General features: G+C 45.5%; 1 protein-coding gene across 1 annotated transcript; it reads left to right on the plus strand.

The window, feature by feature from the left end:
* Positions 1 to 4,436: 4,436 nt before the first annotated feature.
* Positions 4,437 to 38,939, plus strand: LOC136633644 (carcinoembryonic antigen-related cell adhesion molecule 7-like). The gene is made up of 6 exons (XM_066609402.1): positions 4,437 to 4,555; positions 5,063 to 5,121; positions 31,388 to 31,744; positions 37,936 to 38,202; positions 38,614 to 38,763; positions 38,872 to 38,939. The coding sequence occupies exons 1-6, from the start codon at positions 4,437 to 4,439 to the stop codon at positions 38,937 to 38,939; spliced, it is 1,020 nt and encodes a 339-aa protein (XP_066465499.1).
* Positions 38,940 to 72,089: the final 33,150 nt, after the last annotated feature.

Genomic DNA, 72,089 nt, shown 5'->3' on the forward strand with positions numbered 1-72,089 from the left:
GGTTCACCCTCCATACAGTCCTGATCTTGCCCCTTCAGATTATCCAAAATCAATTAGAAAAACACTGGTCTTATGTGAAAAATCTTGTTGCCTTTATTTCAATATGCCATAGAATCGCACATTGAAATAAAGGCAACAAGATCTTTCACATAAGACCAGTGTTTTTCCTTATGGATTTTGTATATGCAAGTGCCGCTGGGACTGAGTGGTGAATCTGGATCTACGGTAAGTGAAATTGTGCTGTGTCAACCTGAGTATTGTGGGGAGAGGTGAGGTGAGCGAAAACTTTTTTTCCCTGTTATATCCTTCAGATTATCAGCTGTTTGGTCCACTCAAGGAGACATTAAAGGAGATGTCCCGCGCCGAAACGGGTTTTTTTTTTTTTAACCCCCCCCCCCCCGTTCGGCGCGAGACAACCCCGATGCAGGGGTTAAAAAAACCACCCGCACAGCGCTTACCTGAATCCCGGCGGTCCGGTGACTTCAATACTTACCGCTGAAGATGGCCGCCGGGATCTTCTACCTTCGTGGACCGCAGCTCTTCTGTGCGGTCCACTGCCGATTCCAGCCTCCTGATTGGCTGGAATCGGCACGTGACGGGGCGGAGCTACACGGAGCCGCTCTCTGGCACGAGCGGCTCCATAGAAGAAAGCAGAAGACCCGGACTGCGCAAGCGCGGCTAATTTGGCCATCGGAGGGCGAAAATTAGTCGGCTCCATGGGAACGAGGACGCTAGCAACGGAGCAGGTAAGTATAAAACTTTTTATAACTTCTGTATGGCTCATAATTAATGCACAATGTACATTACAAAGTGCATTATTATGGCCATACAGAAGTGTATAGACCCACTTGCTGCCTCGGGACAACCCCTTTAAGGAGTCATTCACTCACCTCAGACCAAGAACGGAAGAAAATGGTGCAAGTGGGCTTGCAGCTAAGCCAAAACTTTTTTTTAAAGAGGGCATAAAGTAATTTGTGCAACCATGGAAGACGTGCATTAAAATGCAAGGGGACTATGTTGCAAAGCAATGTTATTATAAGCTTTGCATTTTCATCTAAATAAACTTTATTGCTGTATTGCAGATAATTATTGACTCACCCTTGTGTGTGAGTTTATGCAGATTATATATATATATATATATATATATATATATATACACACACACACATATACATACACACACACACTCACTTTAAGACAACACTGAAGGCTTAGATATACTTTAATAGTCACTATATATTAGATTGCAGTTCTACGCCATGATATTGACTATAATGCAGTTACATCCAGTGATCACAGCTCGCGTTTTTTCTGATTGGGGTCATTTATTATCATGGTTTATGCAACCCAAACACCGACTGCATACATGGACATCTCCTACTGGCCTCCATCAAAATCAGATTAATTACATACTGTGTAATTATCGTTGGGGAAGTTTAGTCGTTGCAATAAAAACCTTTCCTGGCGCCAACTCTGGCAATGATCATAAATTCCTTGCCACTAAGATTAAGACCAAATTCCATAGCATTAAGTAAGGTGCTCCATTGAGAAAATTCAACACCTCTAAAATCCCCCAATTATACACTGTTGAGGTAGCAAACAGATTTGAACTGCTTGACACATCAGAAGCATCTAGAGGAACTATGGCACAATATACAGTCTATGGTTATGGAAATAACGAGTAAGCATTTCACCTATAAGAATTAGGAAAAACAACACTATTGGTTGTCTGAGCGAACCCTCAGAATAGCCGATAAATGTAGAGTAGCAAAGGTGGCCGGCAACAAAGACGAAGTTCGGCATCTAAATGCTGATTTTTCAGCGAGCAGCAAGAAAAGAGAGGGAATTGGACTGGAAACAACTCGGAGCAGAAGCTATGAAAGGCCATGTGCGAGGCCTATTCTAACAGGTCAAGATGGCCCAAAAACCTTTCATGGCACACAACAGCACAATCAAAGGCAAAAACGGGAAGGAACTGAATGACCAACAGAGTATCAAGGATAGGTTGAGGGAATACTCAGAGGAACTACATGCCTGCAACCACATACCTGGACCATCTTCCTTGGTTCAAAAATTGACCAGGCTGGAAAATCTATATCAAAGATAAAATGTAGGATAACATTTGGGCAAAACTAAACATGGACAAAATCTGGAAAAGTAGTGATATCGGCATAGCAACTAAACGGAGGATAGTGCAAACCATCGTTTTGCCCATAGCCATGTATGGATATGATAGCTGCACTGCGAAAAAAGCTGATAGTAGGAGGATTGATGCGTTTAAACTGTGGGGCTGACGAAAGCTGCTGCGTATGCCCTGGATGGCGAGAGTAACAAACAGAGAAGTCCAGAATTGTATAAGACCCGATATATCACTAGAAGGCAAGATGACCAGATTCATGTATTTTGGCCATGTAATGCGAACAGAACCACTAGAAAAATCTATAATGCTTGGACAAATCAGTGACAAAAGAAGACCTGGCTGTAAAAGAACATGATGGCTAATACTGTCAAAGCTGATACTGGCATGGATATCAACCAACTGAAAGAAGCAGTGCAAAACCGAAAAAAAAAACATGCAGGGTCATTGAGGGTCTTGAACGACTGAGCGGCTAACAACAACAAGAATTATCATTTTATTATCTGGGCCCAGACCACCATTAAGACTTCTTCCAGTAATCACTTATTTATGCACCTCTCCCCATCCTGCAGCTATACTCTTCTCTGAGTGCCCTAATAGTAGTAGTACCTTCTCCTCTTGGTTCCTCAGCATAGTAATAGTGCCCCCTCTGTGGCTCAATAAAATATTAGGGCCCCCTTCTGAGGCCCTATTTAATAATAGTGGCCCCACTTGATAAAGCCCTTCTTTGTGGTCTCATCTTAGTGATAGTACCCTCTCTCTGTGGCCCCCACTAGTAACAGTGCCCATCCAAGGCCCCTGCCATCTGCAGCCCCTGCTACCAAACCTCTGGCAGCAGCATCAGAAGAAGTAGCTTTTCTCCTCACACAATCCTGATTGAAGCTGCCCTGCATTGTGCACAGTGCAGAGCGCTTTCCTCCAAGCTCCAAGTGAGAGAATATAGTTCCTGCCGGAGATTCAGGAGTAGGCAGCATTACAGGAGGTGTTGCCATGTGCCATCAGCCACCCATTACTTCAAGGCCCCTGTGCAGCTGAATCAGCTGTACAGGTGATATATGCACCCCTGGGATTGGACACACTTTGATCATATTCAACATTCCCTTCTGCCACCAGTCTTAAGGCTGGTTTAGACACAACGATTATCTTTCAAAAGATGGGGAAAAAAGGGGGTCAGCACTAACCATTGGAAATATATCCCAATAGAAATGTATAGGTGCACGTTAAACCATGGCTGCAACATACAGTAGAAGCAGAAACCAAAAATGGCAACAGCACACAAAATAAATTTACTATCAGAAGTATACATACCAATAATCTAACCACATTAAATAATTGATTCAATTCTTTACATGCACTGTCCAATTTAGATTAACCTCTGCTGTGGGGCTCCACTTAAATTGCATTATAATATTCACTTGTTACTCACAATTCACTTTTGTTACGCAGTATCTGGAAGGATGCATACGGGGATGATTCATCAGCATGGTAGCCGACTAGCACTGTTTCCACCGGAAAAAAATAGCACTCCTCTCTCATGCTACATCCCCCCAAAAAAGAACTCTGACTGTCTGGCTCCTCCCACATTCCCAAGGATCTCCTGCAAAACGGATACAATTTGGTTTTGCAAAAACTGATGCACTCTGCAAAATTTGCCGAGGTTCTGCTTGATAACCAAAATCACATCTCATCTGTGCACTTTAACCCTTATATCTCTTTATAGCCTGAGCGTATGCAAGGTTCTGCAGTTTTAAAACAGTGCAAGGCAAAATACAACCAATATGCATTATTATGCATTTGGAAAATATGCTTTATGCAACCACACAGCAGCTTTGCAGTGGGGTGTAACAAGAACATTGGTTCTGGGACACTACATACACATGAAGCGACCGTGCTCAGGATACCCTCGAAAGACCACTAGTAGAGAGGATCGTCTGATAGTTTGACAAGCACAAGCAGCTCCAACTCTTTTGTTGTCTGCCATCCAGAGCAGGTAGCACCATTGCTACAGGCCCCTGTCTGTGTCAGAACCATTTTCGGGTGCTTGGCAGAAACTACATTTGGTCTCATGGCACCCATTACGTGTACTGCCTTTGACACCACCCACTGCTGCTTATGTTTTCAGTGGAGTCCTAAATGATGAAACTGTTGTCTTCAGTGACGAATCTAGATTTGGTTTGGGCACTGACAATGGCAGTGGAGACTTTGCAGTGAGCGCCTCAATCCTACCTTAGCTGTGGAGCTGCGGGTGTGATTATCTTGGGATCATCACATACAACAGTCGGTCACCCCTAGTAGTGTCATGAGGGATAATGACAACTCAGCGATATGTTCAGCCCATCCTGCAGATAAATGTTTTGCTTCTTATGGCGGCTTCCAAGAAGCATTTTCCAGTAGGATAATGGCTGGCTGCACACAAAGGTGCCACAGGAATGCCTCCACAATTTCACATCTTACATCCAAGCTTCAAAGGATCAGTTTTTTGACATAAACTATCCTTTTGCTTTGATAGTGTAACCACTTACTTATATCAACATTACAAACTCACATAGAAAGTTTCATTTGATTCTGACAACTCCTTCTAGGTGCTTGTTTTTTGACAAAGAGCATATCAGACAGCCCATTCATGAGCTTCTTCACAATGCCGTATGCACAAATACACTTGCCGCTACAGAGCGTATTTGCACATGAACCAGTGAAAAGTTCTTTTTTTCACATTTAAAACTTTGTGCTATTGCGCATGAAAAAGAAAAAGGAGAAAGATAGGTCCTGCCCTATCTTTTCTCACACGTGGATAAACTAGGAAATGTTCCAAAATCACAGTCGTGTGTTTAAGCCTTAAAACAACAAAACATTTCTGCATTGTTAGACTTGCATAGAAACGTATTGTGGCTTGTTCTCATGTGCAACTTCCTTCTTCTGTGACAGTTCTAGAGGAGAGACACACAGCAAGCTGTCATTTATAATGAGAAGATTTGCATTAGCAGGTAAGATTCATATACTAACAATTCTACATACTGCATAAGCCAATGATAATCATAAAGTGACTGTTCTGCCATCAGCTATAATAAGCCCATCGCTGGTAAAGTGGTGGAGGAATTGTACTCCCTGGTTAAAATCAGTGAGATGAGGAATCCAGGAAATCTGGGTTTCCCCATCAAACCTAGTTTTGCTGTGTTGTTGGTAAAATTCTTTTCTGGTCTTGGATTTTTATTGAATGGCAGATAGTAGAGGGAATTGTCACACCTTCCCCTCTCCAGTATGAGGTTTTCCTTCTTCTGGGCTCATTACTGGGGCATACAAGCCTTACAGCTAGTGCAACTTGTGTCAGAGAGAAAAATATGGGGGTCAGAAATGCTATCTTTTCTCCTTAGGGAGAGCAACTATAAACTAGGTAAGGAGACTCAAATGGCCATGCACGCTCCTCTGGGTAATATGCAATAAGGGAGATGGAATAAATCCTCCACAGTGCCACCTATTGAAAGGCAGCATTCCTTTGAGACTCCTTGTACATACAGCTGTTTCAGGGTTTTTGCCCTTCATCAGTGTACAGTAAGAGTCTGGCTTTGCTAATGAGAGGCCTGGGATGGGGCCTCTCACTAGCATCCCAGGCTTCTCACTAGCAAAGCCAGACTCCTACTGTACACTGATGAAGGGCAAAAACCCTGAAACAGGGGGGGCGGAGCCTAGCTTGCCGAGAGTGCGGTCGCATGGCATCAGTGCTCCTGTGGTGAGAGACGACTTATCTCCCCTGCAGGTTCTTCTGGGCCACATATCACCCGCTCAACATCAGCATAAGCTGCCTCGCAAGCTAAGGCTCACAAAGAGGGGTCTGGAGACCGAATCGGCCGAAGTACAGAACGGGGCCCACCTCCGGCAGGGAAGCCGGGCCCTAAAGTTACTGACCAGCGCGGACCGGAAATGGAGCGCTCCCACCATCTTCGCCCACAAATCCATTCCGGACCCATTAAACACCGCGACGCTTCAGCAAGGTCAGTCGGAGGGGAGAAGCCCGGAGGGACCCAAGCTTGAGAGGCCGTTACTGGGCGCACCGGACTTCGGGACTCCACGCGCTTCACAGTCAGGGGCAGACCGGAAGTTCGGCACCCCGGCGCTCCGGGCGAAAAAGCTCCGCCAGAACATCTAAGCCCCTGGGCTCCTGAAGAACAGGTCGGTGGGGAGGGCTGGGCACTATCCGGAGGGACCGGACCTGCAACCGCAACATCTTATAACATCCCGCTCCGCAGCGGCCCCCCCTCCCCCTCCCTCTCTCCTCCAGCAGTGAAACCCCCTGTGCTTGGGGACACCATTTACCCTCCAACTGGAACGGGTCCATAAGCGCAGCACCCCGGCATCACTAAGAAGGAGCCCCCCCCTCCTCCAGAACGCAACAAACGCTAAACCGAAAGATAACAGAGCGGGGGTGAGGAGGAGGGGATACATCACCCGGAGATAACGCCCCCCCCCCCCCCCCCCCCCGCATGATTTAGGCCTGCAGCCTCAGGAGAGCACACAAGATCTCAAGAGGAGAAGACCGACAGTGATACACACATAAGAGACTCTCAAAGAACTAATTTACTTCAGAGTATCCACATACTCTCACAAAGGCACCACGCAGCGCCCTAACTCTATTTTCACTCGGTTAAGGGGCTGAACATATCCTCCCACCTGGAAACACTCCCTGTATCTTCCTGTTAATTCAAGGGGAGGAACCTCCCACCGGAGAAGCAATGTGTTGAAGGCGAGGACTGCTCCGGGGGCACTTTTTGGGACCTCTAATAACAATTCAGATATGCAAAAAAATGGGAAAGATAAGCAAAGAAAGAAGCAGCGACCCCCAAGGCACCCCCCGTTCAAACAAGGGTCAAGTGGATATGCAGCGCTAACTGAAAGACCGCAGCGCCAGATCCCTGCATGACTCTGCTAAGATGACGCCTACTCAAGAACCCTGTAGAGCCGCAGGGACTGACAGAGAGGAAGATGGGGACTCAGAAGGTGAGGAGGGCGAGAGCATTTCTAAAACCTTTATGAGGGACCTCATGACCTCTACTATAAAACCAGTCCTTATGGAGTTGGGAGAAATCAAGGAAGAAATAAAGCACCTAGGCAGAAGAGTAGAAGACTTGGAATCCTCCACTGCCTCCATCTCAGCCCATGCACTTGACATGGAGAAAGTGTTAATCGAACATCACACCTACCTCAACAAAGCCCTTATTATGCAGGAGGATATCGAGAATAGGAATAGGTGCAATAATATACGCATAAAGGGCCTCCCAGAGTCCTGGGCCTCGGAGGTACTTCCTAAAATCGCTAAAGAAATTTTCTCCCTGCTCCTGGGTGCTGATGGAGCAGATAGCATTTCTATAGAACGCATCCATAGAGCCCTGAGGCCCCCGCCTCCAGCATCTGAACCTCCAAGAGACATTGTGTGTAAACTACTAAATTTCCCTGATGCGGTAGCAATTTTGAGAGCAGCAAGAAATCATAAAGATCTTACCTATGCAGACTCCCCAATACAACTATTTCAAGATCTGGCACCTTCCGCGCTCGCAAAACGCCGCCTACTACGCCCCCTTCTGGACGCTTTAAGGGCAAATAACATCAAATACGCGTGGCTTTTCCCGTTCGGAATTAGTATCTCACACAAAGGGCGTAAGCTGAACATCCGCTCTCCGGAGGAACTACAGAACTGCTGGCAGATTCTGGAAATAGAACCCATAGAGTTTCCTTGTTGGCTACCGATCCCCGACTTCCCAAGCTTGCCTCGTCTTGACCCCCCGGAAAGGTGGCAACCGGCGGTGAATACGAAATCCCCAAGGGGGAAAAAGAAGAAGGCTCGAGAGGAACCAGCGGGAGATGACACCTGAATCAGGACACTGCTCACTTGTTTCCCACGTATCCACACTTGATGGACATATGTCCACTTAAAGTTTAAGGAGCTCTGTGACTCGACCATATTTCATCACCTTAGTCATTCGGTGAATATACTGCAGAAAGGAGTTGACGAAAAGAGTTGCAGTCACTCCCATATGGTCCATCACAGAGCTATTATCCGTGCCTTTTGAACGACAAAACCTTTTAGATGTTATAACGCTTGTTATTCGTTTGATACCTCCAGTTGCCTATTAATTGGCTTGCTAGTTGCCTATCTTTAACTGTATTTACGCTTCTTTGTTCATATCATCTATATACCCCACCTCATAGGTCCCGAGATGGAGCCCGCCGAGCTGGTTTTGCGTTAAGCCTTACCGTTGACTGTCTCGGTGCGACGCTCACTCTCCCTCACCCACAAACACCGTTGGAGAGACCCCTCCGGATCCCTTTCAATCTTAGGAGATTCTCTCCAAATCTCGGCATATTAGTGCCTCCATCTCATTTAGAGAACGTATTTGTTTACCCCTACCCTTACGTCTGAACCCGAGTGCCCTCGCCCTCCACACCGGGTCTCGTTCACAATCCCTACCCATCCATATCACATTCTTTTCCTCCTCCTAACAACTAAATTAAGGTGCAAAACACTTCTGCGGGCCTGTATACCAGATTTTGATACATCGTAACTTTACTCCTATATCTTAGCAGAAGGTCCCGACTGATAGACCCACCCTGGTGAAGCCAAACCGCCTACCGTACGATGGACGACCTACGAATTACATCCTTTAATGTGAAGGGCCTCAACTCCCCGATGAAGAGGCATAACATCTCTCTGATGGCCAAGAGGTACGGTACGAAAATTCTTCTCTTGCAGGAAACGCATTTTAAAAAAACAAAGTGTCTCTCCCTCCCGGGCAGGCATTTTGAGCAGAGCTTTCACTGCGCCCACCCATCCTCGTCCTCCAAGGGGGTGTCAACCTACTTCCACAGATCCCTTAGCTTCTCCTGCACCTCCCAATACAGAGACGGAGAGGGTAGGGTCCTCTTTTTAAAGGGGCTAGTCAATAATACAAAAATGACCATAGCAAACCTTTACGTCCCGAACGTGGACCAAATTCCTTGGTTAATCAAGCAACTGACAACTCTGAGCCACTTCGCGGAAGGCCACCTGATCTTAGGTGGAGATATAAATGTGGCCCTTCACCCACTGATCGACTCCTCAACGGGTCGCTCGCACATCTCTCAGCTAGAACTCAGGAGGCTCTCACGAGCACTCCGGGATCTTGATCTGGTGGATGTGTGGCGTCTCCTGAATCCCTCTACGAAGGACTATACCTTTTACTCCCAAGTACACAAGTCTTATCAAAGGCTGGACTACCTCTTTGTCTCCTCTGACCTCCTGACGTACCTAGGGGGAGCTAAAATCGATCTAATTACTATCTCCGACCACGCCCCGACCCACCTCGATCTGCGCTTAGCACATCCGAGGCCCAAAGAGTGGAGATGGCGCCTTAATGCCTCATTATTAGACCCAATTGAGGAGAGAGAGCGCCTCTCTAAGCTTATCGAAGAGTATTTTCTCCTGAATGGCGAGGGGGGCCCGGAAATCCCGGTGATCTGGGAGGCCCACAAGGCCTTTACAAGAGGTCTGCTGATAGCTTTAGGCTCAAAAACCAAAAAACTTCAACAAAAAGCCATAGATGACAAACTTAAGAGAATTTCGAAATTAGAACTACAGGCGAAATTGTCCCAAACTAAGAGCATCATGGACAACCTAACTGATCTGAGGAGGGAGCTTAAACAAATCTTGGAGTCAAGATTCAATAGAAAACAGCTATCCTTTAAACACGTAGTGTACGTCCAAGGCAATAAAGGGAGCAAACTTATGACCGCCTTAATAAAGAAAGCGCGCGCAAAAAGCTTCATTAAGTCTATAAAGACTCATACAGGATCGCTGGCGACCTCCTCAGCTGAAATAGCTAACGCCTTCCAGAATTACTACTCTCGCCTATACGATATCAGACAGGACACCCCCCACCCTGAGGGCTTAGATATAAAAAAGCTGACTGAGACCGCCCTGCGCAGTGCGCAGCTCCCGAAACTGAACGACACGCAAGCTACTTCACTATTGACCCCTATAACACAATTAGAAGTAGAACAGCTCCTAGCCTCTAGCCCCCATAACAAGAGCCCGGGCCCAGACGGCCTAAATCTCCCATATTATAAAGCCTTTAGCCCAATTTTGATACCCAGACTCACTGAACTCTTCAATGCACTGTTAAAAGGAGCCACCCTGCCCAAACAAGCGGTCGAAGCGCACATAACTTTGATTCATAAACAGGATAAGGACCCGGAGATATGTGGCAACTACCGCCCGATCTCCCTTATCAACCTTGATATTAAATTATGGGCCAAACTCCTTGCAAAAAGAATGGAGAGCATTGTCCCCATCCTAGTCAACGAGGAGCAGGCGGGCTTCGTGCGGGGGAGGGAGGGCAGAGACAATTGCCGAAGGCTACTTCACGCTATACACCTAGCCCAAAAGCGCCACATCCCATTGGTCCTAGTGGGAACAGACGCAGAAAAGGCGTTTGACCGTGTCGATTGGTCTTACATGAAGGAGGTCCTGGACCACTTTAATTCTCCCCCGGCCTTTGTCTCTGCTGTCTTCTCCCTGTACGCAGCCCCATATGCCAGGCTCAAAATCAATGAAATTCTCTCAGCCCCTTTCAATATTAAGAATGGAACCCACCAAGGTTGCCCTCCGTCACCCACGTTATTTGTCCTAGCCCTGGAACCCCTACTCCAACTAGTACGACACGACCCAGAGATCACAGGAATTTCATGGGAACATCATAACCTGAATATCACTGCCTTTGCAGACGACATAGTCTTTCTGGTGGCAAATCTGGAAAAGGGCCTTCCCAGGTTGATAGAAATACTCAATAGCTTCGGCTTAATCTCCAATTTTAAGATTAATTATGGGAAGTCAACGGTCCTTAACGTGTCCACCCCGGCGAACCAGAGTAGACAATTGAAAGAAAACTCACCCTTTACCTGGGCGGATTCTTCACTAGATTTCCTGGGAGTCAAGATAACTAGGGACCTACATAAACTGTACGCAACTAACTTCCCGCCTCTATTAGAGCAGATTAAAAACTTACGGAAACTATATGATATCCCTCGCATCTCATGGTTCGGGAGAAAGAATATCCTAAAAACCTACATCTTACCCATAGTTATCTATAACATTAGGATGCTCCCCATCCACCTCCCAGTGAGCTTCTTTAGAGCACTCCGCGGGGCATTTACCGGGTACGTCTGGAGGCAGAGGAGACCGAGACTGGCCTATAGCCTGATGACGAAAAGAAGGGTGGAGGGCGGCATTGATCTCCCAAACATCCAGGACCTATATCGGGCCTCACATATAGGCTACTGGATGGACTTGGTCCTTCCAATAAAAGACCAGCTCCTGGCCTCGCTAGCAGAAAACGCAGGTGATGTCTCATTTATGGAGGATCTTTGGTTTCCTTCAAAAATCAAATGTAGATCCAAAAACTACAACCCTTTGATTAAGGGCCCCTGTGAAGCTTGGGCCGATCTGAGGGGGGACTTGGCCCCTGACCCACCCCCGCTTGTCCCACTTAGTTTCGTCCCGAAACTCCTAAATATTCCATTAGACCCCGCCTCCAGGTCAGTGTGGAAAAGACTCAGCACACTTAAGGTTGGAGACCTCCAAGCATTAGCGCACAAAAATCCTGCAGACGTCCTTAAAAGCTTATTACTGCAGCATAACTTCTCCTTCCTGCAACAAGCTTCGATCGAAAAGATATTTAGGGAATTCTATAAACGATTCCCCTCCACCAGACCCCTGACGCCCCTCGAAAAAGCCCTGAAAGAACACAACCTAAAACGCAGGAAATTATCGTCGGTTCGCAAACAATTTATTAAGAGTACACCCTCATCTAAACCCTCTTTCCTTCTATCTTGGGAAAAGGAGTTAGGTATCACTCTTTCCTCGAGTGACACACACTCAATCCTGAACACATCCTTCGGCCTCTCTCAGTGCGTGCTGGCTCAAGAAAGCCACTACAAACTTCTGGTTAGGTGGTACAAAACACCACAATGGCTCCACGCGTACAAACTGGCCCCACATGGGAGGTGCTGGAGATGTGACAGAGAATTGGGATCATACCTACATATTTGGTGGGATTGTTCGGTGTTGGCACCCTTTTGGAGGGGAGTGGAGGAGGTTATGAAGAAAATCGTCCCGGCTATTCACCTAGCTCCTGAGATGATCTTCTTATGGAGACCGTCCCCTGCGTTTCATCCAAGGAAGAATAAACTCTTGGCCTTCCTGATAGATGCTGCTAAAGCCATAATACCTACATTGTGGCTTCAAAAAAACGCGCCTTCAGTGACCCAGTGGTTGACGAGAGTAGATGATATCTGCAATGTGGAGGAGCTGTCTAGCTGGTCGAGAGACACCCGAGAGGAGTTCTTCCACATCTGGGGTCCCTGGAGAGAACTGAGGCGTTCCCCCAGCCCAGGTGGCCCCAAGTAGATAGTGACTCCAGCAGAGAATAACTCACAGCTGGATACGGAGAGTCTCCCTCCCCCCTCCCCTCCTGCGAATGCGAACACCCATGGATCCAGTTACTCCCAGAGAGGCCACTTCTCAGGTCAATTTAATGGCCGAGAACACATGGTGAACCCCTGCCTACAAAGGTAAGGCGTCAAGCCCCTTCCAGGGATAAATGATCCCCAATAGGTCGCCTCCACTTTACATAGGCTGGAGGAACATGCCCGTACCCCTCCCCCCCTTACCCCCCCCATCTGCCCCTCCTTATCCTCCCTTACCCTCCCCCCCCATACTCCCCCACACCCTGTCTTCACCCGCTTTAACCACCATAGACTCGTTGTGACAGTCCCCCTCCCTCATGTACCCTGTTCGTCTTGTCTGTTTTCATGTGTTAAAAGTATTTCTCGGAGTGCAGCTTCTCAAGAGGGTCTCAGAATTTGGAGTTTTTGGTTTCACAGAGACCAGAGGCAGATCTGACGCTCAATAAGGAGAGACCCCCTAATGTATCGCTTGTTTATTTAAATAATACGTTATAGATTATATTACCATCTCAAGTTATGTATTCATGTTTCTCTACCTCCATTCACTATATTGTATGATTATATGTGTTAAGTGTTAAAACCTCAATAAAATTTGATTTAACAAAAAAAACAAAAAAACCCTGAAACAGCTCTATGTACATGGAGTCTGGCTTTGCTTGTAATTCCCGGTCATTGTAACAAAGCTTGTATAAAAAGTCTGACTTTGGCTCGAAGGAGAGCAAAATATGCCACATGGTCTTGGGGAGCCCAGTGGATGGTATATTGTACTGAATTTATGTATAGATAGGGAAACCTATATATTTAGTTAGTTCTCTAGCAGGAAGTCTTCTATAGTTGTGCTGTTGTTGAAAAAACTCCTGTTGTTTTAGGACTAAAAAAGTTTAGACTTTTACCTGTGAAGTTTCGGCATTGTCATTGCCAACTGCATCCCCCCATAAATAGAGATCATGACATTATGTATCTTGGCTATAGATAATAAGAAACTGCATTTGCTGATACTAAACCAAGTGTGATGTATGCTCAGCACTGCAGGGTCTTCTTCACAGAACATACATCTGTAAGGGTCCGCACCTTGTCTCTTCATTTATATAAAGGGGTTATCCAAGATAATGAAAAATCTTTGCAAGGGCAGGAAATGTGTTGAAATAACTAGGAACCATGTGCTCCCCAGCTTGATTCCGGTTCTGCGCCTCTGGTCCTCTACATGTATTGCTTACATGACTACAGCAGTGATTTGCTTATATACCCATGTTAGTGCTATAGCAAATCACTGGTCTCAGTGGTCTTATGGTGTACACTGCTAATGGCATCTGATTATATAATATTGCGAAGGGGTCACTGAGGGGCGCTATTACTGTGAAAAAGTTGTTGAAGTACTCTACACCAAAACTACAGGGGTTCTCAGAAGTTAGGAAGTATGTGTAATGTAGATGATTTAAGAAACAGGAAAATGATGAAAAGTTACGGGAAAGTAAGATGAGAAAAGCGGGAGAGTGGAAATAGAGAAAATGTCACTTACAGATATCCTCAGTACTTTGTTCAGTCATCTAGAATTATCATTTGCTCATATCTAAGTGGACATGATGTCCTAGGTGTTGGACCTCTAATTAGCTGTAATGGTGTGTAGACCATCTTTTCAGATAATGACCACTTTTACAGGGCTATATGTTGCATCAGTATTTGTAGGTCCAGAACATGAAGAAGGGGCAGATCTGTACATTATAGTTTTTTACTCAATAGGTTCCACTCCTGGTTTTGGTTTAAGAATACTAATACAAAATACTGAGAAAAAAAAAAGTGTGATTATAGTCTGCCTGTGCAGAGAATTCTAGTAATTTTATTCTAAATAGATTTCCAACAGATTATTACATTGTGAGGTGATGACAATGAGATTGTAGGGTGTCATTGGATTGCCATGGCAGCCAGGGGTCTTGTGAAGACTCCAAACATGCTGAAGATTTCAGGTTATTAAAAGTATCATATACTGCAATCCAAAAACATTGCTGTATATTGTAAAAGTGATCAAACTATCACTATTTCAAGCCCTCTGTGGGGACAGATAAAAAAAAGTTAGAGTACGTTCAATGAAGTTTTTTAAGTATTAAAACAAATATTAAAAGTTAAAAAATTATTTTCCCAGTATACACATAAAAATTATCACAATAGAAAAAAATAACATAATTAGTATTGACGAATACAAATCCAATTAAATTATTACATTTCAAATCACCATATGTGGCACATACAGTACCCCTTTTCCACAAACTAAAAAATTACCTTTATTCACATGTAAAGTAGATCCATTGAATAGGAACGAGTTACACCAAATTGTATTTGCTGATAATAGTTTACTGCAATCAATGTACTGAGGGGATCCAGATTTAATGCAAAGGACCACGCAATTGTTAATAACCTGAATCTTTATACACCAAGTTTTGGTATTATGCCATACTGTGGACACAGGGAAGTTCCCTATGGCGAGTTCCTCTTCAATGGAAGTGTTCAAACAAAGGCTGGACAGACATCTATCTGGGATGGTTTAGTGATCCTACACTGAGCAGGGGGTTGGACGAGATGACCCTACCAACTCCACCATTCTATGATATTTTTTTTCTAACTACATTACTGTTAGGGAAATTCAATGGTTTCCTTCATATGCTGTCAGGCTCCAAATTAAAGTGGTACTGACCAGTCAGGAGGATGCAAACACACAGAGACCATGCTTTGTGCAAAGCATTCTACATTTATTATGCTATATACTGGTTCCTTATAGGATTTTATAAAGCGAGAGACAATTAATATGCATACATAGCAGTTTCTTAATATATATTAGTTTCTTATCATTAATTTTTCTCTCAGCAGATGTTAGTCCAAGAGATATTTCCTGACCATCTCATTAGTAAGTTTTTGGCAAGAAATATCTTAAGATAAGAAGACAAAACAGGAAACTTTGTGATTGGCCGTTTTTTGCCCAATTAATATTTCGAGCTGTATACTTAAGGTGACATCTAGCATATATCTAGGTGAAAGTTGAAAACCATACAAATATATATGTCTGTAACTAAGAATTATAACATGCAAGCAAGAGAGAGACATAATGGAGTCATTTGAGGCCTACAGCCTTCACAATTACCACAGAAGATCTAGGATACCTTAACACAAGATAGATTTGTTGCTGACATTCCACAACGGAATACCCACAGTAATTCCACAGGAAATCCACAGTGGCCAAATCTGTACCTACAAGGCTCATAATTCCAAGGCTTGTTAAAAGGTGTGACACTGACTTGCAGAAATGCTGCTTTCCAATAGGTGGCACTGTAGAGCCATTGTTCCATCTTACCATTTGCATATTTCCTAGAAGAGCGTGGATGGCCTTTAAGACTTTCTTGGTCAAAATGAAATTGCCTCCACATGGTTTGTACTGTTTAATTTTGCAGAATTTCCACAGCGATTCCACTAGCAGAAATTCCTCAGCGTTTACTGCCTGTGTGAAGGTGGTCTTATGGTGAAACTGTCAAGATAAAATAAATGGAAGGATTCTTCACAAAGGCAGGTGCGATAGTTATCATACCACAGAATTTCAAAATATAATAGAACATAAAGGTAACATGTGATTTTAGCAAATTTGCATGAAAAGTATCCCAATCAGTCTGAACATTTCTTTAGACAGTTGGCTACACTACAGCTCATTAACTTCCATACACCACAAAAGACAGATAAATATGTTTTGTACTCATACTCAATGCTTATGAATGAATTGAGCCTCGATTTCCTAAAATGTATCTCATTAAAGTGTCCACCCCTCTCAGTGATCATTGTACTTATTTGCCTAAATAACAAACTACCTTCTCTTCTTAGTTTTCGAAAAATCAACGATTTGGTGATATTTTAAAATTAATATGCTGTAGTTTGTCATTAGATGCAGATCATGCAGTCAAGATACTTTTTGGGTCTAAATGCTATATAATCTAAATGTAAATGCATACAAAATTGCTAAACGCTTAAAGGCGTTTTCAAGGCTTGGCTTTTTTTTAATCAAATAAAGCGCCACCTTTCTCCGTAGTTTTGTGTGTGGAAAATTAAGGCTCTTTTCACATTTTGGCCTCATTCACACGAGTGTGTGTTCGGCGCACGCATAATCACCTTTTAAATGTCCTGTTGTTGACCCCTTAGTCCCTTAGGACTGAGGGGACTCCCTGATGGTTCCGTTAATCCCTGCAGGGAGTCTCCCTATCACTTAATACTGTGATAGCCCTGCTCCCGGGGAAGAAGGAATCCCCTGCCACAGCTGCCACAGCTTTCACAGCTGTGGCAGATGATCGCTATGTTCTCCCATTGCTTTCAATGGGATTGGCACTGCAGCCGCCCCATTGAAAGCAATGGGTGCAGTCAACCCCCACAGTGATTTTCGGGAAAGGGCTTGAAATATAAGCCCATCCCTGAAAATCATTCCTAGTTAGTGGAAAAAAAATATATAGTGTATATACTCGAGTATTAGCCGACCCGAGTATAAGCCGAGTCAATATGTTTTACCACATAAAACTGGTAAAACCTATTGACTCGAGTATAAGCCTAGCTAGACTCGAGTATATACTGGGTGAAAAAAATCGCTCGATCCAATCACAGTGTTGACAGCGGGGGATGACAGAGCCATGCAGAGAGTACAGCGGGGGATGACAGCAGGGTGAATTCGAGCCACTTACCGCATCGCCGCCAGGAACACAGGAATTCAAGCAGCGTACCGCACCACCGCCGGGGACACAGATGCTGGCTGGGAGGTGAATATGGTTGATTTTTTAAACCCTTTCCTGACTCGAGTATAAGCCGAGGGGGCTTTTTCAGCACAAAAAAAAGTGTATATATATGTATATATATATATATATATATATATATATACACACACACATCACCTGTCCACCTGTCCAGGTGATGTATATTTTTTTCACCAGTTAGGGATGATTTTCAAGGAAGGGCTTATATTTCAAGCCCTTCCCCGAAAATCACTGCGGGGGTTGACTGCATCCCATTGCTTTCAATGGGGTGGCTGCAGCGCCGGCTCCATTGAAAGCAATTGGAGATGATCGTGATCCTCTGCCACAGCTGTGGCAGCTGTGGCAGGGAATTCCTTCATCCCCTTGGAGAGTCCCCTTGTCACTAAACACTGTGACACAGTATTCAGTGATGAGGGGACCTTCGTGGAGCAGCTGCGCTTCTCCAAGCACAGCTGCTCCAGTGGATGGGCAAAGTATCATGCAATGCGCATATGAAACTTTGCCCGTTCACGTGATTTCCGCTCATGCGAGCAGCGCATTTTTTGCGCACCTATAGGCGCACAAAAAACATGCTCATGTGAATGAGGCCTTTGTTAATGGCTTTCAGTAAACGTATGTGTTGAGAAAAACTCAAAACTCATATACCTAACCCGTTCCCGCTATAGGCCATACAGTTACGTCCTGTGGGGTCGTGGTATATATGAAGAGAGATCGCGGGGCTATGTCGACGAACAAGCAAAAAGTTTATTGCATGCAAAAGGTGGAGGCAAAAATTTAAAAAAAAGTCTTTGAAAAAAAACATAAAAGTAGTACAGCAAAAAAAAAACATATCTAAGGGTGGGTTCACACGAGCGTGTTTTTGTGCATACTTAGGTGCATACATACGTGTGCACCTAGGTACGAGCAAAAACACACGTGAACACAGCTGCGTGCTTGTTGTCAATGGAGCCGCGGCCCTGCCGTCACACCTGCATTCTTTTTCAGGGAAGGGCTTTACATATAAGCCCTTCCCTGAAGAATAAACATTTTAGTGCAAAAAAACCCACAAAACTTACCTCTTCGGCGCTGCCGTGACCCCACCGGGCATGAAGAACACATCTGCAGCATGCTGCAGATGTTTTCTTTAAACCCGCTAGTTAAAAGAATTCCCTGCTGCTACAACTGCCACATCTGTGACAGATGCAGCAGAGGAATTCTTTAATTCTCAACCGCAGCTGTCACACATGCAGTAGATAATCCTTCTGCCGGCATCCCCGTCAATGGCTTTTCAGGGAAGGGCTTGAAAGGCTTTTCAGGGAGGGGCTTATGAAACACTTCCCTGAAAAGCCATTGACAGCTGCCGGGCTCAGCGGCAACTTCTGCCACTGTCCCCGACTCTGCACTGCTGTTCTGAGCTCTCAGCAGGCTCTCTGAGCTCTCAGCCAATCACAATCAGAGCTAGCAGCAGGCGGGGATTTAAAATCCCCGCCGGCTGATAGCTCAGAACTACAGAGACGGGGACAGCTGTAGAGCCCCGGCAGCTGAAGGCAGGTGAGTATTGATTTATTTTTTTGTACACTACTTTTAATTGGCTTTTCAGGGAAGTTTTATTTTTTTCTTTACACTAAAATGTTTCTTTTTCAAGAAAGGGCTTACATGTAAAGCCCTTCCCTGAAAAAGAATGCAGGGGTGCCGGTAGACCATTGTTTTCAATGGAGCAGCCGGCAGCAGCTGCGGCTCCATTGAAAAACATGTGTGCATTCCCTGTGGTGCACTCATGTCCTATCTTTGCAGGCACACACCTGCAAAGTATGGACATGTGCACACACCATAGGGAATGCATTGTTGTAAATACAAGCATGTGTGAACACACCCTAAGTTTGGTATCGTAGTAATCGTACTGACCCATAGAATAAAGTTATCAGGTAATTTTAGTTGCAGTTTGTGCACTGTAGAAACAAGACGAACAAGGCGAAAGATGGCGGAAGTTCTTTTTTTTTTTTCATTTTGCTCCACTTAAAAACTTTTTCAGTACATTATATGGTACATTAACCCTTTAGTAACGGCACTATTGCCTTTCTACGTCCTTGCTAAGTGGGCTTTAATCCTAGAGGACATAAAAACATGCATCCTCTTTCGATGAATGCCCTCTTAGCTGAGGATGTGACAGCTCCATGCTGTCAGTGCCCGCAGGTACCCGACAGCATGGAGCTGTCATCCCGGGCTGCGGGGAGCCCCCCCTGGCAATGCGATCGGCGCTATCCAATGGATAGCACCGATCTCAATAAAGTGAGAAAAAGTTTTTTAAAAGTTAGATATTCAGCTGCCCTGATTGATCGGACCCATCAGGGCAGCTGAGATTACTCACACGCCTTGTCGGAGGTGTCCCGCGGTGCACTGGTCCTCCGGGACTTATCGCACTCTTCTGCGCATGAGCGCCAGACGTATGACGTTACGCGCATGCGCAGAAGGCCGGTAGCTCGGCAAATTTAAAATCTCCTGGCTCCTGGCTCCTGAAGGTAGCCGGGAACCAGGGAAAGTCCAATGGATAGCGGCGATCGCGAAAAAGTTTTAAAAAGTTTAAAAAAGTGCCAGTTTCCCCTCCTCTCATGGATCCGATCCATGAGAGGAAGTGAAAATACTCACCTCGGGTCCTGTGCGATGTCCAGGTCTCCTGGGACCCGAAGTCCCCTTCTGCACATGCGCGCCCGATGTCAATCATTGGGCGCGTGCACAGAGGGGCTCGAGCCCCGGGTAATTCAAAATCCCTCTGCTCCTGGCTACCATGTATAGCCAGGAGCAGAGAGAGGTCATCAGGGACGTGATCACTGTTATCCAACGGATAACAGTGATCATTTAAAGTAAAAAAAAAGGTGTAAAAAAGTTAAAAAAAAAAAAAAAAATTTAAGTAAAAAAAAGTTTAAAAAGCTTATGTTTCATCTCCCCCCATGGATCATATCCATGAGGGAGGATGAAATGACGTACCTAAGGCCTCAGATTTATCCGGGGACCTTATCCCAGCTTTTGCGCACGCTCCCGTCGCCAAGATGGCAGATGCATGCGCAAGAACCGTGGATTGCCAGGGTATTTTAAAATCTCCCTGCTCCTGGATACAAAACTTAGCTGTTCCTGAGCGGTTCCTGATCACGTATTCGCCGTTATCCAATGGATAATGGCGATAACATAAGAGTAAAAAAAAGGTGAATAGAGATGAGTGAGCACCAAAATGCTCGGGTGCTCGTTGCTCAAGTCGAACCTTCCGCGATGCTCGAGAGCTCGTTTCGAGTAACGAACCCCATTGAAGTCAATGGGCGACTCGAGCATTTTTGTATATGACCGATGCTCCGCATAGGTCTTCACTTGTGAAACTCTGGAAAACATCCGAAAGTCATGGAAACGCCACAGAAACGGATAGGGAAGGGCAGAGGTAGCATGCAGGGCTGCATCTCAGGCTCCCAGGTTTCGCTGTTAAGCCACAATAGGGGCTAGAGTCTGCCCCACCCCCTAACAATTTTTACTTCGGACAAATCCTCATTAGCAAGGCACTACACTACCTGCAACCAAGGACAATCACTGCCTGCGGGTCAAACCGCTGCCTCTTCTCCTGGGTTACATGCTACCCAACCCCCCGCACGACCCTGCGTCCACAGCGCACACAAAAGTGTCTCTGCGCAGCCTTCAGCTGCCCTCATGCCACACGCTCACTTCATAACCACACCACCCTCATGTCTATTTCTCAGTGCGTCTGCGATGAGGAAGAACTGGAGGCACACACTGCAGAGGGTTGGCAGGGCCAGGCGGTGACCCTCTTCGAAAGGGGTGGGCGATGGCCCACAATGCTGTTAAGAATTGATGATAAATTGACGTACGATCTTCATTCCAATCCCGTGCCACCTCCGTCACAAAAATGTCACGAGCCGCAAACGTGGGCATAAAGGGGACTCAGGTGCCAGACCAGCACTTCTACACATCTCCACATTGCAGCAATACTCTGTATGGGAAGTATGTGAGTGGGCCCTGGGTCAGGCTCGGTCCCAGCAAACACCTTGTGTCGCCCAAGGCACTGCGAGTGACATCATGTCCGGCTGAACACACGAATGGAGACATAGTCGTACGCTGTGTGGAGCAGCCCAACACATGGATGCAGTCCAGGTTTTACCTTAATGTAGATGTGTAGAGAATCTTGTCTTTTGTATAGTCCATGTCTGTTTTTTGTTTCATGTGTGCTGTATTACTTACTAATTAAGGAGTTGGAGGAGTGTCCTCCTTGTCTGTCCTCACTATATAAGATGTGTGTTTATGGCAATGTATTAGGCTTGAAAAAGACTTAGATTAAGTCGAAACGTCACCATTTTATGGAGCAATAAAACCTTTTTCTACAATTTCTACACCGTTCATGCTGCCGCCTCCTTGGATACTGTTTCAGGAGGAGGAGTAGGAGGAGGAGGACTAATATCAGAGACAGATTGACAAAGCTAAATGCCCGTTTTTCCAGTGATAGAGAAGAATGCTTTTATCTGTGGTTGCAGCTAAAAGAATCTTTAGGTTCCGCTGATCTCCGCGGTGGAGAAGAGAAGTCTGGGGAAATCCAGGCTTTGTTCATCTTGATGAGTGTAAGCATGTCGGCACTGGCAGTTGACAGGCGGGTACTCTTATCCGTGATGATTCCCCCAGCTGCACTAAACACCCTCTCTGACAAGACACTAGCGGCAGGGCAAGCCAGCACCTCCAGGGCATACAGCGCAAGTTCATGCCACGTGTCCAGTTTTGACACCCAATAGTTGTATGGAGCAGAGGCATCACGGAGGATGGTGGTACGATCGGCTACGTACTCCCTCACCATCTTTTTACAGTGCTCCTTCCGAATCAGCCTTGACTGGGGAGTGGTGACGCAGTCTTGCTGGGGAGCCTGCGCTGGACATGCTGACTGATCCCTGCTCTGTCCCTGCTACTTGGCCCTCCGAACTGCATCTTCTGCCACTAGCGCTGTCAGATGGGAATTTTAGCATCATTTTTTCCACCAGGGCCCTGTGGTATTGCATCATTCTCGTACCACTTTCCTCTTCGGGAATGAGAGTGGAAAGTCTCTCCTTATACCGTGGGTCGAGAAGGGTGGTCTGGCTATCAAGCGACATACTGTCATCCCCCGTCTCCTGTTCCAACCGCAAAGCTTCGGCCTTTATGCTTTGCAGCGAACTTCTCAGCAGGCATAGCAGCGGGATGGCAATGCTAATGATTGCAGCATCGTCGCTCACATCTGGGTAGACTCCTCAAAGTTTCCGAGGACCTGGCAGATGTCTGCCATCCAGGCCCACTCGTCGGTAAAGAATTGGGGAGGCTGACTACCACTACGCCGCCCATGTTGGAGTTGGTATTCCACTATTGCTCTACGCTGCTCATAGAGCCTGGACAACATGTGCAGCGTAGAAATCCACCTTGTGGGCATGTCGCACAGCAGTCGGTGCTCTGGCAGATTAAAACGATGTTGCAGGGTCCTCAGGGTGGCAGCGTCCGTGGTGGACTTGCGGAAATGTACGCAGACGCGGCACACCTTGCCGAGCAGCTCAGACAAGTGCGGGTAGTTTTTCAGAAACCGCTGAACCACCAGATTGAAGACGTGAGCCAGGCATGGCATGTGTGTGAGGCTGCCGAGCTGCAGAGCCGCCATCAGGTTACGGCCATTGTCACACACGATCATGCCCGGTTGGAGGCTCAGCGGCTAAAGCCAGAGGTCGGTCTGCTCTGTCAGACCCTTCAACAGTTCGGGGGCCATGTGTCTCTTGTCATCTAAGCTGAGTAGGCGGTGAACGGCCTTCGTACCACCTTGTGGGGTGCTTGGCCAACATATGCCTGCGCATGCTGGTGGTGGTAAGGCTGGTAGTGGTGGCTCCCCGGCTAATCTTGGTGCGACACAGGTTGCACACCACTGTTCGTTGGTCGTCCGCGCTCTCACTGAAAAACATTCACACCTTTGAACACCAAGCCCTCTGCACGGAGGCTTGGCGCGAGGGTGTGCTTTGGGAGACAGTTGGGGGATTCTTTGCTCTGGCCCTGCCTATACCTCTGGCCATCCCACTACCTCTTCCAACCTGTCCTGCTGCTGCACTGGCCTTCCGCTCTGAAGACCTGTCCTCACTAGGCTTAGCAAACCAGGTGGGGTCAGTCACCTCATCGTCCAGCTGCTCTTCCTCCGAATCCTCTGTGCGCTCCTCCCTCGGACTTACTGCCCTTACTACTACCTCACTGATAGACAACTGTGTCTCATCATCATCATCCTCCTCACCCACTGAAAGCTCTTGAGACAGTTGCCAGAAGTCCCCAGCCTCATCACCCGGACCCCGGGAGCTTTCCAAACGTTGGGCATTGGTCACGACAAACTCCTCAGGTGAGAGAGGAACCATTTTTTCCCACTCAAGGCAGGGACCCAAGAACAGTTCCTAGGAGTCTGCCTGCTCATCAGAATATGTCATTTTCATGGAGTGAGGAGGCTGGGAGGAAGGAGGAGCAGCAGCCAGAGGATTCAGAGTTGCAGCAGTGGACTGCGTAGAAGACTTGGTGGCCGATACATTGCTGGATGGATTTTCTGCCATCCACGACAGGACCTGCTCACACTGCTCTGTTTGTAATAAAGGTCTACCATGTGGACCCATAAATTGTGATATGAAGCTGGGGACCCCAGAAACTTGCCTCTCTCCTAATCCTGCAGCAGCCGGCTGTGATTCACCTGGACCAGGAACTCGGCCTGTAACCACACCCTCATTCGGACCTCAGCGTCCTCGTCCGCGTCCACGTCCTCGACCCCTACCCCTACACCTCATCATGGCAGATTATGAATAGAGCAGGGGCCAAATAAATTACCCCATTGTACAGCACTGACAACTGGGCCCTAATTCACCGCACACAGAGACTTGTAGATAGCGGAGGCTCTATGCTATGACTAGGAAATAAGTAACCCGCTGTCTTGCGCTGATACCTTGAGGTAATTTACTGCTCGCAGAGACTTTTAGATTATAGAGGCTATGTGGAGTGGGAGAAGACTGTAAAGCCAGTGGATAGTGCTGGTAACTGCAGCGATCTCAACCCCACCAACGGAAATGGTATTGTGGGACGCTCTGCACAGCAGCTGAGCTGAAATACTTTGCAGTGGCCCCGGTAATATTACCGTACTGTTTAGCGGTGAGACCACGGTCTAATTCACTGCAGTCACAGACCGGTGTAAATAATTATGGAATTATTTGCGTGCACTTTCACGCTGATGGCAGTATTGTAACGCAAACTGCAGCCAGAAAAAAATTGCACGGAAGGCTGCAAACAGGCCTAGCTGTGAAATACTGAAGCACTACAACTCCCAGCAGCCACCCAGTAAAATGCAGATGGTGAGATGCAGCCCAACGAAGGAGCTGTTTTTTTTTTTGAAAAAGAATACAGGCTGTATAGTGTATATCACTTTCCCTCTAAAAGTGGCTGTGTTGGCCCTAGGCTGTGCGTATAATTTACTGCAGACACAGACCGGTGTAAATAATTATAGAATTATTTGCGTACACTTTCACGCTGACAGCGGTATTGTAACGCAAACTGCAGCCAGAGAAAAATTATACGGAAGGCTGCAAACAGGCCTAGCTGTGTAATACTGAAGCACTGCAACTCCCACCAGCCACCCAGTAAAATGCACATGGTCAGAGGTAGCCCTAAGAAGGACCGTTGGGGTTCTTGTAGACAGGATCCTACACTACCACTGTCCCTATCTCAGAAGCACTTTCGTCATACTCTGTATAATTGACTGCAGACTGAGAACAATATAGCTGTAATAGCCTGCACAGCCTCAGATGGAAGAAAAAAATTGTGCAAAACTGCTCCCACCCGTATAACTTTAAGCCTCTCATATCACACATAAAAACAAGTTATCCGCCTTTGATCTCCCTTTTTTTTCGTGGTTCGGTAGAAAAAACATTATAAAATCATATGTTTTACCAATAATCTTGTATAAAATACGCATGATTCCGATTTCCCTACCTAGAACCTTCTTTGAAAGCATAAGGAGAGCTTTCTCCAGCTATGTTTGGAGACAGAGGAGACCGCGCTTGGCATATAGTCTGATGGTAAAGCGACGATCGGAAGGAGGAATTGACTTACCCTGTGTAAGGGAATACCATAGGGCAACCCAGTTAAGCTACTGGATGGAGCTGGCTCACCCTACGAAAGATTGTCTACTATTTAACCTTTCAGAGAAATCGCACGGCCCATCTTTAATGGAGGACTTGTGGTACCCCACGAAATCCAAATATAAAACAACAAACTTTAACCCCCTCCTTAGGGGCCCCTGCGAGGCCTGGGACGACCTTAGGGATTCCCTAGCCCCTACACCCTCCCCGCTCTCACCACTGAGAGCCTTACATAAGTTGATAGGGGTCCCCCCAGACCCTGCAACGGAGAGCCTTTGGAAAAGCTTTTCCGCAAGGAAGGTGGAGGAGATACAACTTCAAGCTCACAAAAAACCTGAAGAGATCCTCCAGAACCTACTTCCCAATCACAAATTCTCCTACCTACAGACAGCCTACATAATCAGCTCTATAGGGAAATTCCTGAATACTTACAAATCTACAAGACCCAAAACCCCCTTCGAAAAGATCCTGGGCGAGGGGTCCACTGTACCAAGAAAAATTTCTAATTTAGGGAAAAAGTTCATCTCCTCAGCCACAGCTACCAAGACTGCATTCTTAGCATCATGGGAAAAGTAACTAAATATATCACTCTCCCCAGCGGAAGTAAAACTTATATTAAACACTGCATTTGGCCTTTCCCCATGTGTACTAATGCAAGAATGCCACTATAAGCTCTTGGTACGGTGGTATAAAACCCCCCAATGATTAGCCGCCTATAAACTAACCACCCAAGACAAATGCTGGAGGTGCAATCAGGGAGTGGGCTCATACCTCCATATATGGTGGGAATGCCCCCTTATTATCCCATTCTGGAAGGGAGTAGAAAAAATGCTAAAAGGCATATCTCCAAACTTAAAACTCAGTGCTGATCTGATCTTTCTCTGGAGACTCTCTGCAGCCTTCCATCCTATGAGGAACAAACTAGTCGCCCTAGCCATTGATGCAGCAAAGGCTCTGATCCCCCTATTGTGGCTAAAGGAATTTCCCCCATCACTGAATCAGTGGAGGGAAAAAGTAGACCTAATCTGCAACATAGAAGAACTAGCAAGCTGGGGAAGAGGAAAACATGACGAATTTATCCAGAGATGGAGCCCGTGGAAGGCCCTGATGTGGAGGGATTGATGAGGGTCATATGAAGATGGTTTGTGCTGTACCTTCTCAGAGGATCCCCCCTCCCTGACGGATTACCACATACACATAAAGATGAACTAGCATAAGCAAACGAACTAAAATACACCTATAGAGAGATCCGAAGTATAGAAGAGACGATCTGATTGCCGAACTAAGATTGTTTACAGGAAGCACCGAGAGTCCCATGGAACAGACAATCGAGCAAAAAACTCGGAAGCCAAGCACCTCACTCCTCCCACACACCTTACCCTCTCCTATCTACCCCACCCCCGCGGTCCCCTACACTCCCACGTACCCCCCCCACCACTGTTTTGTCTAACAGTCTAATATGCACCAAGAACTATATACGAGAGACATTAGAATACCCGGCGTAAGGGTAAAAGTTAGTGTTAAACATTATGTTTATTTACAGTTGTTATTTGTTACGGCTGCCATACAGCTCCTAGCCCAAAGGGACTAGGCTTCAAACTGATTCTTATATATGCCAAGTTACATGTATGCAACAAAAAATCTAATAAAACTGATTTTCAAAACAAAATTAAAAAAAAAAAAACTGCTCCCAGCCAGCCACAACAGTAATGCACACAGTCAGATGTGGCCCCCAAGGATCCTACACTAACACTTTCCCTATCTCGCCAGCAGCACTTTTCCTAATCTCTCCCAGTGTGTGTCTGAGGCGAGCCGCGGGCGGGACCGCTTTAAATACTCAGCGGTCACTTGATCTCGCCAGCCATTCACTGCAGGGAGGTGGGATAGGGCTGGTAATGCCTTCCCTGCATGTCTATTGGCTAGAAAATAGCGCTAAACATGCAGGAAAGGAAATGGAATTGACTCGAGTACCGCATGGTGCTCGTCTCGAGTAACGAGCATCTCGAGCACCCTAATTTTCGAACGAGCATCAAGCTCGGACGAGTGTGCTAGCTCATCTCTAAAGGTGAAATTTCATCTCCCCTCACCGATGCGATGCCACTCTACAGAGCTCTACAAGTGTGCTATGGGGCCTAAAACGCCTTCAAGCAAAATTTCTGTTCTGAAAAACTCCAACTACGCCTTTCATTTTGGACCCCGTTGTTCATCCAAACATAAGATTAGGGCCACAATGGGTATATTTCTGAACACATGAGAAACAGGGGCATCCATTTTGGGGTGTAAATCCTCATTTTCATGTGTACTATAGGAAAAATATATGTCTTTAAAATGACATATTTGCAAAAATATGAAATTTTATTTTTTCTCCTCTAAATTGAATTAATTCCTGAATAAAAACTGTGGGGTCAAAATACTCATGACACCCGTCAGTGAATACATTAAGGGGTGTAGTTTCTAAATTGGGGTCATTTGTGGGGGCATCTATCATTCTGACACTCATGACCCTTTGCAAACCTGGCTTGCTGTAAGGAAACAAAGTGTTCCTCAAAATGCTGAAAAGTAATGTTAAATTTGTACGTCATCTAAATGGTTAAAAAAATCGAACGTTTTTCAAATGTGCATTCAGAATAAAGTAAACAGATGGAAATATATATCCTATCAAAAATTTGTACAGTATGTTTGCACATATTTGAGATATTACAGTTGAAAATGTGAAAAATTGACAGTTTTTTCAAAATGTTTCCAATATTGGTACTTTTAATAAATATACACAAATTCTATTGGTCTATTTTTACAACCTAAATGAAGTACAACATGTGGCGAACAAACAATGTCAGAATCACTGGGATATGCAAAACCTTTACGGAGTTATGCTATGTTGAGTGACACATGTCAGATTTCCAAATTTGGCTCCGTCACTAAGGCGCAAACAGGCTTTGTCACTAAGGGGTTGAATAGTACCATTGAAAAATACAACTTGTCCCGCAAAAAACAAGCCTTCAGACAGCTACATTAATGGATAAATAAAGAAGTTACGATTTTTTAACAGGGGGAGGAAAAAAAGAAAACAGGGAAAAAAGAGCTGCGTCGTTAAGAGGTTAAAGAGTAACTGCACTTTTAAAAAAATTTTGACATGTCATTGGGACACGTCAAAGTTGTGATCAATGGGGGTCCAGATGCTGAGGCTTCCATTGTTCACTGAAAGGAAAGGGACAAGCACTCACCCAAGTTCTATTCCACTTCAGGTCTGATAGACTTCTATGCAGCTGTTTTCAGCTAATAAGAAGGGCCAAGGGCTAATTGAAAACCAAGCCAGAATCCATACACAGACAGCTGTTTTGGGGGTTTGCCCCTCATCAGTGTGAGAGGCATGTGACGTGGGTCAGGAGGAGTATCATCTCCCTTTAAGGAGAGCACCTACAAGGTGTATGGAGACACCTAGTGAGGAAACTTATAGGGCCATACATGCTCCTCTGGGAAATACATGCAAATAAGGAGGATGGAACAATACCTCTGCAGCACCACCTACTGCACACTGATGAGGCAAAATGTCCGAAACAGCTGTATGTGTATGGATTCTGGCTTAGCTTTCAATTCCCAATCATTGTTATAAAGAGCTGTATAAAGGGTCGGACATAGATTTGAAGGAATGCTGCCATCCAATAGGTTGCACTGCAGAGATATTATTCAATCTTCCTTATTTGCATGTAATTGTATTGACACACAGAGTTAAAATTAATTTGGCACTTATACTGTACAGTGAACGCTGTAAAAAACTAATTTTAAAAAAAGTGGGCGAATTTCTTTTTTTCTGCCATCCCCCACCAAGTTTTTTAACAAAACTTTATATGCACCACAAAGTGGTGCCATTAAAAAAATGCACCTTGTTGTGAAAAAAAACAAGCTCTCGTGGGTGTGCTGATGACAAAATAAAAATGTTATGATTCTTGGAACATGACAATGAAAAAGTAAAACAAATTGTTTGGCCATTAAGCGACAGAATAGGGGGTTAACTTTTTGTTTAAAATCGCTATGTACTAATATGTCTTGTAGATTCATTTCACATTGGTATGGGGAGCATTTAGTTTCACAGGGGGTGCACATACTGTTTGGGGGACACGGTTTGTGGAAGGAGCGCACATATTCTGCGAGGGGCATACATGCTTTGGAGGTTCACGACCTGAGTTGTTGCCTTTTACCTTCAGTACATATATATAAAGGAGAAAGCCCTCACTGACTGTCATACAAACTTGAAATTTAGCATGAGCGTTCCTTAGATCCTAAATAGGAAAAATAAAGGGGTCACAACTTGATTATTCAATTCTAAGTACAAAATTAAGTGACCCCCTATGTAATGTACCTAATCTAATTGTCTAACTTTCCGGTGTCGTACAAATTTGAAAATTTGGCATGACCATTCTTTAGGTCCTAAATAGGAAAAGTAAAGGGGTCGCAACTCGATTATTCAATTGTAAGTGCAAAAGTAAGTGGCCCCCTATGTAATGTAACTATTAACACACATCTGTACCGCACAATCATGAAATTTGCTACGAGCATTATTTACATCCTAAATGGGAAAATTAAAGGGGTCACAACTTCAATATTCAATTCATGAAAAACTACATGAGATAGTTCTTTTCTCAGAAACCATAAAGCCTATGGAAATGATTTGTACACTGAGGAGAATCTACCTTACCTCTATGTGTACTCTATGTGTATATATTGAAGAGAATCTACCTCCTCGCTATGTATATATACTCAGGAAAATATAATTGTCCTCTCTGTGTATATACTGAGGAGAATCTACCTCTCCTCTGTGTGCATATACTGAAGAGAATCTACCTCACCTCTCTGTGCATATACTGAAGAGAATCTACCTCACCTCTATGTGCATATACTGAAGAGAATCTACCTCACCTCTATGTGTATATACTGAGAAGAATCTAACTAACCTCTATGTGTATATACTGAAAGGCTGTAAAGTACAAAAGGAAGCTGCCATGGACCACAGGCATGGAGCATGCCTTTAAGGCTAAGAAGGGGCTGCAACCTCTAGTCTGGGGGTAAATTTTAATAAAAATGGACGTTACCTTTTAAGGGTAAAAAGTGAGGAGAGTGGGAGGGGTGGCACATTCTGTAGAGAGACATCTGTACTTGCAGTCTGAAGAGTATCTACCGCTCCTCTGTATATACATATTTTATTTCTCGGTTCCTCTAAAGTAACCACAGCTTCAAAATGTTTTCCATGCAAACAACAGGTAAACCCCTGTACCAAATTAACTAGGGCAAAGCCGGGAAATATCAGCTAGTACAGGTTATAAGATGGTGAAACATGAATTTCCACTTTGTAAATTTATATTTCAGTTTGATATTTAACACACCAGTAAACCAACACTAAATTGGAGCTTTGCTTGGCATAAGAGATGTCTGTAATATTCTTAACACAAATCTCATTTTATTCGGAGCATATGGCTGAAACTCAGATCTTGCATTGTGAGCCGCAGAGTGAAGAGGTAACAAGCCACACGTGGCTCCTGAGCCAACTGGTCGGGGAGCATTGGGCTACGTCAATGGGAAACATTAAACAGTTATGTCTCTCAAAATTCAATGGACAAAAGTAGGCTACAGTTAAATGATATAGTCAGCTCTGCTACATCTGTATATTGTAAGAATTAAGGGTCACAATCCGGTTGAATGATTTTCTCGTCAATAAATCCTGATAGAACGAGCGGAGGGCACAGGAGCCGAATCCTTCATACAGATGTAATGTCAGGGAGTGTTTTATTGCAAGGTTTGTAGTCTGTATAAAAGTACTAAGAACCTGATGATCTTTTCTCTTGTAGTTCTCCTCGGCCTGGCAGTGGATGTGACCAGCGGACAGAGGAGCATCCAGCTAATCCCTCAGTATCCAGTTATTAATGGAGCCGTCACCCTGAGAGTTACTGGGATTACTGAGGAAATTGTGGGCTTTTCCTGGTTTAAAGGACCAAATACAAATGCTCAGTATCAGATCCTGTCAGATATTCCTGGCAGTAGTCTCCCTCCAGTTAATGGACCTCAGTACAATCCTAGGATCACAGCTTTCAGTAACGGATCATTACAGATCAAAGATCTTCAGATCACAGATGGGGGCAACTATACAGTGAAGATACAGACAGTGAGGGCAGCACAGGATATAAATGTGAATCTGACCGTCTATGGTGAGTATCACTTTTTCCTCCTTTCTGAGTATATTGTATAAAAACTGTCTCAGAGAGACATCCTAATTGCACATTACAGCCAATCAGACTTCAGCTTCGATTTCCTAACGGGCTCGGGAGATATGGCCTCTGATTGGCATGAGAACAGTTTATCCTTTACAGAATAATAATATAGCAGCATAGGATCAGTAAAAGAAGCACAGTGACACATGGTCATTATCAGTGACTTATATACTCCCTGGTGCTGATATATGGCATGTCAGTATAACAACCGGTACTTGTACATGTTATTGCCAACACACATATGTTCAATAATACAATTATATTACAGTGTACAATTAGAATCAGTACAACCACTATTGTTAATATCCATTAGTATCTCAGCATTGATGCAATTAGATTTTTGGATCCCTTCCAGACCTTGGAAGCTGAGGACTCACATATCTGTGTAAGGGGTTACTGCTACAATGCTGTGAAGGACCAGTGTATAATGACATAATTTTTTTGTGTTATGCTGCCCTCTTGTGGCTATAATTTGTATTTGCAAATAATGTCCCTAAAACTGAATCGGTGCTAATGTTCATTAGCTGCAGGGAGCATGTATTTGGGAAAACACCAATGCAGACACACTTTTGATGCTTTAGGCAGTTGCTGCTAGTTAATATGTGGAAAAGGATGTGTTTTGGCTACCGGCTGGAGTCCTGCATCGGGCCCTCCTGTATGGCCTTTTTGCAAACGCCAGAACCCAGCTATTGAGAAGACTCAAGTGAATAACTTCATTGGGGAATTCCCTGCATTTGAGAGACGCCTTTACTGCAGGTCCGGAGTTCGTGCTGAAGTGTGGCCTATTTCTGTTAGAGTATTTGTTTGGCGGGGGAAACTGCCAACTGTCTCAGCTTTGGATACCAGAAAGACATTTGAGTTCTATGGACTAATGTCTTGATAACTGAGGCTACTTTTAACCACTTAGTGACATGGCCTTTTTTGGCCATGAGGACACAACGATTTTTGGGGGATTTTCATTTCCACTTTTCAAAAGCCATAACTTTTTTAGTTTTCAATCGACGTGGCCGTATGAGGACTTGTTTTATGAATGACGAGCTGTAGTTATTATTTTACCATTTTGGGGTACAAACAGCTTTTTTGATCACTTTTATTGCATGTTTTGGGAGGCAAATTGAACAAAATAAGCATTTTGCCTCTGTTTTTCAGGTGCTTTTTTAATGTTTATTTGCCGTGCAAGATAGTGTGTTCAATTTATTGTTCAGGTCCTTATAGATACGATGATACAAAATATGTGAGGGGGTTAAATTTAAATTTTCTTTTCTATACAAATAGGGGAAAATGCGCAAAAAGATTTACGCTAAGGAAGCCAAATGGGGAATCAAAAGACAATGTTGAATAGTGGAATGTAAATGTGAAAGAGAGAAGCAAGAACAATGGGCCAGGAAACTTGCGATGTATACACAATAGGAACACTGCAAGTTGCAAAATGATGGTGTTGTAAAATGCTATGATCCTCAGACGGAGTGCGGTTGGCTGGAGTGCTATTCAGTGGGGGACTCGGTATTTATTCATTAGCTGTCGGTTGTAACCCCTGAGCTTCCACTGGATTTATATGATCTTGGTAATACACCTGCACCTCCAGGGATTCCCAATAGACTCAGTGCTAAAGTGCTTAGGTCATTGAGGTGTCTAGTCCCAATTCATTGCCTTAGTTTTTGAGGAATATGTTTTCTTTACCCCTTCATACATGGGATTCATGTTGCTGCAAATTTTGAGCAGAAGGTTGAATGAGAGTGTATGGTGACCCAGAGGGTCCACTCGGGACACAAGGTCAATGCAGAGGAGCTAGTAGGGTAAAGCTGTCATGTGTCACGGCGGCACTCACCAGTCTCCTTCCCGGAGGACTACACACGACCTATACTCTCATACCATGTTTCCCCGAATATAAGACAGTGTCTAATATTAATTTTTGCTTAAAAAGATTTAACTTTTTTATATGTATAGCTGCCTGGACACTATTTAAATTGACTTTTTTAATTAACTGTAAGCAGGGCTTAATTTTGAAGTAGGGCTTATATTTCAAGCATCCTCAAAAATCCTGGAAAATCATTTTGCATCCTCAAAAATCCTGGAAAATCATTTTCAGGGAAACAGGGTACTTATAATGTCAGGCATACCACATGACATGACATGGATACATTCACAGGCATATCCCAGCTTCATGCAGACATTAACTCTTCATATGCTGCAGCTGTGCAATACACATAACAAATGACTAGACAATTTCTGCACAGTGCATCTACACAAGACATTAGATGCATGAGATTTATGGAGGAGCCAGGAATATTCTGGGCCACTACAAGTGTGGTCGGACTGGCCCACCAGATGGGACCATCGTCTGACATCATTACATGAGGTCTAATAGAAAACAACCTCTTCTTAAGCTGACAGTTTAGCTGCAACGTTACTTTCTAAATAACGCAATTGTCAGTCTTGGGACAAGAGCCGTGTGTGACATGATTACAAGAGATGTTTCTATGATGAAAATTGGTATAAATACAATTCCACTACTTTAACCCCTTAATGACGCGGCCCCTTTTTCTTTTTCCATTTTCGTTTTTTCCTCACCCCTTCAAAAAAATCGTAACTCCTTTATTTATTCATCTACATCACTGTATGAGAGCTTGTTTTTTGCAGGATGACTTCTATTTTTCAATGGTGCTATTTAAAGTACCATATAATGTACTGAAAACTTAAAAAAAAATTCTAAGTGAAGTAAAATGAAAAAAAAAACGACATTTCGCCATCTTTCATTGCGCCTTGTTTCTACGGTGCACAAACTGCAACAAAAGCGACATAATAACTTTATTCTATGTATCAGTAAGATTACTACGATACCAAACTTGTATAGTCTTTTTTTACTGTACTACTCTTTTTTTTCAAAGACATTTAATTTTTTCAATTATTTTATGCGGTCATTTTGTGCACGCAATAACTTTTTTTTATTTTTCCGTCGACGTAGTTGAGCGAGGATTCATTTTTTGCGGGATATCCTGTAGTTTTTGATAGTACCAATTTGGAATACATAAGACTTTTTGATCGCTTTTTATTACGTTTTTTCTGGGAGACAGGGTAACTAAAAAAGTGCATTTCTGGCGTTCTTTATTTTTTTTTTCGGACGACGTTCACTGTGCGGGAAAAATAATGCACTACTCTGATAGATCGGACGTTTAAGGACGCGGCGATACCAAATACATATTTTTATTTTATGATTTAGATTTTTTAATAATAGACATGGCAAAAGGAGGGTGATTTAAACTTTTATAACTTTTTTTTTTTTACAATTAAAAAAACTTTATTGATTTTTTTTAACTTTACTTTAAAGTCTCCCTGGGGGACTACAACCAGCGATGCTTTGATCTCTCCTGCAGTATGACGTAATGCTGTAGCCTTACGTCATACTGCCATTTAACAGGCAGTCTATCAAGCCACCCCACGGGGATGGCTTGACAGGCAGTCTGCTAAGGCAGCCCCGGGGCCTTTCAGAAGGCCCCCGGCTGCCATGACGCCTGCACGGCTCACCAGATCTCACCGCAGGGGATGCCGTACGGGACCCCCCGGACATAGTTCGGGGGATTTAAATGCGGCTATCAGAATTGGTTAATAAACAGCTGACGCCCGCACTGTATGAAGAGAGGTCACCCCGCAACCTCTCTTCCTACATACCCCCCAGCTCCATGTCGTACCCTTACATCATGGAGCGGGAAGGGGTTAAAGTCCCTAATAAGTTCCTGCATTAGAATACATTGTTATCAGCATATATATCAAAATAAATAAATAAAAATAAATGTATTTACTTTAGCAGCATATATATCAAATATGTTTGTTCCTGCACAACTTTTTTGTGCAGTGAACAAGAGTATTCTGCACGCATGCCTGCAGGCACTGCTCATTTACATAAACAAATTACCTAAAAGTGCTGGCGCTATACAAAATAACAAGTCCCTTCCCCTTCTTGACCTCCTTCAGACCTTTCATAGTCTCCACTGATTCAAGAATCAGTATCAAAAATGGCCATTTATACTCTCCAATTCTGTGACGCTGCGACTTGAAGTTATGAGTATGATAACTCTCCTCTGCTCTATGCCCTGACCACAAAAATGCTTTGCCACAGGTAATTCCATCTTCCCCTCTCTAATTGTGGTGATGAGATCAACATTCACATGTTCCATGTCCAATGTTGTGTATCTGATCTGGTGCAGTGAATGTCCTGTTGGGAGGCTTTATATCGGGAAAACAAGACAAAAACTGAGAGCATCATACCTACAAGATTACTTGGCTGCTCTTAGGGCTCAGTCACACGGGCGCATCGGCGCCCATGTAACTGCAGGAAGGAGACGGCCGTACCTCAAGACGGACGTCTCTCTACAGCGCCGGGAGAAAGAACATGTGACCGGCTTCAACCTGTTGTTTTTTTTGTTTATTTTCAGCATAAAAAAATGCCCACCCACTGGCGATTTTTTTTCCTTTGCGTTTTGCGTTTTTTCTCAAGAGCAATTAGTATTGAATGTGTTCCTGTCCACTGGCGGGTTTTTTTTCGGTCCGTTGCAATTTTTAACATAGGAACTGTCAGTTGCATATGTGTCCTTATTTTTCTCTTAACGCACCCATGAATGTCAATGGAAATTAACGGAAAAGGCGCGAAAAAGCCGCGAAAATGCCGCGAAAAACGCGCGGAAAACGCGGCGTTTTTAACGCGCGAAAATCGCAAACGCCAGTGGGTGGGCGCCCTTATACTCGAGTATATATATGGTAATTTTTTTTCACACATATCACTTTTATGACAGTTTTCTTTGTTTCAAGCAAAAAAAAACTGAGAGGACTCATCCCAAATGTGATAGCACTAGGTCTTCTGTGTTCAGCAATACCCCTATTGTAGCTCCAATCTACCTATAGGATACATGGCTAGGCCTTCCTGTAAATCACATAGGCATTACAGGTAGCGATCTGAATAAGGCCTGAGCCCTCTCCGGCTTCTGCGTACACACCCGCCATTTTGCCAGGGAAGGACTATGGAGGATAATCACATTGGGGGGCAGATGTGGAAGCCTCCAGTTAGAAGTTTAATCTCCCCTCACTGATTGCATCGGTGAGAGGAGATGAAACGTAAACTTTTTTTTGACCATTGGATAACGGCGATCACATGCCCAGGGACCACTCACTGTGGCCCATGGCCACTGCCACAGGCTCTTGGCAACCTTTGATAGTCGGGAGCAAGGAAATTTTAAATTTCCCGGACCCTCCTCAGCTTCTGCGCTTGCGTCCGCCATTTCGTGAACGGGTACATGCCCAGAAGCCAGGGAAAAGTCTGTGGATAAAGAAGTCATCAGGAGACATTATCGGAGGCCTTAGATTAATAGTTTCATCTAGATGAAGCTTTTAACTTTTTTTTCTTTTACTGTTATATGATCGCCGTTAACATGTGACATTTTGTATGCTGGAGCAAGATTTTAAATTTGCTGTGCTAGCCCTGGCTTTTGAGCACACGCCTGACATTTTGCCAGCCAGCACATGCGAAGAAGCCAGAGACAGGTCCTTGCAGGACCATATTGTGAGGGGACATCGCGGAGGCCAAAGGTGAGTAGCTTCATCTTCCCTCATGGCTAGGATCTATAGGAAAGCTTATAAAAGTCTGAATACTGGGGGCCTGAGTGCTGAGACCTCCACTATCTTGAGAATGAGGAACTTGTGTCCCCCTATTCTCGTCACTGCGGGGGGGGGGGGGGGACTACTCCTACCTGCAGTGATGTAAGACTGAATGGAGAAGTGGCCACACTTGTAGTCAGCTATCTCAGGCTGTGCCATTGAAAATGAATAGAGCAACGTGCGTGCAAAACCACCGCTTCATTCAACCTCCTCGAAGGCCCACAATGAGAAAAAACAGGGAGTTATGGAACCCTGTTTTCAGGATCGGAGACCCTCAATGCTCAGAATTTTATCACCAATCATATTGATACATGATCAAAGTTCATTCTGGTACAATCCTTTAACTCAGAATTCTCTAAAATAGTACTTAAAAGTTATTCTGAGACATATTAGATTTTATTTATTAATTAAATTCTACTTTTGATCTAAACAGGAAATCTTATATATGACAATTGTCCTCTATGTTCTTACATTCACAGAGCCGGTCACTAAACCTAAAATCACAGGTCCCACCACCCAACCCAAGGAAAATGACACCGTCACCCTAACTTGTGACACCTCAAAAACTACAACTATAACGTGGACCAGGCGTGGCGCCCACATCTTCTCCGAAGCCAAGTTATCTGGAGATAATAAAACTCTCACCTTCTCCAGTGTAAAACGAGCAGACTCAGGAGAATACCGATGTGAAGCTCAGAACCTTATCAGTAAGGAGTCCAGTGATCCCTATAGAGTATCTGTGGCCTGTGAGTAATCATAATAGTTGTACTGCTGTGAATATCATAAACTGTATCTCCAATATATGTCTGCTGATATCCTGACTGACTGACATCAGATACCATGGTGGTCTAATGACTGGAGCTGCCCGAAACATTACAAACATCATTAGAAGGTTGTTTAAAAAATATTCCACCACAAGAGGCAGAAAAAAAAGTAGGGAAAGTTCTATTATATTGACAGATCTGATGCCGTAAACCTCAGAGTAATGAGTGAAAAACCTCCAAAACAACAGATGACATTTTCAGAAGAATATCTGTTATTCTTTGGCCCCTGAGAAGTTATTGGAGAAAATACCATTAGAATCATTACGTTCGGCTGTGAATTCTCATGTCTATGGGCAGTGTTACTTATTGCACCTTCTTCTGTTTGTTTTGCAGATGGCCCAGATAAGGCACAGATACAAGGTGAATCATTAGTTGGTCTTGGTTCTTCCATCACATTAACATGTTCTGCTGATTCTGAACCAGATCCCGAATACCAATGGGGATTCAATGGAAAAGTCTTAGAGCAAAAAATAAACAAATATGGTATTAGTAATGCCACAACTGAGAATCAAGGACTATATACGTGTGTGATGAGGAACCCAGTGACCCTCCGCACTGCTACTGTCTCTGAATATGTGATTGTGACTGCAGGTAAGATTATAAAGAACTTGGTAAATCAATCACCATTTTCATGCTGTTGTAATACAATCACATTGTAATGTTTGTATAATTGAGGCAAAATCTGGACAACACCCCCCCCCTTCTTTGTTCTACTGAACCAAATGTAGATGACCCCAGAAGAAATGGGTCAGAAACATCTTTCTAATAAATGTTCCAATTTATAAAAGATTAGATTTTTAATAGAGATGAGCGAACGCGTTCGTCCGAGCTTGATATTCGTGCGAATATTAGGGTGTTCGGGATGTTCGTTATTCGTAACGAACACCATGCGGTGTTCTGGTTACTTTCACTTCCTTCCCTGAGACGTTAGCGCGCTTTTCTGGCCAATTGAAAGACAGGGAAGGCATTACAACTTCCCCCTGCAACGTTTAAGCCCTATACCACCCCCCTGCTGTGAGTGGCTGGCGAGATCAGGTGTTCGCCTAATATAAAAGTCGGCCCCTCCCGCGGCTCGCCTCAGATGCGGTGTGAGTTAGATGAGGGACAGTGCTGTTTATACCGGAGCTGCTGTAGGGAAAGAATTGGTAGTTAGTGTAGGCTTCAAGACCCCCCAAAGGTCCTTATTAGGGCCACTGATAGCTGTGTGTTGGCTGCTGTTAGCAGTGGAATTTTTTTTTTTCTCAAAATCGGCTCTGCAGAGCGTTGCACCTGGCATTAGGGACAGAAGTGCTGCATAGGCAGGGAGAGTGTTAGGAGTGAGTGTAGCCTTCAAGAACCTCAACGGTCCTTTCTAGGGCCATATTTATCCGTGTGCAGTACTGTCCAGGCTGCTGTTAGCTGTGCTGCATTTTTTTTGGGCTTCTCAAAATCGCCTCTGCAGAGCATTCCACCCTCCATTGATACTGCAGGGAAAGAATTGTATAGGCAGGGCCACAACACAGTTATTATTCATAGAATATACGCAGTGCTGCCTTTTGGTGGAAAAACAAGTGGAAACAAATCTATTTGTCCAGCCTGTGTCCGTCCTTACGGGCGGTGGACACGTGTGAGCTGCGTGAAAAACATTGCTAAATCATACGCACCCAGCTACGCTTTACTGCTGGCTTCGCCATTTGCTTTCCTTAATTGGGAAAAAAAATACCTGCTCTGCCAGAGTTATAATAACTCTGCTACCCTCACGTTCTGTGACACATAAGCAGGGACACAGCACAGTTATTACACTTCTCATGTTCATTGAATATACGCAGTGCTGCCTTTTGGTGGGAAAAAACTGAAAACAAATCTATTTGTCCAGCCTGTGTCCGTCCTTACGGGCGGTGGACACGTGTGAGCTGCGTGAAAAACATTGCTAAATCATACGCACCCAGCTACGCTTTACTGCTGGCTTCGCCATTTGCTTTCCTTAATTGGGAAAAAAAATACCTGCTCTGCCAGAGTTATAATAACTCTGCTACCCTCACGTTCTGTGACACATAAGCAGGGACACAGCACAGTTATTACACTTCTCATGTTCATTGAATATACGCAGTGCTGCCTTTTGGTGGGAAAAAACTGAAAACAAATCTATTTGTCCAGCCTCTGTCCGTCCTAACGCCTGTGGACACGTGTGAGCTGCGTGAAAAACATTGCTAAATCATACGCACCCAGCTACGCTTTACTGCTGGCTTCGCCATTTGCTTTCCTTAATTGGGAAAAAAAATACCTGCTCTGCCAGAGTTATAATAACTCTGCTACCCTCACGTTCTGTGACACATAAGCAGGGACACAGCACAGTTATTAAACTTAGATTATTCATTCACTAGAGGCAGTGGGGCCTTTCGTTTTCCCAAAAGGGCAAAAATTATATTTGGCCTGCAGTCTTGCGCCAATTTATTTCCTGCCTGTTAAATCAAATCACTGGTAATACAGCATGCTGAGGGGTAGGGGTAGGCCTAGAGGACGTGGACGCGGCCGAGGACGCGGAGGGCCAAGTCAGGGTGTGGGCACAGCCCGAGCTCCTGATCCCCGTGTGTCGCAGCCGACTGCTGCGCGATTAGGAGAGAGGCACGTTTCTGGCGTCCCCACATTCATCGCCCAATTAATGGGTCCACGCGGGAGACGGTTATTAGAAAATGAGCAGTGTGAGCAGGTCCTGTCCTGGATGGCAGAAAGTGCTTCGAGCAACCTATCGTCAACACGCAGTTCTGCGCCATCCACTGCTGCAAATCCGAATCCTCTGTCTGCTGCTCCTCCTTCCTCCCAGCCTCCTCACTCCACTACAATGACACCTGCTCAGGAGCGGGAACACTCCCAGGAACTGTTCTCGGGCCCCTGCTTAGATTGGGCAGCAGCGGTTCCTCTCCCAACAGAGGAGTTTATCGTCACTGATGCCCAACCATTCGAAAGTTCCCGGGGTCCGAGGGAAGAGGCTGGGGACTTCCGCCAACTGTCTCAACAACTTTCTGTGGGTGAGGAGGATGATGACGATCAGACACAGTTGTCTTGCAGTGAGGTAGTAGTAAGGGCAGTAAGTCCAAGGGAGCAGCGCACAGAGGATTCGGAGGAAGAGCAGCAGGACGATGAGGTGACTGACCCCACCTGGTGTGCAACGCTTACTCAGGAGGACAGGTCTTCAGAGGGGGAGTCAAGGGCATCAGCAGGGCAGGTTGCAAGAGGCAGTGCGGTGTCCAGGGGTAGAGGCAGGGCCAGACCGAATAATCCACCAAGTGTTTCCCAAAGCGCCCCCTCGCGCCATGCCACCCTGCAGAGGCCGAGGTGCTCTAAGGTCTGGCAGTTTTTCACAGAGACGCCTGACGACCGACGAACAGTGGTGTGCAACCTTTGTTGCGCAAAGCTCAGCCGGGGAGCCAACACCAACAGCCTCACCACCACCAGCATGCGCAGACATATGATGGCCAAGCACCCCACAAGGTGGGACGAAGGCCGTTCACCGCCTCCGGTTTGCACCCCTGCCTCTCCCCCTGTGCCCCAACCTGCCACTGAGATGCAACCCCCCTCTCAGGACACAGGCACTACCGCCTCATGGCCTGCACCCACACCCTCATCTCCGCTGTCCTCGGCCCCATCCAGCAGTGTAGTTCAGCGCACCGTTCAGCCGTCGCTTGCGCAAGTGTTCGAGCGCAAGCGCAAGTACGCCGCCACGCACCCGCACGCTCAAACGTTAACCGTCCGCATAGCAAAATTCATCAGCCTTGAGATGCTGCCGTATAGGGTTGTGGAAACTGAGTCCTTCAAAAGTATCATGGAGGCGGCGGACCCGCGCTACTCAGTTCCCAGTCGCCACTACTTTTCCCGATGTGCCGTCCCAGCCCTGCACGACCACGTCTCCCGCAACATTGTGCGCGCCCTCACCAACGCGGTTACTGCCACGGTCCACTTAACTACGGACACGTGGACAAGCACAGGCGGGCAGGGCCACTACATCTCCCTGACGGCACATTGGGTGAATTTAGTGGAGGCTGGGACAGAGTCAGAGCCTGGGACCGCTCACGTCCTACCCACCCCCAGAATTGCGGGCCCCAGCTCGGTGGTGGTATCTGCGGAGGTGTATGCTTCCTCCACTAAAGCACCCTCCTCCTCCTCCTCCTCCTCTGTCTCGCAATCAAGATGTGTTAGCAGCAGCATGTCGCCAGCAGTCGGTGTCGCGCGGTGTGGCAGCACAGCGGTGGGCAAGCGTCAGCAGGCCGTGCTGAAACTACTCAGCTTAGGCGATAAGAGGCACACGGCCCACGAACTGCTGCAGGGTCTGACACAGCAGACCGACCGCTGGCTTGCGCCGCTGAGCCTCCAACCGGGCATGGTCGTGTGTGACAACGGCCGTAACCTGGTGGCGGCTCTGCAGCTTGGCAGCCTCACGCACGTGCCATGCCTGGCCCACGTCTTTAATTTGGTGGTTCAGCGGTTTCTGAAAAGCTACCCACGCTTGTCAGACCTGCTCGTAAAGGCGCGCCGGCTCTGCGCACATTTCCGCAAGTCCCACACGGACGCTGCCACCCTGCGCACCCTGCAACATCACTTTAAGCTGCCAGTGCACCGACTGCTGTGCGACGTGCCCACACGGTGGAACTCTACGCTCCACATGTTGGCCAGGCTCTATGAACAACGTAGAGCTATAGTCGAATACCAACTCCAACATGGGCGGCGCAGTGGGAGTCAGCCTCCTCAATTCCTTTCAGAAGAGTGGGCCTGGTTGGCAGACATCTGCCATGTCCTTGGTAATTTTGAGGAGTCTACCCAGGTGGTGAGCGGCGATGCTACAATCATTAGCGTCACCATTCCTCTGCTATGCATCTTGAGAAATTCCCTGCAAACCATAAAGGCAGCTGCTTTGCGCTCGGAAACGGGGGCGGGGGAAGACAGTATGCCGCTGGATAGTCAGGGCACCCTCCTGTCTATTTCTCAGCGCGTACAGGAGGAGGAGGAGGAGCATGAGGAGGATGAGGAGGAGGGGGAAGAGACAGCTTGGGCCGCTGCTGACGGTACACCGGCTGATTGCCTGTCATCCTTTCAGCGTGTATGGCCTGAGGAGGAGGAGGAGGAGGAGGAGGATCCTGAAAGTGATCTTCCTAGTGAAGACAGCCATGTGTTGCGTACAGGTACCCTGGCACACATGGCTGACTTCATGTTAGGATGCCTTTCTCGTGACCCTCGCGTTGCACGCATTCTGGCCACTACGGATTACTGGGTGTACACACTGCTCGATCCACGGTATAAGGAGAACCTGCCCACTCTGATTCCCGAAGAGGAAAGGGGTTCGAGAGTGTTGCTATACCACAGGACCCTTGCGGACAAGCTGATGGTAAAATTCCCAGCCGACAGCGCTAGTGGCAGAAGGCGCAGTACCGAGGGCAAGGTAGCAGGGGATGTGCGTAGATCGAGCAGCATGTACATCCCAGGCAGTGCAACAGTCTTTAAGGGCCTGGCCAGCTTTATGGCTCCCCACCAAGACTGTGTCACCGCTCCCCAGTCACGGCTGAGTCGGCGGGAGCACTGTAAAAGGATGGTGAGGGAGTACGTAGCGGATCGCACGACCATCCTTGGTGACGCCTCTGCCCCCTACAACTACTGGGTGTCGAAGCTGGACATGTGGCCTGAACTAGCGCTGTATGCCCTGGAGGTGCTTGCTTGTCCTGCGGCTAGCGTGTTGTCGGAGAGGGTGTTTAGTGCGGCTGGGGGAATCATCACAGATAAGCGTAGCCGCTTGTCAACCGACAGTGCCGACAGGCTAACACTCATCAAGATGAACAAAGGCTGGATTTCCCCAGACTTCTGTTCTCCACCAGCGGACAGCAGCGATACGTAAGCAATACGTATTATGCACCCGCGGATGGAAGCTACGTTCTCTCTCACCATCCAAAACGGGGACATTTCTGCTTCATCAATCTGTGTCTAATATTCCTCCTCCTCCTCCTCCTGCTCCTCCTCCTGAAACCTCACGTAATCACGCTGAACGGGCAATTTTTCTTAGGGCCACAAGGCTCACTCAAATAATTTTTCAGAACAATTTTTATAAGTTTCAATGCGCTTAAAAGCATTGGAACTTTAACTTGAACCAATTTTTCGTTACACTGGGCTGCCTCCAGGCCTAGTTACCACTTAAGCCACATTAACCAAAGCGATTAATGGGTTTCACCTGCCCTCTTGGCTGGCCATGGCCAATTTTTGGGATGTACATTAGTACTGTTGATACAGCAATTTTTGTGGGCCCTCGCCTACAGTGTAATCAAATTAATTTTTAGCCCACCTGCATTACAGCTGACGTTACCTCAGCTGTGTTGGGCAATGCAATGGGATATTTTTATGTACCGCCGGTGGGTTCCAGGGAGCCACCCATGCTGTAGGTGCACACTGAGTTTTTAATACATCTGTACACTTCTAAAGAACCCGTCTGACTGGGGCATGCAGTGTGGGCCGAAGCCCACCTGTATTACGCACGACATTACTACCTCAGCTGTGTTGGGCAATGCAATGGGATATTTTTGTGTACCGCCGGTGGGTTCCAGGGAGCCACCCATGCTGTAGGTGCACACTGAGTTTTTAATACATCTGTACACTTCTAAAGAACCCGTCTGACTGGGGCATGCAGTGTGGGCCGAAGCCCACCTGTATTACGCACGACATTACTACCTCAGCTGTGTTGGGCAATGCAATGGGATATTTCTATGTACCGCCGGTGGCTTCCTGGCACCCACCCAGGCAGTGGGTCCACAGGGAGTTTAACCTACATGTGTCCACTTGTAAAGAACCCCAGTCTGACTGGGGCATGCAGTGTGGGCCGAAGCCCACCTGCATTAACCCTTTCCAGTCCACTGTGTGACCTGTGAAGACATTAGGGTTTAAGGCTGTACAGCTCCGTTGTTGGTAGACGTCTGTCGGGGTTCTCTTACTGTATATTGCCAGCCTCTCTGCTGTCGGAGCCTATCCTACGTGTCAGCTCATGCAGTACTGGCTTTAGCCAGCATATAGCGCCGTTGTATAACGGCAGAAAAAGAGTAAGCCCCCTAGGAAAACCATATACAAATTGGATTGGAAAGGGTTAAGCACAACATTACTACCTCAGCTGTGTTGGGCAATGCAATGGGATATTTCTGTGTACCGCCGGTGGGTTCCAGGGAGCCACCCATGCTGTGGGTCGACAGGGACTTCACAATAGGGAGTTGTACCTGCCTGTGTCTATGAATTAAAAAGCCCGGTCTGACTGGGGCATGCAGACACCTTGACAGAATGAATAGTGTGTGGCACATAGGTTCCCCATTGCTATGCCCACGTGTGCAGCTCCTGATGGCGGTGGCACAGGATTCTATTTCTCATTGCTTCTGTACAGCATTGTGGGCTATCGCTCCGCCACTTTTAAAGAGGGTCGCTGCCTAGCCGTGCCAACCTCTGCAGTGTGTGCCTGCGGTCCCTCGTCATGGCAGACGCAATTCTAAATAGACATGAGCGTGGTGTGGCATGAGGGCAGCTGAAGACTGCGCAGGGACACTTTGGTGTGCGCTGTGGGGGAGAGGGGGGGTTGGGCAGCATGTAACCCAGGAGAAGTGTCAGTGGAGTGTCATGCAGGCAGTGATTGTGCTTTGTTGGAGGTAGTGTGGTGCTTAGCAAAGGTATGCCATGCTAATGAGGGCTTTTCAGAAGTAAAAGTTGTTGGGAGGGGGGGGGGCCCACTCTTGCCGGTATTGTGGCTTAATAGTGGGACCTGTGAACTTGAGATGCAGCCCAACACGTAGCCCCTCGCCTGCCCTATCCGTCACTGTGTCATTCCCATCACTTTCCTGAATTGCCCAGATTTTCACACATGAAAACCTTAGCGAGCATCGGCGAAATACAAAAATGTTCTGGTCGCCCATTGACTTCAATGGGGTTCGTTGTTCGAAACGAACCCTCGAGCATCACGGGAAGTTCGTTCCGAATAACGAACACCCGAACATTTTGGTGTTCGCTCATCTCTAATTTTTAATTATATACTTTTTTCTAGAAGTGATAAACCCTGGAAATGACTGTACCGTTGGACTTGCACTTGGCCTCACCTCTGCCATAATCCTGGGAGTTGTACTAATTATTGTTGGAAGTTTCTTCTTATACAAGAAATTCTTAACGAGGAGGATGAACGGTAAGAGGAGATACTGATTAATACTGATAGAATTAGTAGCCATCACCAAGGTTTATGTTATTTAGTAGTAGAATTTACATGGAGAACACAGGCCTGCAGTGCGCAGTATACTCCACATTATCAGTATATAACCATGTAATAGTAATATAATCTGTTATCCAAAGAATTGTTATATATAATTTCTGCAGTACTCTACATGAGCTTTATTTTTAGATCATTTTAATATGAGCTTTTTCTAAGAAGAAATGTAAAAAATTAAAAGAGCTCTGGCGCTTAGTACAAAGGTGCTCTGGAACAGCTGATCAGCGGGGGTCTCAGGAGACAAAACCCTGCCAATATAGTATTGATGACTTATACTGAGGATAGGCCATTAATAGTTTGCAACTGGACAATCCCTTTAAATAAATAAATCCAACTAAAGGTCTACATTATACCCCATTCACATGTAGGAGAAAAAATCCACGTGGAATAATGAGCATTCTACAAATTTTAAAATGCACAACATGTTTTTCATAACCACGGATTAGCTCCACTGAAGTAACAATGGGGCCTTGTGCGGATGTGATGCCATGTCGGCAGCACGAGGCTGATCTTCTTCATCTGATTTCTGCTGCATATTCTATGAAAAATAGGCATTAGATCTGTGATAGACAAATCTGATGGCTGAACATTTCCTTAGAAATAGCTCTGCTGAGTCATATAAGGTACAGCGCAGACCACATGAAATGCAGAAGCAAGAAATACAAGACTAATTCTCATCATAATCCACCGCGGGATAAGACATCCAACGCATTGTGTATAGAGTATTATATAGTTAGTTCTTACTTACTGGGAGCCAGTGGAGCAGAGGAGGCCTGCAGCCAATGGCGGACTATAATAGGGGCAGCACTGGCCAGTCAGAGCAGCATGTAGTGGCCTAGGTGATTATGTATAATAATGCACAGTGTGCATCACATCGTCAGACAAGTGGTGCGGCCATCTTTTTTTGTCCAGGACCGGAGGGTCGCTTAAGTCTATTGGATTTGGAGATTTGTAACAGAAAGCAGAGCAGATAACTAGATATTTTTCCATGGATCAAAACAGAATTTTGGACTTAAAAATAACAATGTTAAAAGTTGGAGACTCATTTTATAATGGTTTATAAAGATTAGAGTTGAGCGAACGTACTCTGTCGAGCTTGATGCTCATTCGAGTATTAGCTTACTCGATGGTGCTCGTCACTCAAACGAACATCACACCGTGTTTGACCCCGCCCCAGTTTTTGGCTCCTCCCCGCTGTGACGTGCCTGTTTTGGCCCCTCCCCGCGTGCATCAATGGCAATTTTTTTTGGCTAGCAGGCAGGCAGGGGGAGAGAGAAAGAAAGAGAGAGAGAGAGAGAGAGAGAAAACACACGAGCCAAGAAAAAAAAAAAAGCTCGGCACCCGGCGTCTCACATACAAAAATGCTCGAGTCTCCCATTGTAGTCAATGGGGTTCGTTACTCGAGTAGAGCTCTCGAATTTTACGAAAAGCTTGACTCGAATAACGCGCAACTGAGCATTTGGGTGCTCGCTCATCTCTAATAAAGATGCATATCCATTCACTTTGAGAAGACCTTACAGAGGATATGTTTGTTATAGTAAATAAAGGGTTAGCAAAATGAAACTTGCCCAACTCTGGAAGCCTGCTCTAAATGAGAAGATATTCAGACAATTTTTTACAAAAGTTTTCTTTTTTTCATAAATGGCTAGTGCATCATCTGTTGTCTGACTTTCATCTCATTTGGAGCAGCAGAACATCCTCCAGAGGCCTCTGAGATGTGAAAGTTTAATTTTGGCACCCTGTACTTGTACTGCTTATGAAATAATTCTGGAGAACCTTTTCTAAAAACTGTGTTGTGCCATTCCTATGTTATTCCTCCTACAAATTTATGAATAAATGGACAATTGGGCGTTATTATCTCTTTGTCAAAAGGGTGTGTCCTTGTACAGTCAAACTTGGTAAGCATCCTTGTGTCAAGGGGAATGGTATTTCCCAGTTGTCAGTTTATTCCTAAATTTCTGGGAGAGATACAACACAGAGCTGTAAGAAAAGATGTTCCAGAATTGTTGTTTCACAGGGAATACAAGCATTTATAATGCAGACATGGAAGTAGAGCTGATAGGTCTTCTATAAATGATAATTACTTATAATGTCTTATGATTTCTCCCCAGAGTCTTTGGAGAAAAGACAGGAAGGCATTGAAGTTTATGAAAATGTGCAGGTACAGTATGTGAAGATGTCACAACACATGGATGCTGCAATACTTCCATAGAAACAAAAATACATTAAAGTTCGGTTTCACACTAGCGTATTTCGGGAACATTTCTCCAACAGTAATACGGACATATGCTCCAGCACAATCGCAGGGTTTACTGACCCGAACTCTGAGCATCTTAGGGAGCTATGATGCTCTGAGTTCGGGTCAGTAAGCTCTATGGTCGGGCCAGGACATACATATGTATTACAGGCACAGAAATGTACCTGTAATACACTTGTCTAAAACGGGAAAATTGTTTATCAAAATCCCATATTGTCCATCTAATCCAGCACTTGACACTCCAACTCTGAAGACAATTGTTGCAGATAGCGAGAACCAGCTGGACGAGTACGAGAAATACCCTACTATTACTGTATCTTCTATAGAGAATACAGTTATATAGTTTTCATCGTTAGTGAACTATGATGACATGGGCAGCATCCACATCAGAAAAAATCTGACACAAATTTCAATGAAAACTGTAACAGAACTCTGTGTTTAAACACAGATTTCTGCTGTGGATTTCCATTACTGCAGCAGTGAATAAGGGAGATGGAACAATATCTCTGCAGTGCCAACTACAGGAAGGCAGCTTCCCTGCAAGCGAGTGTTAGACTTTACAAGCCTTGTAACAGTGACTGGAAATTGAAAGCTAAGTCAGAACCCATTCACAGACAGCTGTTTCAGGGTGTTTGCTCCCCATCAGTGTGTAGTAGGTTTCTGGCTTGGCTAGCAAGAGGCCTGTGACATGGGTCAGGAATGCTATATTTTCTCCTTAGGGAGAGCACATAGACAGTGAGTGAGGAGACTTTAAGGCCATTCATGCTCCTCTGGGTAATATGCAAATAAGGGAGAAGGAACAATACCTCTGCAGCACCACCTATAGGAAGGCAGATTTCCTGCAAGTCAATGGTAAACTCTTTATACAAGTCTTGTAACAATGACTGGGAATTGAAAGGCAAGTCTGAATCCAGTGAATACACATGCCGATTAGGGCTTCTTCACACAGGTGTGCATGGACGTGTATTGTGCAGAGAACAGAACCCATTGTTTTCAATGGGTTCGTTCTCACTGTTCTGTTTTGCACGCGCATTTTGCTTATGTGGGAAATAAAAAGTGACATGCTCTATTCTTGTGCGCATTTGCACACCAAAGGCCGACATAGAAGCCTATGGGGGTACAAACATTTGCATGTATGGGTAAGAGCAAAACACTGTGCAAAGCCATGGACACACTGGCACCTAGTAACCATTTAAATCAGAGCAGGGCTGGTTCCCCCATCCATGTCAATGAGTGGTGCCTGCACAAATGCACACAGTATTTGTAGTGGCCCAAATGGGTCCTACAAAAGCACCTAGCCTTTAAATGACGGCGCTCAGATCATGTATAACAAGCAGGGGTTAACCACTACTTAATTTGCCCTAAGGGTGCATTCCCACGAACGTATATCGGCTCGGTTTCACGCCGAGCCGATATACGTCGTCCTCATCTGCAGGGGGGGGGGGAGGATGGAAGAGCCAGGAGCAGGAACTGAGCTCCCGCCCCCCTCTCTGCCTTCTGTTAATAATCTGCCAGGCGGAAAATTAATGATTGATTGACAGTTTGATTGGTTCCCAGCAGATTGAGCTCTGATTGGCTGCAGTCCCGTGGAGTGAGAGTTGGGAGGCAGTTGATTGTGCAGGTCTATGGAGTGAAGAGAGAGAGCTAGGAGAGGAGTCGTGTCATAGTAATAGTGAGAAGATAGCCAGTGAGTTTTCACTCAGATCAGAACAGTAAAGTGCACAGAGTTTGTCAGTAAGTCGGCTGTTAAACAATTCAACCATATAGTTAGTCAATGTGACCATGTGTGTAGTTGAGAAGTGTTAGTCAGACAAGTGAGTGAGATAGTGAAAATCTTTGGGTGTCCATGAAAGAGAGAGAGCCCCATCACCAAAAAGAAACTGATATGTCAGTGCGGAGGACACTGCAGCTTGCTGCAGCGCCGCCGGAGACTATTGCGAGGCACCGGGACATCGCGGACGAGGAGAGGATTGATGTTTTTTTTTTCATGTAGGTTAGCTAGGGTTTATTTTCAGGGGAGGGCTTATATTTCAAGCCTCTCCCGAAAACCGGAGTAGGAATTATTATCGGGGGAGGTCTTGTTATCAGGGAAAAATGGTACCAATACGTTCACAAATCTACCTAATCAAACCTCGTTCACTGTGCAAATACATTGCGCTGAAGTGCGCATAGGCTCATATTAAGCCTCCCTAATCCACAGCACGGTTATTTGTGGTGCAGATTCCAATCCTTAAAATACCAGGGTGATAACGCCCCAAAAAATCTGCAATTTCTGTGTGCATGAAGTATGTGTTGCACCTCTGCAGGAATGAAAGGGTTAATGTCTGCAAGTGAGTTGTCTCTGTCTGTAAATGCATCCATTTGTGTTGTGAGTCTGTGGTCACCTGACCATGCTATATATTAGTGTTTGCAAGTTAGTTGGAGTACGAGTTAGTTGGAGTATGAGTTAGTTGGAGTGCAAGTCAGTCAGTGAGCAAGCAAGTCATTGCAAGAGTATGTCTGGAGTTCTGCAAAGGAGGGCATGAGTGAGTCTGCTCTATCCATAAAGAAAATTGTGTCTTGCCTTACCGAGGCTCAGAATGGAGGAGGCCAAGAGGATGGCCTGATGGCTGTTTGAGAACTACTACCCTCAGGAGTTCACAGCCTAAAGAGTGTGAGAGAGAGAAGGAGGAGATCGCCATGCAGCATTGAGAGACTTCTGAACGAGTGAATGTTGACAGGTTGAGAGTCCAGAGTGGAGAGAAGTGTGTTGTTGTCCAGGAGCGGAACTGCACAGATAACTAGGACTGTGGGCACGATATTCATCCTATGTTCTGCCTCCCTGTCTCACTATCCACTTTGCCTTCACTCATGCTGTATTCCGTCATCTGTACTGTTGAACTGTTAGCGTTGGTGTTGTCAAGTCAAAGCAACATTGCTGACCATTCCCGGCTTTGTTTTCAAAGTGCCACAGTGACAAATCCATTGGCTCATCACCGCTGTCACCTGGGCTAGGGCCTGCTGCACTAGAGCCTCCCTGCAGGTGTTCAGTTTTCTGCAAAACATTATCCTTTTGCTCTGATATTGTAATCCCTTACTTATATAAATGTACAATCACACAGAGAAAGTTTCATTCCAACAACTCCTTCTACGTAAAAGATTTTTATTGACAATGAGTCTACATCAAGGTTTTTTTTTTTTTTTTTAGAAATGTAAAGAATTTATGTAGTCATAGGTGATCTTCTTACTGACTTGTTCTCGCTATATGAAGTGTTTAACAGAACTCTACCAATAAAATCATGTACTGATATGTCATTTCTATGTCCACCTTTCTGTACCTTTGCAGGCACCACAGGTTAAGGAAGAATCATCATATATGGTGAGCAGAGAAACTTTTTTCACTGTGCATACACCACCAGGTGTAATCAATATATACAGTTTTAGAGCTTTTTTTAACCTATAATGACCGCCAATATACCTTTTTTTACAACAGTCCCTAATGGGCTTTAAAAGGACAAATGTATCTTTTCAAGGTGGTGGCTTGGCTGACTACTGATAGCCAGGCTCCTGCTGTAACTGCCAACAAGGGATAAATCTGAGGTGCTGGCAGTTTAACCCCTCGAGGGACTAAAAAAAAGTGTCAAAAAAAGATCAATAAAATTGAATTTAAAAAATCCAGTTAAAGAAATACATTTTTCCTCACAAAAAAACATTTTTAAATGGATGAAATCCCAACATTTATTTTTAAAGAAACCGCACATTTGTAACGACCCAAGCCATAGAAAGATTATTTTATTTATCTTACTTGGTAATTGCCATAAAATTAATTTTAAGAAGTTTCTTTTGTTTGCCTTCCAAAAAATGCAATAAAAAAAAATCCAAAAGTCACTTGCATCTCCGACTGATATCAATGCAAACTATGACTCTTTCCACGAAAAAACGAGTCCTCACATAACTGCGCTGCTGGAAAAATAAAAGAGTCATGGACCTTAGGGCGCATTTAGGCGATCGTATATCGGCTGGGTTTTCACGCCATTGTCTGAACACGCCCTTAGTATGTGCCTACACAGATTCAACTGTCTTTTTTTAAAAACATGTTTTTTTTGTGCTGAAGTAGTAAAAAATCTTTATAAACTTGGCATTGCAGTAATCATTCTGATGCAGATAAGAAAATCATCATGTTGTTTTAGCTGAATGATGAACATGATGAAAACAGTACCCAGAAAAAACAAAATTTTTATACATTATATGTACCCCAGAGTGGTGTGATTAAAAAAATACAACTCAACACAATAAAACAGGCCCACATATGTCTATGTCAACAAGTTATGGCTCTTGCAAAGCAACTATGAAAATCACTTGCTCGTTAATAGGCAAAGTAGCCTGGTTACTAAAAGGTTAATTAAAATCTACATTTTGTGGCATTGTTATTACATATATCATAGAAGTGTGGACTACCAAAGATCTAACTTTTATGGAGCTATTGGCATATGAAACATAACACCATGAAATGCAATTCATGAAAATCTCTCAATTTCTTCTGAAATGCCGTGCCGGACCACATGATGTGCTGTTATTAAATGATTGTCTACTCTGGAAGTTCCTGTCTATATGCCCTATTGAGTTGAATGGATGCAGGAAATTCCAGGAGAGAAAACCCCTTTGAAGGGGTTGCCTCAAGACAGCCCTTACCTGAAAAGCTGCCCAGGCCTGGTGTTCTTGAAGAGTGCGGTAGCGGAGGACGCATATGCAAACCTTCCATTCACTTCAATGGGACAGTTGGAGATGGCGGACTTGGTTAATGTCTCTGGAGCTCCAACTGAATTGTATGCTAGGGAAGGTTCTTAAGTAAGGGCTGTCATGAGACAACCATTTTAATGGGAAATGCAGCATGAAAACAGTACATCTTCGAGTACCCAGAAAAATATGTAGTAGAGGGGTCTAAACTAGAGATGAGCGAGCACCAAAATGCTCGGGTGCTCGTTGCTTGAGGCGAACTTTCCGCAATGCTCGAGGGTTCGTTTCGAGTAACGAACCCCATTGAAGTCAATGGGCGACCCGAGCATTTTTGTATATCGCCGATGCTCGCTAAGGTTTTCATTTGAGAAAATCTGGGAAATTCAAGAAAGTGATGGGAACGACACAGCAACGGATAGGGCAGGCGAGGGGCTACATGTTGGGCTGCGTCTCAAGTTCCCAGGTCCCACTATTAAGCCACAATAGCGGCAAGAGTGCCCCCCCCAACAATTTTTACTTCTGAAAAACCCTCCTTAGCAAAGCATACCTTAGCTAAGCACCACACTACCTCCAACAAAGCACAATCACTGCCTGCATGACACTCCGCTGCCACTTCTCCTGGGTTACATGCTGCCCAACCCCCCCGCACGACCCAGTGTCCACAGCGCACACCAACGTGTCCCTGCGCAGCCTTCAGCTGCCCTCATGCCACACGCTGGCCTCATAGCCACACCACCCTCATGTCTATTTATAAGTGCGTCTGCCATGAGGAGGAAACGGAGGCACACACTGCAGAGGGTTGGCAGAGCCAGGCAGCGACCCACTTTAAAAGGGGCGGGGCGATAGCCCACAATGCTGTACAGAAGCAATGAGAACTCCAACCTGTGCCACCTCCGTCAGGAGCTGCAAACGTGCGCATAGCAATGGGGAATCCATGTGCCACACAGTATTCATTCTGTCAAGGTGTCGCATAGCTCAATCCACACTGCAAGGGGAAAGCCGTCTGCGCTCTGCCCCCTACCCAAGTCAGTCAGTGCCTTTGTGCCAGACAGGTCAAACACCGCAATAGGAACTAAGTTTGCACCAACAGCATAGGTGGGTCCTAGGAAACCCAAGACATGAACAAAAAATTGATCTGAACGGCCAAACATGGCAGACTTGCACCGCGCCCACGGCATAGGCCTCGGCCCACAGATTCAGCAATCCTAGGCTGGAAGCGGACTTTCACTGCACCCAGGACATAGGCCTCTGCACAAACCCTCAGCAATCGCGTGCCTACAGCGGACTCCAATGCTAGCTTAGCTGTGCACGTCTCATTAGCGCTGTATTGCTCCTGTAGTTTGTCCCAATGCAGTGCCCCGGATAGTAGAGCTAACGTCAGATGAAATACAGGTGGGCTTCGGCCCACACTGCATGCCCCAGTCAGACTGGGGTTTTTTATAAATAGTCACAGGCAGGTACAACTCCGCAATGGGAATTCCATGTGCACCCACAGCATGGGTGACTCCCTGTAACCCACCGGCGGTACATAAATAAATCCCATTGCAGTGCCCCGGACAGCAGAGCTAACGTCAGATAAAATACAGGTGGTCTTCGGCCCACACTGCATGCCCCAGTCAGACTTGGGTTTTTTATACGTATACATAGGCAGGTACAACTCCCTAATGTGAAGTCCGTGTGGACCCACAGCATGGGTGGGTCCCAGGAAGCCACCGGAGCTACATAAATAAATTCCATTGCAGTGCCCAGCACAGCTGAGGTAACGTCACATTAAATACAGGTGGGCTTCGGCCCACACTGCATGCCCCAGTCAGACTGGGGTTCTTTATAAGTAGACACAGGCAGGTACAACTCCGTGTGGACCGACAGCATGGGTGGGTCCCAGGAAGCCACCGGCGTTTCCCCCTCCTCCTCCTCCTCCTCCAAAACGCGCTGAGATATAGACATGAGGGTGCTCTGACTATCCAGCGACATACTGTCTTCCCCCGCCTCCGTTTCCGAGCGCAAAGCGTCTGCCTTTATGCTTTGCAGGGAACTTCTCAAGAGGCATAGCAGAGGAATGGTGACGCAAATGATTGCAGCATTGCCGCTCACCATCTGGGTAGACTCCTCAAAGTTTCCAAGGACCTGGCAGATGGCTGCCAACCAGGCCCACTCTTCTGTAAAGAATTGAGGAGGCTGACTCCCACTACGCCGCCCATGTTGGAGTTGGTATTCCACTATAGCTCTACGCTGCTCATAGAGCCTGGCCAACATGTGGAGCGTAGAGTTCCACCGTGTGGGCACGTCGCACAGCAATCGGTGCACTGGCAGATTAAACCGATGTTGCAGGGTCCGCAGGGTGGCAGCGTCCGTCTTGGACTTGCGGAAATGTGCGCTGACCCGGCGCACCTTTACGAGCAGGTCTGACAAGCGTGGGTAGCTTTTCAGAAACTGCTGAACCACCAAATTAAAGACGTTGGTCAGGCATGGGACGTGCGTGAGGCTGCCCAGCTGCAGAGCCGCCACCAGGTTACGGCCGTTGTCACACACGACCATGCCCGCTTGGAGGCTCAGCGGCGAAAGCCAGCGGTCGGTCTGCTGTGTCAGACCCTGCAGCAGTTCGTGGGCCATGTGCCTCTTCTCTCCTAAGCTGAGTAGTTTCAGCATGGCCTGCTGACGCTTGCCCACCGCTGTGCTGCCACGCCGCGTGACACCGACTGCTGGTGACGTGCTGCTGCTGACACGTCTTGATTGCGAGACAGAGGTTGCATAGGAGGAGGAGGGTGGTTTTAGTGGAGGAAGCATACACCGCCGCAGATACCAGCACCGAGCTGGGGCCCGTAATTCTGGGGGTGGGCAGGACGTGAGCGGTCCCAGGCTCTGACTCGGTCCCAGCCTCCACTAAATTCACCCAATGTGCAGTCAGGGAGATATAGTGGCCCTGCTCACCTGTGCTTGTCCACGTGTCCGTTGTTAAGTGGATCTTGCCAGTAACCGCGTTGGTGAGGGCGCGTACAATGTTGCGGGAGACATGGTCGTGCAGGGCTGGGACGGCACATCGGGAAAAGTAGTGGCGACTGGGAACCGAGTAGCACGGGGCTGCCGCCGCCATCATGTTTTTGAAAGCCTCCGTTTCCACAAGCCTATACGGCAGCATCTCCAGGCTGATCAATTTGGCTATGTGCACGTTTAACGCTTGAGCGTGCGGGTGCGTGGCGGCGTACTTGCGCTCGCGCTCAAACAGTTGCGCTAGCGACGGCTGGACTCTGCGCTGAGAGACATTGCTGGATGGGGCCGAAGACAGTGGAGGTGAGGGTGTGGGTGCAGGCCGGGAGACAGTCTTGCCTGTGTCCTGAGAGGGGGGTTGGATCTCAGTGGCAGGTTGGGGCACAGGGGGAGAGGCAGTGGTGCAAACCGGAGGCGGTGAACGGCCTTCATCCCACCTTGTGGGGTGCTTGGCCATCATGTGCCTGCGCATGCTGGTGGTGGTGGCTGCCCGGCTGATCTTGGCGCGAGAAACCTTGCACACCACTGTTCGTCGGTCGTCTGCACTCTCAGTGAAAAACTGTCACACCTTTGAGCACCTCGGCCTCTGCAGGGTGGCATGGCGCGAGGGGGCACTTTGGGAAACAGTTGGTGGATTATTCGGTCTGGCCCTGCCTCTACCCCTGGCCACCGCACTGCCTCTTCCAACCTGCCCTGCTGCTGCACTTGCCTCCCCCTCTGAAGACCTGTCCTCAGTAGGCTTAGCAAACCAGGTGGGGTCAGTCACCTCATCGTCCAGCTGCTCTTCCTCCGAATCCTCTGTGCGCTCCTCCCTCGGACTTACTGCCCTTACTATTACCTCACTTATAGACAACTGTGTCTCATCGTCATCATCCTCCTCACCCACTGAAAGCTCTTGAGACAGTTGCTGGAAGTCCCCAGCCTCATCCCCCGGACCCCGGGAACTTTCCAAAGGTTGGGCATCGGTCACAACAAACTCCTCCGGTGGGAGAGGAACCTTTGCTGCCCAATCTGGGCAGGGGCCCGAGAACAGTTCCTGGGAGTCTGCCTGCTCCTCAGAATGTGTCATTGTAATGGAGTGAGGAGGCTGGGAGGAAGGGGGAGCAGCAGACAGAGGATTCAGAGTTGCAGCTGTGGACGGCGTAGAAGACTGCGTGGTCGATAGATTGCTGGATGCACTTTCTGCCATCCACGACAGGACCTGCTCACACTGCTCAGTTTCTAATAAAGGTCTACCGCGTGGACCCATTAATTGTGAGATGAATCTGGGGACCCCAGAAACTTGCCTCTCTCCAAATCCCGCAGCAGTCGGCTGCAATACACCTGGACCAGGAGCTCGACCTGTGCCCACACCCTGACTTGGGCCTCCGCGTCCTCGCCCGCGTCCACGTCCTCTAGGCCTACCCCTACCCCTCAGCATGGTGTATTACGAGTAGAGCAGAAACAGAACACTGTAATTAAATGTGCCGCTTATTGGCCTGTGGTTGGAGGCTGACTTCGCTTACGGAGCGCACAGCAGAGCCAGGAAACAATTATGCGTAAGCCTGTAGTGAGACCTAGGTGCGTATGACTGAGCTACTGGAATTCAAAGCGCAGAACCAGTCAAGTGGCCAAAGGCCAGTGGTAGGCCTTAAGTATTTTGCTTCAATTTTTTAAAATGGTGAGGTGAAAAACCAGACAGACACCGTATGCAGCGTATATATTGTATACTCTTTCCCTCTGGCGGGATGACGGCGATCATGTAACGGACACAGCAGAGCCAGGAAACAATTATGCGCAAGCTTGCTGTAACGCTTAGCGACTACTACCCCCAGCAGACACGCAGTAAACTAAGACAGTCACAGGCAGCCCGAATAGAGTATTTTTTTCCAATTTTTGGGAAAAAGCCCACTGCCTATATAGCCAGTATATCTCTTTCCCTGTACTACTGTCCCTGCCTCACCAGTACTGCCCCTATACTCAGTAAAATGACTGCTATATAGCCTGTATATGGATTTCCCTGTTGGAGGATGACTGTGGTTATTAAAAGCACAGTGCAGTCAGAACAAAATTATGCGCAAGGCTGCAGTAACACCTAGCTGGGTAATAAGTGAGCGACTACTACCCCCAGCAGACACGCAGTAAACTGAAGACGGTCACAGGCAGGACAAAGATTTTTTTTTCCAATTTTTTTGAAAAAGCCCACTGCCTATATAGCCAGTATACCTCTTTCCCTGTACCACTGTCCCTGCCTCACTAGTACTGCCCCTATACTCAGTAAAATGACTGCAGACTGAGGACGCTATGGTCTGCATGCCCGATATACAAAAAAAAAAAACATTGCAAAACTGCTAAAAGCAGCCTCAACAGTACTGCACTCGGTCAGATGTGGCCCTAAGAAGGACCGTTGGGGTTCTTGAAGACGAATATAACAGCCTAACACTCTCCCTATAGCAGCTATAGCAAGACGGCGCTTTCCCTAATGTCACTCAGCGTGCATCTGTGGCGAGCCGCGGGCGGCCCCAGTTTCTATACTCGGGTGTCACCTGATCTCCCCAGCCACTCACTGCAGGGGGGTGGGATAGGGCTGGAACTTCACAGGAGGAGGTTGTAATGCCTTCCCTGTGTTACTATTGGCCAGAAAACGACGCAAAAGTTTCTGGGAAGAAAATGAAAGTGACTCGAACACTGCGTGGTGCTCGTCTCGAGTAACGAGCATCTCGAGTACCCTAATACTCGAACGAGTATCATCTCTAGTCTAAACTCCTCTTTGAGGCTCTACTTGAGTATTATTTTATACATTATTATAATTAATATTCTAATGATACCATTCAAGTAATTGAGTGATTTTCAAGCACATGGGATATTACAAAAAGTAAAATTTAGTGCATATAATAGGACTGGAAGTCAAAGCAGATATACAGTATATACTATAAAAATACAATTTCTGTTATTGTTCGATTATGTATTTTCATGAAAATAAACTGTTTATTTTTTATGTTATACACTTTTCATCATTTTTTGTTGTTGTTCTTGGCAATTTATTAATTACACTGGAGAATACAATTTTTGATGACTGAAATGTTAGAACTTTTTGGGGTCATGGATTCTGAAAATGACATTAGTTTTTATCCATCAGGTGTGTTTATCAAGATATGACATATGTCCATATAAATGTACTAGCTAATATAACCGGCTTCACCCGAATTAAATTGGTACAGGTGTTTAGCTGTTTTCATAGAAAAGTTTATAGAGTTGTGGTTACTTCAGAGGAACCGAGGAATAAAATATGTATACACATAGAAGAGCGTTAGGTTCTCCTCAGACTGCTGGTACTGATGTCCCTCTGCAGAATGTATCACCCGTTACATTCTCCTTACTTTTTACCTTTGAAGGTAACACTGTTTTTATTCAAAATTAACCCTGGACTGGAGGTTGAAGCCCCTTCTTAGTCTTAGGGCTCATGCCCACGGCCATGACGGACTCCGCCAGTGCAATATTGCAGCGGAGTCCACCACGGCGTACCCCAAAACCCCCATACTTACCACTCAGGATCCACTATACGCATTCCCCATGGAGGGCCTGCGGGCATGCACAGTACAGCACGTGATGCGTCGGGAGTGTCAGGTGACGTGGCCGGTGCTGGGTGGGGCTGCGTATTCACGGGATACTTCTGTTGTGTTACAGCAGAAGTATAGCGAGACGGCCGGCTTCCATTGACTATAACGGAAGCCGGCCGCGAGTATTCCTGCGTCAAACAAAGCATGCCGTGTTTTCTTTCACGCTGCGGAATTCCACCGTGGAATTCCGCAGCCTGAACATTGAGCTATTAGGTTTAATAGAACCTAATAGCTCTGAGGTAATGCAGCGGATTTCCGCTGTGTAAAACGCAGCAGAAATCCGTCCGCGGGCATTGGCCCTTAAAGGCATGCTTCATCCTTGCAGTCCACAGCCGCTTCCTTATGTACTTTACAGCCATTCAGTATATTCTCCTCAGCATATAAACATAGAGGTGAAGTAGATTCTCCTCAATATATGCACACAGAGGTCAGTTAGATTCTCCTTAGCATATACACATAGAGGAGTGTTAGATTCTCCTCAGTATATACACATAGAGGAGCATTAGATTCTCCTCAGTCTATACGCATAGGAGTGAGGTAAATTCTCCTCACTATACAAATCATTTCTACATACATGATCAAGCCCCTAAGCTTTCCAAACATGACTAACTTCCGGACTACCGAAAATAGCGAAAATCTGTTTGTAGCCCCTTAGGCCGTTTTCACACGGCCGGGAAAATCGTGCAATATTTGTGTGTTGCAAGATACACAAATCTCGCATTAATATTAACCCCCTACTTTTAAACCGGGTCATTCATTTCAGTGATTGTATTTTATCTGCATCACCGTGTGGGAAAATATTGTGGCATGTCCTACCTTTGGAAGACCTCACATCGGCCATTATTTTCAATGGAGCCAACGCAGCATCGCACGGTGTACGAGGTGCACATGAGTGCGATTTGATGTTTACCCATTCAAAATAATGGAAAACACTCTGCGATGCTCCCTAATGTGATGCGAGGTTGTTTTAAGACAAAAATGACTTTCATCCGTGGAAACATCGCATGTTGGCAAGCGTGATATGAGTTTCACAGCTCGGTATCGCACTCGCCCGTGTGAAATTAGCTTTAAGCTGTATTCATGTTTTTTGTTGCATTTTTGAACCACAATTAAAATCACATAAAAAAACTGCATGCATTTTTAAGAAGCTGCATACATCAGGTTTTTGATGCATTTTTAACCCCTTAATACTACAGGTCGTACAGTTACGTCTTGCAGCTTTGGGGTATGTATGAAGGGAGATCACGGGTTGATCGCGCTCCATACAACGCAGGTATCAGCTGTTTCTTACAGCTGGCACCCGCCCTCAACAGCTCCGATGAGCCGAGCTGCTCATCAGAACTGTTAACCCTTTAAATGCTGCCGCCAATTCTGACAGTGGCATTTAAATGCCCTGACCAATGTTCGGGGGTCCTGTAAGGCCCCCTGTAGTGCGGTTGTCATTGCAGCTGGGGGCCTTTTGAAAGGCCCCAGAGCTGCCATTGCAGAGTTCCTATCGAGTCAGAAGCAGTCAAAAATACAAGTGAGCCTATTCTCCATAGGTTCACGGCCTTATAGTTCCCAAGGAAATGCTTTAAAACCCTACAAAACTATGACCACGCACATACCTCAAATTGTCCACTGAATCTTGGAAATGCTGTACTTTCATGAGCTTCCGGATTTGTGGTTCATCGAATTTACCTGCTTTTAGCTTCCCCATGCTCATCATTGGAAATTTTCTACATTTGTAGCTGAAACACCTTCCATTTAGCTTCAATGTCTTTACAAATTGTTTCATCAATCCAAATTTAATGTGCAGGGGTGGCAATATGTATCATATGTACTAATACTAGGCAAATGCTTGCGGGAAAATAAAGTAACTATAACAAAAATAGATAATGACATCAGGAATATCTCAAACTAGAGCTTCTAGAACAAAATGAATGGTATTTTTGGAATCAACGCCACCAAAATACCTAGGATCAGGTCTAAAATTCCAGGCAACATGAACCTTTTTTTAATGTTCCCCAATGTAATTTCTACATGTTTATCTTTGTAGGATTTGCAAATCAGATCAGAGGAAACATACATGGAGCTGAGAAGATAAGATACTGCTATCGTTCTCACACAGGAACATCTGTATTTATTAGAACCAATGATGACTTTAGCCACACATGAACACTGACTGGAGTCCACCCTAATCTCCATTTTCATCCCAAGTTATACCCATGGGGTGTATGAAACCTAGAAGCATTCAGGTTAGCTGTGTATACAGAGCTGAATACAGGGGACATGGTGGTCACTTCTCTTTCTTGTGAGTTGCTACCTCCCAATAAAATGGTGTTGGATGAATACGGTTTATATGTGTTTATTCACTACAAACGGCCACATTAGAAGCATTCTGGGAAGACGTGATCTGTGTCCTCCCAGTATTCCTCTTTATGCAGATTACTACTAATACTGATAAGACCCAGAATGCACTTAATTGGCCACAGCAGCCATTTTATTAATATAAATAGCAAAATTTATAGAAAAACACATCACGCCCCATGTGAGGTTTCAATTGCCATTACATAACAATGAATAACATTTCCAATATTAGGCTCTGGTCACATTTGTGTTCGGGTTTTCCATTTTTCTGTTCAGTCATGGGAGCAGGAAAACAGAACGCATGCCAATAAAGGATCGGTCCTGTTATGGAATTGAACCGAGCCGGCTGGATCCCATTGACTATAATGGTGTCCAACCTGCTTCCATCATGCCCTCTGGGAATTTGGTTGGACAAACAGCATTCTGTGCTATTCTATACAGGCTTCTGTGATAAATTTGGTGCCATAGCCTCCAGACACAGCCTCCGATGTAGATGTGACCCCAGCCTGACATAAATATATTGGATCATTATGAATACTTGCACCCCAGCTGAAATTAGGTTCTTGAAGTCACAAAATTAGTTCTAAATCTGACAACATAGTCACTTTCATTTTACTATCAGCTAATTAGTGCTGGATTAAATATACCAATTTACTGACTTGAATACAAATGCTAGGTGACCGAGACATAGACCATTAAGAGGGACCAAAGATTATAGCCAGATAAAACTTGCATTTGAATCACTTATTAGGAAGTAGAGGCCCTTGTTGGCATTTCAAATCCTCTCAGCCTATGCATTTTGGAAACCACTGCAACGTCCATACCACCATAAGTTGCAATGAAACAATTGCAATTGTGTGCCCAATCCAATCCATTCTAACTACACCCATCTGCAGTATGCATAGCTCATGTTAATACCCAAACATAAGAATGGCCAAGTGGAGGATTGTGTCCTGTTCTCTTCCTTCAAAAAAGGGCCGTTGCCCTTTTCCATATAAGTTTGTCTAAACCCTCTCTCCACCGCCTAACTGCCTATGTCCCCAACTCTGTATTACTTCTACCTCCCCTCACAGACTGTCTTAAAGCCCTTTTACATTGAATGACTATTGTTCAAAATATGTTCAAACGGACAAAAATGGGTGATAATTATTACATGTAAACGAGGACAGTCATGCACTATTTGTTCAATTATCGTTAGTCAAGGTTTTTAGGTTACACGATTTTCATTGGTGTGACCCAGTCTAAATTTGAGTAGTAATTTAACATAGTCTAAATTTGAGGGCATGGTTTAGCAGACGCAGTGGTTTAGACCTAATTTACCATGTGCGACATTTTGAAATGTAGCAGGAAGACGCTGCAATGCTACTCCATTGCCAAGTTGACATAATTCCAACTAACAGTGTTTTTTCCTTTATAGCAAGGCTTTTAAAAGACACAGATTGGCTCGGTAGTTTCCAATTTTATGTTTAGATTAAATCAAACATTTTTTTTCATGCAAAAACAACTTGAAGTAAAAAGGGCATTCCTGCAGGCCAGTACCTGAGAGCCATGAGCAATTGCTAAGATAATTAATCATTTAGAACAGATTGTGAAACATTAGACATGAAATTTAGAAATCGAGGCTACCCCTTGTCATGTCTACAGAAGGCCTGCAAAAGGGCTGTAACACAAGATTGTGAAAGTCTTCTAAATCCTGATATTCACAAAAGAAATACAATTAAAAACAATAAAAGTAATATCAGTTGTATTGGGACATTTGATGGCTATAGAGATAAAATTTATAAAATCTTCTATAAATACTGGCCGATACTTTCAGCAGACCCTGATCTCTCTAATGCTGTTGGAACCCATCCAAGTATCACATTTCGTAGAGGTCAGAACGTTAGAGACATGCTGGTACATAACCACTTTTCAGCGTTTCTTTAAACACTGAATGTTTCTGGAAGTAGACAAATGATGGGCTACCATAAATGTGGCAAATGTTCCTTCTGTTCAGTTACATTGAATAGAAAAACCTTTAAAAATCCAATAGATGACAAAATTTATACAATCAGTCTACATCACTGTCTGTCTATGTCCAAAACTTTACCTAGGTAAAACTATACCGGAGTTTCGACAAAGAATTTCTAAACACCAAAGCTCTATCAGGACTAAAACCGCAAATAAGGGAGATGGAACAATACCTCCACAGTGCCACCTATTGGAAGGCAGCATTCCTTCAGATCAACGTTAGACTCTTTATACAAGCCTTGTAACAATGACTGAGAGTTGAAAGCAAAACCATATTCCATGCACAAACAGCTGTTTTGGGGTGTTTGCCCCTCATCAGTGTACAGTAGGTTACTGACTTTGCTAGAGAGAGGCCTGTGATGTGGGTCAGAAACACTAGGTTTTCTCCTTAGGGAGAGCACCTAGACAGTGAATGAGGAGACTTAAAAGGCCATTCATGCTCCTCTGGGTAATATGCAAATAAGGGAGATGGAACAATACCTACTCAGTGCCACCTATTGGAAGGCAGCATTCCTTCAGATCAATGTTAGACTCTTTATACAAGCCTTGTAACATTGTTTTTGATTTTGACCTGGGAGAATAGGCCTCAGATATCTACTACCAAGTACTAGACATATAATGGCATGCCGATTGCGTGAACAAATATATTCTTCTTACCGGACTTTATGTACCATTACGATCTCTGACATGATTATGAATATATTTCAAATTTAGAGATTGCTTATATCTAACGCTTAGCCCTCAGTCAATATTGAATGTCTGTATTGTGCAGCATATTAGGGGAACACTTTTGAGGTAGATTCTGATATCCCCTGCAATATTTCATAAATACTGTGGATTGGAGTTGTTATGCACTCAGTATTAACCTAATGTAATGCATTCACGATACTTTTCTGTCCTTGATAGGTGGCATGAGTATATTGCAGATGTCAATCCTAGAATGACACTCATTTATAAATGCATAATATTTCATCTGCAAACTGTTATCAAGCCCTATTTTCACTATATATCTATCACTTTATCACATCAACATCTCTGAATTTTTTAAACAGAACCTATTATTGTTAAAATATGTCAGCACGGCAGAATTACGCAGATGGGGTCCATTTCTCTGTTATTAGACTGGCTGCGGTTCTAACTAGTCTGGTAAGCAGAGATAGAACCTATCAGTCAGTCTTATGTTATGGCGCACATACGTGAATATTCAGGAAAATAGTGATGGAATCCATTATTCAGTTTTCCATCACTCTATATGAGCAAGATCTTTTCTGAATGCATGAGACTAGCATTTATAATGATGCTTGTTATGGGACTTTCCTCTCCTGCTGGGTTTATCATAGTGACAGTGGGTGGGTATGAAACCCTTCTAGGACATGGCCCCTATCTCTTCCTGAGAGTGCAATTTCATTACACAGTCATTACAGGCTATCGGAACTGTCAATCTCTGGAGCTCCCACAATCACAGACTAATTCTCTGAGGATGGACCACCCCCCTCCCCTATTTAAATACTGACATCATTGGGTGGCGTACTCATAGCTTCTATATTCCCCTGAAAACGCCACTTAGGTGGTGAAATGTGTTGGGGGAGCTCTGTCCTATCTTTTAATCAGCATTAGACTGCAGGCATTGCTATCCCACGCTATTAACCCCTTGGGTCATTGCTATTACTCAGAATATAGCTAGACAGTCATGCAGCTTTCCTCCATGTTAAATGCTGAAGGATGATGTAGCAGGTTCTGACGATCAGTTAATTTAGTCAGATATTATAGGCAGTGCTCTGGAGGCTTCCCTGTACCTCCAGCTAGAAAATTTTGGTGCTATTGGTCTCTATGTAGAATGCATGCCCCGTTTATCTTTTGACCAATTGATCATCCTCTCTAGTACTGACCTGCTGCATAACAAATGCAAATATGACTATAGCCAGTAGCATAACTATAGGGGATGCGGTTGCATTCGGGCCCAGGAGCCTTAGGGGGCCCATAAGGCCTCTCTTCTCCATATAGGGTGCCCAGTACTATGAATAAAGCATTATAGTTAGGGGCCCTGTTACAGGTTTTGCATTGGGGCCCAGAAGCTTCAAGTTACACCTCTGACTATAGCCATAGATTGACAGCTATCTGCATAAGGGATAACATTGACAATGTGGGTAGTAATAAACCACAATATAAAATATATATGTCAGCAACATATACTGGGCTTTTAAATATTTTGCTTCTATGTGCAATGTTTGTGTAATTCAATAACCGTTATATTTGAAAGGGGTCCAATTCCTAGTTATTGCTTATGGCAAGAGCGTTTTTTATTTTTAGCTGTTAGAATAGGCCTCAGATATGGCATTTCATGGCTTCTGCTTCGAGTTGTTTGCAACGCTCATTCCAGTCCATTTTCTTGTCTTTCCTTGCCACTAGCTGAAAATCATCATTTAGTTGCTGAACTTCCTCTTTGTTGCCGGACACCTTTGCTACTCTTCTTTTATTGGCTATTCTGGGGGTTTGCTCGGACAACCAATAGCGTTGTTTTTCCTGTTTCTTATAGGCGAGATGCTTACTGGAATTGAAATCTCCCATAATGTAAATTTTGTCCTTCTTTGGCACTTTGTTTATAGTTTTCTGGACTTCGGCATAAAACCTTCAATGGTTTCCTCATCAGCATCTGTATATGGGGCATAGACCTGTAAGATTGCGAAGTTCACTGGCTTACCCCGTGTGTGGATGGCTATGATATGGTCAATAATTGTTCTAAAACTTTCTACTGCATTTGAGGTCCGCTTGTTCATAATAAAGGCTATTTCATTCCTTTTGATTTCCTCATTTCCGGCATAGTGCAATTTGAAATTAACAGACTGAAAATGTCCATTACCCATCCAGTACAATTCACTAATGCCAATAACAGGTCATTTCACGTTTCCCAATATCCAATTTCCCTAGATTCAAGCCACACACATTTCATATTGCTGGTATGTGAGCTTTGGTACAGCACAGTTCGTTCCTTTCATCTTGAGGTGCATCAGCAGCTGGGCTTCCCAAGGGCTTTCCCCCAGTTGTGTCATAAGGAAGATCCTGACTACTCATACTCAGACCTTGCTCTTCCCCAGTTGCATTTAGAGTAAGAGACCGGATGCATTGGTCTAGGACCTCCTGCTCCAGACTGAACATTTTAAGAATCCTGACCTGATCTTGGGGACCCCTGCAAGAGCAGACATTGGGGCACTCACCCTGACTTTAACTCCACTAGCTCTGTAGGTAGTGTGGAGGAACTATAGGCTCCCAAGCAGTAAGCGCTCACTGAGATCGCTCTGGCAGTGTGGGCACCGCCATCTTGCATTTGGCAGCAGAGGCAACTACCAGCAGGAGCCTGGCTGTGGCAATGAAAGAAGCCACATGGGAGGGAAGCCACATGGACTGTGAGAAGCCACACGGCAAAAAAGTCACACAGAAGAAGCAGAACCTGTTGCAGAGAGCTGGGCTGCGGTGGTGCTGCTCACAGCCATTACCGTAGTGATGTTATCAGCAGTGGACAAAGCAGCAGGAGAGCTTTGGTAAGGCAAATCCCTTATCCGATGCCATTGGGCCTGTTGCTTCAGACATCTTCGTGGTCACCTCTACGTTCTTCCCTGAGTGGAGAAGCACAATTTGAGGGGTTCCACGCCCTAATCCGATGACCTAAACTCTAGCTCACATCCCAAATGTGCTTCATCCAGCGGTGCTCTAGGTGTGCTGAACGGCTGTGGAGAAACAGCTAGCAGACTTCCTCCACTTCAAATTTATGCTCAATACTTACAACCTTGCCCTCCACCATGCCAAACAAATTTATTTAATCTCCCTTGTCTCCTCAGTATCTCACAACCCCAGACGACTTTTTAACACCTTCCACTCCCTCAACCCCAAAGTGCAGGCCCTCGTGACTGATCTCAGTGCTGGAGAGCTAGCTCCCCACTTTAAAGAAAAAAAAAAATTTGAAAAGAAATCACTGCAAACTATACACGGCTAGCCCCGATTGTGGTCTGTTCAGCATTGCTTCCATCATTCATTGACGGTCTGTACTCAAAACAATAACAGAGGAAGAAGTCTCCAGACTGCTTTCCTCTGCTCGCCCCACTACCTGCACCAGCGACCCTCTCTCCTCATACCTCCTCTGGTCCCTCTCCCTGACTGTCATTACCCACCTCACCACCATCTTTAACTTCTTGCTAACCTCAGGCATTTTTTCCTCCTCACTTAAACATTCCATCATATCCCCTCTGCTAAATAAACCGACCCAATGCTGACAACTACCGACCCATCTCAAATCTCTCTTTCATCACCAAATTTTAGAACATCTGGTCTATTCCCGCCTCACACACTTTCTCTTTGAAAACTCTCTCCTCGATCCCCTACATTTGACGGAATCCACCCTCACAAGGAGTATCCAATGACCTCATGACAGCCAAGTCAAGGGGTTACTTCCTGCTACTAATCCTCCTTGACCGCTCTGCAGAATTTGACACTGTTGACCATGACTGCCTCTTTGCAATGCTTCGCTCTCTTGGCCTAATGGACACTGCTCTTTCCTGGTTCTTCTCCTACCTCTCTGATTGCTCATTCAGTGTCTCCTTTGCTGGCTCTACCTCCTCTCTACTTCCCCTAGCTTTTGGGGTCCCCCAGGGCTCAGTCCTCTGCCCCCTCCTCTACTCTATCTACATTTCCGCAGATTTGGCTTCCAATATCATCTCTATGCTGACGACATTCAGTTAAACACCTCTTCCCGTGACATCTCAACACCATTCCTTCAAAACATCACCGACTGTCTGTCCGCTGTCTCAAATACCATGTCCTCCCTTTTTCTCAGACTTAACCTCTTAAAAACACTGGAGGGACGTACCTCTTTAGGAGTGACTTGTGCAAAACCCCATGGAATCTCCACGTGTCCAGCAGGGCCAGCTCATACGCCATAGAATTAACCACTGTGGTGACTTGAAAAGGGCCCACAAATCGGGGAGCCAGCTTCAGAGAAGGCACTTTTAATTTCAAATTCTTGGAAGACAAGTATACTAACTGGATCACAGAAAAAGGTTCTGAAATGGTACGGGCACTTCTGCTCTTCCTTAACACCGCACCTCTGGACTGCTCCAAGTTGCCATGCACCTTCTCCCACACTTCCCCCAGGTCCTGAACCCGAGTGTCTGCAAAAGCATTGTTGGAGGAGGAGGAGGAGGAGAAGGACACTGTGAAACTGGGATTAAAACCAAAATTACAAAAGAAGGGAGAAACGCCAGACGCCGAATGTGTATGGTTATTGATGGCAAATTCAGCCAATGCTAAATAATTGATCCAGAGAATTTGACAATTACTCACGTACACTCTGAGGTACTGAACCAGTTCCTGGTTCATACATTCTGTCTGCCCATTAGACTCCGGGTGGAAGGCAGAGGAAAACGACAACCCGATACCAGGCAACAAATTCGCTGCCCCGGTCGGAAACAATATCCTTAGGAACCATGCAGGCGGACAATCTCTTTGATGAATATGGTGGCTAGCTCAGGAGCGGACGGAAGCTTCTTAAGGGCAGTAAAATGCGCCATCTTGGAAAATCTGGCGACGACCACCCAGATGACCGAGCACCCCTGGGACTCGGGCAAGTCGGTAATAAAATCCATCGACAGATGGGTCCATGGTCTCTCTGGGACGGGAAGAGGAAGAAGCGGACCTTCAGGCTGTCTCTGTATACTCTTCCCTTGGGCAGGACTTGACAAATTCCCTTACATCCCGAGACATTTGTGGTCATCAATACAGATGACCACACAGCTCCAGGGTGCCTCAGGTCTCTGGATGACCTGCTAAGAACGACGAATTAACTTCCAGTATGAGAAGCCGCAAGGCCCTGGGAACAAATAACCTCCCCTCAGGGAGGCCTTCGGGAAAGGACTGCTGAGCCGCCCGGAGTTGAGCAGCAGTGTCGGGCGTAAGGGCAGCTGCCACCTCGCCCGAGCCCAAAATACCCTCCAGTTGAGGCTACTCTACCTCAGGTACCCTGAAGCTGTGGGACAAAGCATCAGCTTTGACATTTTTGGACCCAAGCACATATGTGACTACAAAATTGAAGCATGAAAAAAACATTGCCCACCTAGCCTGACGAGCGTTCAGGCGCTTGGCGGACTCCAGATAAACCAAGTTCTTATGGTCCGTGAGGACCGTAATAGTATGACGAGTGCCCTCTAAGAAATGTCTCCATTCATTAAATGCCCATTTTATGGCCAATAATTCCCTGTTTTCAATATTGTAGTTGCTCTCCGCCTGGTTAAACTTCCCGGAAAAGAATGCACAGGGTTGGAGACCAGGTCGGCCGGGAGATTCCTGCGAGAGGACTGCCCACACACCATGCTCAGAGGCATCCACTTCAATGATGAACGGGCAATCTAAATCCGGCTGAGCCCAAACTGGTGCTGTGGAAAAAGCCCTCTTGAGAATTGTGAAGGCCTTAACTGTCTCCTACGACTAGTAATCAACCCTTGCCCCATTCTTGGTCAGGTCACTCAAGGGTTAGGCCACCACCGAAAAGTTCTTAATAAATTTCCGATAAAAGTTTGCAAACCCCAAAAAGCCTTGTAACGCCTTTAATTTGGTAGGTTGCACCCATTCGGTGATGGCCTTTACCCTGTCCGAGTCCTCCTGGATGGCTGATGGAGAAATGACACATCCCAGAAAAGCAATTTCCTGTACCCCAAAAAGGCATTTTTCAAACTTAGCATATAAGTAAAGGGCTCGAAGGCAGGAAAGAACTGTCCATAAATGCTTAACATAGCTCTCCCAATCAGAAGAGAATATCAGAATGTCATCCAAATATACAACCATGTATGTGCCCAGGATGTCGTGGAAAAAGGTATTCATAAAACCTTGAAAAATTGTTGGCGCGTTACATAACCCAAATGGCATGATTTAACATTCAAAATGCCCCAAAGGAGTATTAAACACTGTTTTCCATTCGTCCCCCTCCCTGATACGGATGAGATTATAGGCTCCCCGAAGATTGAGCTTGGAGAACCAACGGGCTCCTCCAACCTGGTTGAGAAGGTCAGGAATCAGGGGTAAAGAGTACTGATTCTTGATGGTTATCCTGTTCAGGGCTCTATAATCAATACAGGGCCGAAGGCCATCATCCTTCTTCTCCACGAAAAATAACCCGGCTCCCGCAGGTGATTCGGAAGGTCGCATATGTCCCTTGGCGAGACTCTCCGTAATATACTCTTTCATCACGTCGCGTTCAGGGACCATTACATTATATATTCCTCCCTTGGGGATCTTGCTCCCGGAAATAAGATTGATCTTGCAATCCCATTCCTGGTGCGGGTGCAACGTCTTAGACAGTTGTTTTGAAAACACATCAGAAAAATCCTCAATATACGGAGGTAACCCCTTTACCTTACACTCAGTGGAATGCACCTGGACTGAAACCAAATACTCCCTGCAATGTGGCCCCCATTGCACTAATTCAGAGGTGGACCAATCAATCAGGGGATTGTGATGCTGGAGCCAGGGTAACCCAAGGACCAAATCAACTGATAGGCTCTCCATCACCAGAAAAGAACACACCTCAGAATGAAGTGTCCCTACAGAAAAAAACTAATTCAGGAGTCCTCTTACTGATTAACCCTGCAGACAA

Source organism: Eleutherodactylus coqui, chromosome 6 (genome assembly GCF_035609145.1).
Source record: "Eleutherodactylus coqui strain aEleCoq1 chromosome 6, aEleCoq1.hap1, whole genome shotgun sequence".
NCBI lineage: Eukaryota > Metazoa > Chordata > Amphibia > Anura > Eleutherodactylidae > Eleutherodactylus > Eleutherodactylus coqui.

Bases quoted from the DNA above. Each gene is read 5' to 3' on its own strand.
- LOC136633644 (XM_066609402.1), top strand. From the start codon at position 4,437: ATGAGGGATAATGACAACTCAGCGATATGTTCAGCCCATCCTGCAGAT. The intron at 5,122-31,387 runs GTAAGATTCATA...TTTCTCTTGTAG, and splicing joins GAGAAGATTTGCATTAGCAG to TTCTCCTCGGCCTGGCAGTG. The intron at 38,764-38,871 runs GTATTAGTAATG...TTGTGACTGCAG, and splicing joins GCAAAAAATAAACAAATATG to GTAAGATTATAAAGAACTTG.